Genomic DNA, 72,089 nt, shown 5'->3' with positions numbered 1-72,089 from the left:
TAAAGGTAATGAGTAAACAAATAAAATAATTAAGGTTTTGAATACTCATAAGAAACTTTGAGTCACAAATTTACCGGTTACTTTAGAGATCGCAATTCACACACGTGCTGCCACGACAAACGCAACTGACATTCTCCGCAAGCTTTATAGTTGACTGTTACTGTTGAGGCCAAAATTTGCGCAAAATATATGCTGCTTGCTTTCGACATCACTAAATAATACGAGCATCGGCGCAATTTTCACAGAAAATAATATCACGCTCTTGCCTGTTTTTGAAAGTCACGCTCTTGGCCTCTTGCCTGTTTTTGAAAGTGATTTCTGGGAGAGGGAGGCATGATTTCATTTACATGAGAGTATAGAATCCAGTGTCATTTTCTTTGCGGCCGCTCAGTCTAGAAGAAAATTTAAATTTTCATCATAAACCTACCTATTTTACGTATTATGCATGAAAATACAGAATATATATATTAATTTAAAATAAATTTTGCAAACTATAGCAATTATCAGTTTCAGGAACAAAGTGTCTGACACGGTCAATGGTTCACGTAAAATACACGACAAAAATTTAACTAAACACTTTTCTATTAATAAATAATTGCATTATGAGTAATTATCCCTCAAAATACGTGTGCAACAGAGATTTATTTGAGTGGATAAATAATGTATTATTCCTTAAAGTTTGAACATAATTTAATCATAGAAGGTAATTGTCGGTCTGTTTGAAGCTTACCATGTTAATTTGATCATATCAAGAAATAGTATACAATAGATGCTGCCAATTCTTATTCTCGGTATTTACCAGGTATTTAAATATATGCCGGTAAGCTAATGTCTCTCAACTTGCGCAAAACATTAGCCGCTTGCTTTAGAGATCACAAAATCATACGAGCATCGGCGCAATTTTCACCGAAAATAATGTTAAATCAAGTAATTTACGCTTGCAAAACTTTTACTGTCCCAGCGACGCATTCAGCGAGCAGTCGCAAATGGATATATTATAATGATGCGTTTACAGAATAATGACGATTTTCACTTCCAATACAACTCACCTGGGTGTGTGTTTATATAATAATAAGATGTTACTTAAATGCCACGCTCTTGCCTGTTTTTGAAAGTGATTCTCCGAGAGGGAGGCATTATTTCAATTATATGACAGTAAAGCATCCAATGTCATTTTCTTTGCGGCCGCTCTGTCTAGAAGAAAATTCAATTTTCTATCGTAAACCCACCTATTTTACGTGACACGTATGAAAATTAAGAATATATAAATTTATTACAAACATATTTCGCAAACTATAACAATTACCAGCTTTAGAAACAAAATGTCTGAGACTGTCAATGGTTCACGTAAATTACACGATAAAAATTTAACTGAACACTATTTCACTAATAAATTCTTGCATTATGAGTGATTATCCCTCAAAATTCGTGTGCAACAAAAATTTATTTGAAAGGATAACTGTTGTATTATTCCTTAAAGTTTGAATATAATTTAATCGAAGAAGACGATCGTCAAACTGTTTGAAGCCTACCATGTTAATTTGATCGTATCAAGAAATAGTATACAATAGATGCTGCCTAGATTCTTTATCTCGATATTTAACAGGTATTTAAACATATGCTGGTAAGCTAAAGTCTCTCAATTTGCGCAATACATTTGCTGCTTGCTATCGACATCACTAAATTATACGAGCATCGGCGCAATTTTCACAGAAAATAATGTTAAATCAAGTAACTTTCGCTTGCAAAACTTTTACTGTCCCAGCGCCGACTTCAGCGAGCAGTCGCAAATGGATATATTATAATGTTGCGCTTATAGAATAATTACGATTTTCACTTCCAATACAACTCACCTGGGTGGGCATTTATATAATAATAAGATATTACTTAAATGCCAAGCTCTTGCCTGATTTTGAAATTGATTTCTCGGAGGGGGGGGAATGCTTTTAATTAAATAAGAGTATAGCATCCAATATCATTTTCTTTGCGGCCACTGCGTCTAGAAGAAAATTTACATTTACATAGTTAACCTAAATATTTTACATAAGATGCATGAAAATACAGGATATATGAGTTCAATCGAAATAAATTTTGAAAACTATAATAATTATCAGTTTTAGGAACAAAATATCCGAGACTGTCGATGGCTTACATAAATTACATGAGAAAAATGTGAATAAACACGATTTTATCAATAAATTATTGTATTATGAGTGATTATTCCCCAAATGCATGTGCAACAAAAACTCATTTGAGTAGAAAACTGTTGTAATATTCGTTGGAATTTGATTATAATTCAATCATAGAAGACAATCGTCAGTCTGTTTGAAGCTTACCATGTTAATTTGATCATATCAAGAAATAGTATACAATAGAAGCTGCCAAGACTTTTTATCTCGATATTTAACAGGTATTTAAATATATGCTGGTGAGCTAATGTCTCTCAATTTGCACAAAACATATGCTGCTTGCTATCGACATCACTAAATTATACGAGCATCGGCGCAATTTTCACAGAAAATAATGTTAAATAAAGTAATTTTCGCTTGCAAAACTTTTACTGTCCCTGCGCCGCATTCAACGAGCAGTCGCAAATGGATATATTATATTGTTGCGTTTATAGAAGAATTAAGATTTTCACTTCCAATACAACTCTTGGGTGGTGTTTATATAATAATAAGATATTACTTACATGACACGCTCTTGCCTGTTTTTGAAAGTGATTTCTCGGAGAGGGGGGGATGATTTCAATTATATAAGAGTATAGCAACCAATGTCATTTTCTTTGCGGCGGCTCAGTCTAGAAGAAAATTTAAATTTTCATCGTGAACCTATCTATTTCACGTAACATGCATGAAAATTCAGAATACATAAATTCAATCAAAATAAATTTTGCAAACTGTAACAATTATCAGCTTTAGGAACAAAATGACTGAGACTGTCGATGGTTAACGTAAATTACACGACAAAAATCTAACTGAATAATATTTTATCAATAAATTATTTTGTTATGAGTGATTATCCCTCAAAATTCGTGTGCAACAAAAATTCATTTGAGTGGATAATTATTGTAGTATTCCTTAAAGTTTGAACATAATTCATTCGTAGAAGGCAATCGTCAGTCTGTTTGAAGCTTACCATGTTAATTCGATCATATCAAGAAATAGTATACAATAGATGCTGCCAAGATTCTTTATCTCGATATTTAACAGGTATTTAAATACAGGGTGCGGCGCGGGAACTTACTTATTTGAATTGCGCGCCACGTGGCGGCCATTAGTCCTAGGAAGGTGGCGCCATGCGCAATATGGTGCGCGGGCTATGAAGTTTTTCGTCCACTCAGTTCAGTTGCGATCAAAAGTCAAAATAAACAAAAATATCAGAAAACCAAACAAAAGTTAAACAAGAAAAAATAATAATAACTCAAAATAAAATTAAAGGGGCAGAAAAAAGAATGGGAAAAGGAAAAAAAAGAAAAAAGAAATAAAAAGAAAAAAAACACAATGCGGACCGGCAAACCTCTGAGGGAGAAAGCCAGTCGGGTTAATGAGGAAACAAATATGATGGTAATTACTTTTTAGAAATTAAGAGTCTTCAAATCACAAATTTACAGGTTATTTTAGAGATCGCAATCCACACACGTGCTTTCGCCGTGAACGCAACTGACTTTCTCTACCATTTCTTTAAACGTTAGCAGAGTGGCAGCCATATTTACTGGCATAGCATATACAAATAGAATTTTGTCCGTCGACCCATCTTTTTTTTGTCATTTAAATATGTTTCCGCTCAAGAAAATTGGTATATAACACCGGCACCGTAAACAATAGCATTATTTGCATTTATAAAAGTTTTTCGGGCCATTTTGAGGAGGTCAATTTTATTTTATCTGATCTCAAATATGGCACCAAAACAACGTAAAGCACGACCCGACAAGGGTTTGTTTACGTTTGCGATCCAAATGACGTCACTGGAAAGACGCACTACAAGGCGGAACTTTTCGTGGGTCAACCTTTTATAGTTCAACCATGCTCTCCATCATCCATGTGGAACGAACAAAACAGAAGTTAGAAAACAAACAAACAAAAAGAAAAAAAATGAGTTAGCAAGACAAAAATTAAATAAAGTAGAAGAGCAAGAAAAGAATATTAAATGAATAAAGAAAAAATAAAAACAACAAGGCGGACCGGCAAACTTCTGAGGGAGAAAGCCAGTCGGGTTAAAGGTAATGAGTAAACAAATAAAATAATTAAGGTTTTGAATACTTATAAGAAACTAAGAAACTTTGAGTCACAAATTTACCGGTTACTTTAATCGCAATTCACACACGTGGCTTCCACGGCAAACGCAACTGACTTTCTCCGCAAGCTTTATAGTGGACTGTTACTGTTGAGGAAAAAATTTGCGCAAAATATATGCTGCTTGCTTTCGACATCACTAAATAATACGAGCATCGGCACAATTTTCACAGAAAATAATGCCACGCTCTTGCCTGTACTGAAATGCCTGTACTTTCAATAACATGAGAGTATAGCATCCAATGTCATTTTCTTTGCGGCCGCTCAGTCTAAAAGAAAATTTAAATATTCATCATAAACCTACCTATTTTACGTATTATGCATGAAAATACAGAATATATAAGTTCATTTAAAATAAATTTTGCAAACTATAACAATTATCAGTTTCAGGAACAAAGTGTCTAAGACGGTCAATGGTTCACGTAAATTACACGACAAAAATTTAACTAAACACTTTTTTATTAATAAATAATTGCATTATGAGTAATTATCCCTCAAAATACGTGTGCAACAGAAATTTATTTGAGTGGATAAATAATGTATTATTCCTCAAAGTTTGAATATAATTCAATCGTAGAAGGCAATCGTCAGTCTGTTTGAAGCTTATCATGTTAATTTGATCATATCAAGAAATAGTATACAATAGATGCTGCCAATTCTTTTTCTCGGTATTTAAATATATGCTGGTAAGCTAATGTCTCTCAATTTGCGCAAAACATATGCTGCTTGCTTTCGACATTACTAAATTATACGAACATCGGCNTATGCTGCTTGCTTTCGACATCACTAAATTATACGAACATCGGCGCAACTTTCACAGAAAATAATGTTAAATAAAGTAATTTTCGCTTGCAAAACTTTTACTGTCCCTGCGCTGCATTCAACGAGCAGTCGCAAATGGATATATTATATGGTTGCGTTTGTAGAATAATTACGATTTTCACTTCCAATACAACTCACCTGGGTGGGCGTTTATATAATAATAAGATATTACTTAAATGCCAAGCTCATGCCTGATTTTGAAATTGATTTCTCGGAGGTGCGGGGGGAATGCTTTCAATTAAATAAGAGTATAGCATCCAATATCATTTTCTTTGCGGCCACTGCGTCTAGAAGAAAATTTACATTTACATAGTTAACCTAAATATTTTACATAATATGCATGAAAATACAGGATATATGAATTCAATCCAAATAAATTTTGCAAACTATAATAACTGTCTCTTATACACATCTAGATGTGTATAAGAGACAGCAATACCTGTTATATATCGAGATAAAGAATCTTGGCAGCTTCCATTGTATAGCTGTCTCTTATACACATCTAGATGTGTATAAGAGACAGCGACATCACTAAATTATACGAACATCGGCGCAACTTTCACAGAAAATAATGTTAAATAAAGTAATTTTCGCTTGCAAAACTTTTACTGTCCCAGCGCCGCATTCAAGTTGATTCAACGAGTAGTCGCAAATGGATTTATTATATTGTTGCGTTTATAGAATAATTACGATTTTCACTTCCAATACAACTCACCTGGGTGGGCGTTTATACAATAATAAGATATTACTTAAATGCCAAGCTCTTGCCTGATTTTGAAAAATTGATTTCTCGGAGGGGGGGGGGAATGCTTTCAATTATATAAGAGTATAGCATCCAATATCATTTTCTTTGCGGCCACAGCGTCTAGAAGAAAATTTACATTTACATAGTTAACCTAAATATTTTACATAATATGCATGAAAATACAGGATATATGCTGTCTCTTATACACATCTAGATGTGTATAAGAGACAGCTTCTAGACGCAGTGGCCGCAAAGAAAATGATATTGGATGCTATACCTGTCTCTTATACACATCTAGATGTGTATAAGAGACAGGAGTATAGCATCCAATGTCATTTTCTTTGCGGCCGCTCAGTCTAGAAGAAAATTAGAATTTTCATCGTGAACCTATCTATTTCACGTAACATGCATGAAAATTCAGAATACATAAATTTAATCCAAATAAATTTTGCAAACTGTAACAATTATCAGCTTTAGGAACAAAATGACTGAGACTGTCGATGGTTCACGTAAATTACACGACAAAAATCTAACTGAATAATATTTTATCAATAAATTATTTTGGTATGAGTGATTATCCCTCAAAATTCGTGTGCAACAAAAATTCATTTGAGTGGATAATTATTGTAGTATTCCTTAAAGTTTGAATATAATTCAATCGTAGAAGACAATCGTCAGTCTGTTTGAAGCTTACCATGTTAATTCGATCATATCAAGAAATAGTATACAATAGATGCTGCCAAGATTCTTTATCTCGATATTTAACAGGTATTTAAATATATGCTGGTAAGCTAATGTCTCTCAATTTGCGCAAAACTTATGCTGCTTGCTTTCGACATCACTAAATTATACGAACATCGGCGCAACTTTCACAGAAAATAATGTTAAATAAAGCAATTTTCGCTTGCAAAACTTTTACTGTCCCAGCGCCGCATTCAACGATCAGTCGCAAATGGATATATTATATTGTTGCGTTTATAGAATAATTACGATTTTCACTTCCAATACAACTCTTGGGTGGGTGTTTATATAATAATAAGATATTACTTACATGACACGCTCTTGCCTGTTTTTGAAAGTGATTTCTCGGAGAGGGGGGCATGATTTCAATTATATAAGAGTATAGCATCCAATGTCATTTTCTTGGCGGCCGCTCTGTCTAGAAGAAAATTGAATTTTCATCGTAAACCAATCTATTTTACGTAAAATGCATGAAAACTCAGAATATATAATTTCATTCCAAATGAATTTTGCAAACTGTAACAATTATTAGTTTTGGGAACAAAATGTCTGAGACTGTCAATGATTCTCGTAAATTATACGATGAAAATTCAACTAAACACTATTTTATCATTAAGTTATTGCATTTCGAGTGATTATTCCTCAAAATTCGTGTGCAACAAAAATTTATTTGAGTGGATAACTGTTGTATTATTCCTTAAAGTTTGAATATAATTCAATCATAGAAGACAACCGTCAGTCTGTTTGAAGCTTACCATATTAATTTGATCATATCAAGAAATAGTATACAAGAGATGCTGCCACGATTCTTTATCTCGGTATTTACCAGGTATTTAAATATATGCTGATAAGCTAATGTCTCTCAATTTGCGCAAAACATATGCTGCTTGCTTTCGACATCACTAAATAATACGAGCATCGGCACAACTTTCACAGATAATAATGTTAAATCAAGTCATTTTCGCTTGCAAAACCATTACTATCCCAGCGCCTCATTCAGCGAGCAGCCGCAAATGGATATGCTACATGTATAATGTTGCGTTTACAGAATAATGGCGATTTTCACTTCCAATTCAACTCAACTGGGTGGGTGTTTATTTAATAATATGATATTACTTAAATGCCACGCTCTTGCCTGTTTTTGAAAGTGATTTCTCGGAGATGGAGGGCATGATTTCAATTATATAAGCGTATAGCATCCAATATCATTTTCTTTGCTGCCGCTCTGCCCAGAAGAAAATTTACATTTTAATTGTAAATATTTCTATTTTACATAATATGCATGGAAATACAGGATATGTAAATTCATTCCAAATAAATTTTGCAAACTATTAAAATTATCAGTTTTAGGAACAAAATGTCTGAGACTGTCGATGGTTCACGTAAATTACACGAGAAAATTTTGATTAAAAACTATTTTATCAATAAATTATTGCATTATGAGTTATTATTCCTCAAAATTCATGTGCAGCAAAAATTCATTTGAGTGGAAAACTGTTGTAAGATTCCTCGAAGTTTGAATATAATTCAATCATAAAAGACAATCGTCAGTCTGTTTGAAGCTTACCATGTTAATTTGATCATATCAATAAACAGTATACAATAGATGCTGCCAAGATTCGTCATCTCGGTATTTAACAGGTATTTAAATATATGCTGGTAAGCTAATATCTCTCAATTTGCGCAAAACATATGCTGCTTGCTTTCGACATCAATAAATGATACGAGCATCGGCGCAATTTTCACAGAAAATAATGTTTATTCAAGTAATTTTCGCTTGCAAACTTTTACTGTCCCAGCGCCGCATTCAGTGAGCAGTCGTACAACTTGTTAGTATTTGCTAACAAGTTGTACCGACAGATTGACGGTTTGGGCATGGGTCTTCCGCTCGGCCCAACCTTTGCGAATATTTTCACGAGGTTTCCTGGCTGTCCAATTGCCCTCTTGATTTTAAGCCAATATTCTACAACAGATACGTTGACGACACTTTTTTACTTTTTAAGCATCCTTCTCACGTTAAACTCTTTTTAGATTACCTAAATTCGCAACATGAATCCATCAAATTTACTATGGAACTGGAATCTAACAATAGTCTGTCCTTCCTCGATTGCAATATTACTAAATCTAATGGCCGTTTTCAAACTTCTGTATTCCGAAAATCGACTTTCACAGGCCTCAATACAAGCTTTTCTAGCTTTTTCTCGTTTCGATTTAAGATTAATGGGATTCAAACACTTTTACACCGAGGTTTTCGTATTTGTTCTACTTACAATATTCTGCACACTGAATTCGAATTTTTACGCAATATATTTTCGCTTAATGGATTTCCGATTAATCAGGTGTTTACCCAAATAAAGAAATTCATGTCCACGCGGTACCATGAGGTTGCTCCCGAGCGCGACAATAGGGATGTTTTTTATTGCTCTCTTCCATATTTCGGCCCAGCATCCGAAACTATGTCAAGAGAGCTAAAACTTTTGTTTTCTAAGTATTTCGCAAATGTTAATCTGCGTGTCATATTGGTTAACCAGTTTAAAATCGGTTCTTTTTTAGGTACAAAGATACTCTCCCTGTGCATATGCGAGCGTCCCTAGTTTATAAATATAGTTGTGCACGATGTGCATCTGCGTACGTCGGGATGACGTCTCGCAATCTTTATTCTAGGGTCGCAGAACATAGGGGCAGGAGTTGTAGAACTGGTAACTTACTGTCGCGCCCACCTCATTCAGCTGTGCGGGTTCACGCCGAGCAGTGCGATGTTCCAGTTTCTGACAGTGACTTCAAAGTTTTAGCTTCCAGTTCCGGTGTTTCTGATTTGCGCATTTTAGAATCATTGCATATTTTTAAACAGAGGTCTAGTTTGGATTTAGCTTTTAGCTCTTACCCGCTTGAAATTGTAAATAGGTAGGTTTTGCAGCTTAGGATTTTCGTTGTATTCTTGACTGTACTAATCACTGATTTATCTGTGTTCTAGAATTTTCGAACTGACGACAGAGCTGGACTCCGAAACGTTTTCTTTAAAGATACTATGAATTTTTGTGGAGTTTTCTTTGTTATTAGGTTTTTAGTGAATTAGAACTTGTGTGGACTTAACTTAATCCAGAGATGTGTTGATGAAATTCATTAGGAATTTTACTTGATTGTAATTCTGCGGATGGTATTCTGATATCGATGAAATATCTTACCCATGTCATGTACTAATGCTTGTCCCTTGTTCGCAGGCCTTTTATGGTCGTATCTTATTGATACGAAGCAAATAAACACTCAAAAACTTTGGACTCGCCCACTTCCATTATCCTACGAGCCTCTAGGAAAGTAACCACCAAATTCCATCAAGCTAGAACCTCTAGTCTTTGTGGTTGGTCGTTGGCATCTCGGTGCGGTTAGTTTCCGTACCATTTGCTGTCCGTTTTTGTGATTTGGCAGTGTATTACGGCTAGAACCCCTAGTCTCTGCGGTTGGTGGTTGGCATTTCGGGGCGGTTAGTTCCCGTACCATTTGCTGTCCGTTTTTGTGATTTGGCAGTGTATTAGGGCCAGAACCCTTCTACGGTTGGGTTGGTCTCTGCGGTTGGTTGTTGGCATCTCGGTGCGGCTAGTTCCCGTACCATTTGCTGTCCGTTTTCGTGATTTGGCAGTGTATTAGGGCTAGAACCCCTAGTCTCTGCGATTCGTTGTCGGCATCTCGGTGCGGTTAGTTCCCGTACCATTTGTTCCGCTCCTGAAGTAAGTAAACTTAGTTCGGAAGCTTGGTGACGCTTAATTTAAAAGGAAGAATGAAGCGCGAGACTTGATCCCTGTTTCCTTATATTTCGGCGTCGAAACCTGCACGTACAGGATTCTATAAGAGTGTGAACATACAAGAAACCGAGATCATAGAATGATAATTACATTAATGAACGCAGTCCCAGAAGGGAGCTGCTTTAAATCGAACATACAAGACACCATGATCATCTAGGTTGATAATTAGTTTTATGAGCACAGTTCCAGAAAGGAGCTGCCTAATTTCCAGCGAGTGCAACATTCAAGACACGAGATCAATCGTACTCTACTTCATCAAATTAATCTCATTAGTCTGTCTCATGACCCTAACTGATTTCATAGCTTATAGCATCATTTTAAGGCACATAGAATGGAACGGGCAATAATGAATGGTCGAGAGGTTACATCTAGCCGACCAAAAATGATTCCGACAGATTTAATTATTCAATATTAGCAATAACAAGGTGACCTTTTGAGGATCTGACAGATGCAGGCTACAGCTAGAGTACTAGGTTACTGGCACCTTTTACATACAGGCCGACAGTTTATGGTAATTAACTGCTGCTAGGTTACTGGCCTGGTTTGCAAACTGGCTGACCACGGTAATTAACAAGAAATAGGGTAAATTCGCAGGTTCTTTAACTTACGGTCTTTGAGGCTCTGAAAAGACGAACGTGGACTTCAATTCTTCAATGCTGTTCTAACGAATAGCTTTTACTAATAGGAATACGATACCTGCAAATATGGAATACAGTATTTAGACCGGAACTATAGACCATTTCGCTTCACAGCACGGCAGCTTTTCTGACAATCCCATTCATTCTCAAATCGACGATATTCCCATACAACCAAAGCACACTTGACACGCATTAGCTTACAAAATTAACTAAATCAATTTATGATGATTAAATGATCATCTGTAGCAACTAGCAATTACAAAGCATTTTCCACATGAATTCTATTTTTTGGGCAGACATGGTTGAAACATTTTTGGCAGGTTGGTTGCCAGTGTTGTTACTTTGGCAGGTTATTGTTAGCGGTAAGTTATGGAGGTTACTAATTGATGGAAGGGTAATTGGTCGTGGACGAGTTCCGGTAGTTTATTGGTGATATTGATGTAAGATTACAGATGGAGTTTAGGTGCAGTTTAGTGGCATAGATAAGGCCTGCGAACAAGGGTTAGACATTAGGACATGGCATGGAGTTAATTCATCAACATCTCCACATAAAAGATCCACGCTATATAAATTCTAGCGCATGAATTATTACATATTTTAGTTAAAGGTCCAAAATACAATTTGACATCACCCCGAGATATAATTAAATTTACTATCCAAATGCAATTTCAATATCAATTCAGAATACATTATCAAAAGCTTTATTCACCATTTATGAACATTCAAATTATATCTCAATTGCAGTTCCATCTCAATGATCCTTTTAACCTATCACATCAAATTTAAGTAATTCAACTCCTTCAACATCAACACTATATTTGTTCCTAACTTGGCATCCGAACATTATTTTATATGATTTTATTAAGCTACATTTAAATTCCTCAATATTTAACATTTAAGGCTAATCAAAATTATGTTAACTTGCTATCAAAACAGTGACAATGTTAACTGAATCTAGTGCTGTCACTCAATGTCTAGACGCCTATGATTTATTTCATCTTGGCACGGATAAGTTATCATCAACATCAGAATATCTTTTGCAGTCTAACCAATAAGTTAAAATTTCTATTGAATTCCATCAACACCTCTCTGGATTAAGTTAAATCCACACAAGTTCTAATTCAGTGTGGGTTTTATATTACTCCATCATATTATCCATCCTAATCTTTCCTATGAAAACAATATTGATGAACATTAATGAATCCTCGATATTACTGAATCAAAAATGGACAGCAACCAAAAAATAATAATAATAAAATCATTAAATTAATAATCAAAATTATTTACTATTGAATAGGATCTGAAATGTAATGAATTTCTAATATGATCACTCTAGTCATTGGAATTAATTTCTACAGGTGTGATTTCCACAATCATTTCAAAAATTAACTTTAGGCCTGAGTAATTTTTCCACTCAACATTAACAATACTCACTCTAGTTAAGGTATGATTACATAAGGAATTATCGTCACAATGTTTATCCATTTGCTATCAACCACTATTGAATATGTGGGCACTAGAGCCACTACTGCCTTTTGACTGGGGGCTAAGACAGATCGTATCATCGGAGAATTCTACTAGACTAGCCCATGAGCTCAATTTAGAATATAACGCTAGGGTAACTGCACAGAACGTTTTTCTACAACAATGATACATTATTAATAATAATTTACACTCACCCAGTGGATATTAAAAGAAAATTCCTGGAGTAATTTCTAGTCGTCCGAACATTAGCACACCCAAATTCGAATAGAACCAGCAGCGGTTCTCGAGCTCGATGTTGCCAGAGTCACGTGAAGAAGGTTTTTAGCTTACTCTTATTCTATGTACAGAATAATATTATTTAATCTTAATGGGGCTTAAAACTATTGTAAAATCATCGGAACATTTTCATTGTTATGGACTGGCCATGATAACTGGCTTACGAAGAGCAATGATTATTGGCAATCATATAACTGGCAATGATTATTTTATCTTAGTTATTTGTGAAGTTATCGGTCGAAGTTCACAAGTATCGACATATTTACGACATTAACTATGCGATAAGGCACAGCTTAACAACTAGTAATCTCAAAGAAATTATAATATCTCCCAGCTTGGAGATTATACACTATAATATTATCTAGTCACTACACATTCGCTCGAATCGGTTTCCTATTCAGGCATACATTCACGGGCTTTCCAGAACATTCATGGCAGGCGCGTCATCCTCAACGAGCCAGACACCAACGACGACCAATCACACAAAGTTAGGCAGGCGTCGGTTTTGAAACTCAGGTGTGGGTCGCCTGTCTTTTGGCGGGGAAACGATCTCACTCAAATTTGTTTACCGACCGCTTCTCGAGCAAACTTCCATCACACATTATTTATTTAAACAAACAACATGAGCTCTCGTCATTTGCTGGCACTACGATATTTAGAACAATACAATGACATTTTACATGAATCGGTCTTCGTCTTCAGACAAATTCACCAAGAAGGCACTCCGGCACTGGCGGCAGAACGAGCCTGGGTTCAGATTGAGACGCGGTGGAGATCAGACGTGTTGTGTAGTCGCTCCAGGAGCCTGACCGACTTGTTTCCTGCTTGAATTGATTCCGGAACTTTATTACCGTCGTGCGGTTGTGCTGGACTTCCGGAACTTTATTACCGTCGGGCGATTGTGCTGTACTTCCGGTACCGTCGGGCGGTTGTGCTGTACTTCCGGAACTTTATTACTGTCGAGCGGCTGTGCTGTACTTCCGGAACTTTACTACCGTAGGGCGGTTGTGTTCATTTTAGGTAGTCACATTTCCCTCATTATGGGGTGGCGCCCCCCATTTGCAAACTATGACACTTTCCTCTAGTTTGTCATTTGCATATGTAACTAGAAGAGTTCTACTACAATGCACCAAAACCTGGAGTTATTTGAAGTTATTTTACCAAAGAAAAATAATTGATTTTACCACCCGGTCTTAAGTTACCCCAAGAGCTGGGGTAACAAGGACCATCACTTTTTTTGAAATTACAAAAGACTATGAGAGGCAGGAGCCAGCAATTTATGATGAGTGAAGCTAGAGTATAGACCTGTATTTTGCATGTTTCAATTCCAGTTTAATTTAGCTAGTAAGAAAATGGCATCATTTATAAGAAAAAAAGTGGTCTAAGTTACCCCATTTTACGGTATATTATTTATATAATATAATATAATGAAGGTTATTAGTAAGAAAACAACCAATTTGATAATAGAGTTCAATTTCGTAGAAAAATTAGTAGTATGACGCTTGCTGATTAAAAATGTAGAGGAGGGGGAGTGGAGGAGGGGAATGTGCAGCCAGACGTTAGAAGGCAGAGCCTGACCGAGAAATTTTAACGGCGTGAGGCCGTGTGGGCTCGATGCAGCGTTCAGCAACCGCTCCACCTGACTCTTAAGTATACCTACTTGTATATGCTGATTTCAAGTGGTAAATAAATTAATAGATGATTAAGTTAAGAGACGGTTTCAGACACATAAAAACTAATTCCGAAACAGCTTGGAATTAGACACACACAGCTCATTCCAAGCTGTGTGCAAAAATTAAAAATTTCCTAATTAAAAGCTTAATAGCTCTTAATTAAAAGCCTAATTAAGTAGTGTTCAATAGTCAATACCGTAAAATGGGGTAACTTAGACCGACGGGGTAACTTAGACCACTTTTCGTTTTTTAACAAAAACCCCCACAACTCAAAAACTATTTGACATAGAAAAATTTTGTCAATGGGCATTAAAGGCCTAATACTGAGGCTACATAACACAATAGAGAGATTTAAAAAGTTTGCAAATCTAATAGGTTAAAAAATTAAAATTGTGACCCATGAAAAAACTATTATTTAAAGCCTGTCAGAGTACCCCCTCCAATTTTTTTATTTTTTGGTTAAATAACTCCAGGTTTTGATGCATTGTAGTAAAACTCTTCTAGTTACATATGCAAATGACAAATTTTAGGAAAGTCCTAGTTTGCAAATGGGGGTGCTGCCCCCAAATGGGGTAACTTAGACCACCTAATGTCAGCCCTGACGGAGTAACATAGACCAGCTTGGAAGTTAATATAAAATTACCATATATAACATATTTTATGTTTGACAGCCTATTTATGTTTCTTCTTTATGTTTCAGACTCTACAGAGTCTTATATATGGTAATTTTAACTTAATTTCCAAGCCAGTCAATATTACCCCATCAGGGCTGCCATTAGTAAGAACCAACACCAGGGGCCACAGCTATAAACTAAAAAAACTGCGGTTCAACTTATCCACGCGACAACATTTCTTCTCGCTTCGAGTCACTGACATGTGGAACAGCCTCCCTGAAGATATTGTTGACGCTCCGAGTATGAACGCGTTCAAGAACAGACTAGACAAGGCCAGGCATGAGCATATGTTCAGTCTTGAAATGCCTCGTACCCTACGGAACATCTGATATCTAGAAGCGATTTTAAATCTACCGTCCGTAAGGCCAGTCTAGTCAAGAAAAATACAAAAATCGGCGACAGGCCTATCCAGGCCTATTTATTTAATGCCGAAGATACTATACTATACTATGCTATGCTACTCACTCTAGATGAAATTCAACACATCTTTAAATTGATTGCTAACAAGTTGTGCTACTGTACAGCATTGTCACATTCGTGCATTCACTCGACACTGATCACTCTCCTAATGACACAATTCATGACAATAATCAAGATAATCAAGAAGAAACACAGAAAAATTCTAAACAAGTGAAATACAGGATCACTTAATGGGAGAACCACTCGCTATGAGTGCGCGGCATGACTAAGTCGAATGAGCCAGCAGCGGCTGCCTCGCCTAATACTAACGGCCTGCCACGGCAGAATATATTCAGCGTTTACATTTTATTTTAACACGTTCAAGTGAACGTAACGCCATTTGCTATCCGTTTTGGTGTTTCTTGACAGTGTATTAGGGCTAGAGCTCATAGTCTCTGCGGTTCGTTGTCGGCATCTCGGTGCGGTTAGATCCCGTACCATTTGCTGTCCGTCTCTGTGATTCTTGCGGTGCATTAGGGCTAGAACCCCTAGTCTCTGTGGTCGGTCGGTGACATCTCGGTGCGGTTAGTTCCCGTACCATTTGCTGTCCGTTTTCGTGATTTGGCAATGTATTAGGGCTAGAACCCCTAGTCTCTGCGGTTCGTTGTCGGCATCTCGGTGCGGTTATTTTCCGTACCATTTGCTGTCTTTTTTTGTGATATGGCAGTGTATTAGGGCTAGAATCCCTAGTCTCTGCGGTTTGTTGTCGGCATCTTGGTACGGCTAGTTCCCGTACCATTTGCTATCCATTTGTTATTCAAAGCAGTTTATTAGTTCTCGTACTGTGTGGTTTCTCGGCGGTTTGTACTTCTGAAGTGTCAATCATATTTTCCGTGAAATTTTGGACTAAGACGAATAGTGAATTATGCGCATCATATGAAGAAACTAGTAATTTGCCTGAAGATTACCAGTATATTACGAAAAGTTCCTTGTGTACATTCCTCCTCTCTCCAACGCAAAGGAATTTAGAGCCGGACCAAAGAGCGACTCTTTAGCTCATGTGTTTAGTATCAGTACGGAAGTCTATACCAAGACGGCACGCTACCCGTAAATATATCACCTTCACCGCGGTGTTTCCGGTTACATATATTTACAAACGTATTGACTTATAATACTAGTTGGTATTAATTATATGAATGAAAATGTTGCAAAACCTTTATAAAAAATGTATTTGAAGTGTTGTGCTTTTCAACATTTAATTATAATTAAAATTGCGAGGGCAACCGTTGGAGGATGGTGTGTCAGGGTCATCCAACTACAAATCTTAGCATCCATTCACCATCCGACGGAGCTGACGTGAGCAGGGAGCAAGATTGCATGAGGAGTGTTAGTTTCGTGCCGAGTTAGGTTAGACTTGGTGTGTATTTACGAGTTACGTCAATGATCAACAAATAATTAAAATTCGCCACACCGAGTAAATAGTACGTTAATGATGAAATTATGTCTGTTTTCTGAAATCTCTGATAACTTGCGATGAAATAAGATTTTCACAGACCCAATTATGGGCAAAACTAGAAATCGTAAGTCTCGACAGAATCCGAAGGCCAAGAGTCAGCCTAGTTCTGATTTAACTTCTGAAGCTGGTGGACGGGCTGAGGTTTGATTGAAAGAAATTTTGTTTCAGTTTTGTGTCTTGGTATTTGAAATTTTTTGTATGTTGGCTGACAGTTAGCTACCCTTAGTACCCTACCCTTCTGTCTTATCTTTTGATAGCATTGATATGATACCTAATATTATATGTATGATAATACTTAGGGTTAGGTAGGTATCTAGTCTACCCTATCATCTAAATTGTCTAATGAGTTATGAGTGAATAGAGTAATGACTGTTCAGTATTATTTATATGCTTTGCATTTAATTATAAAACTTCATTATTTATTATTTTATTTCAAAAATTTCCATTGCAAATTTTATCTTGTATTGAATTTTAAATAGGGTAAACGCGGTATATTCCGACATTGTGGGTAATTACAACACTTCTCAACTTTTTCCTTTATATTAAGCTTTGTTTTAGTTCCAACTCACTTCCACGCATTCGTTGATGGTTGAAAACTTGAAATAGTGATGTCATACTATTGCGCGCCATACTAGCTAATCATAGTCTAGTATGGAACTAGTATGGAATATATCTACTTGGCGAGCCGCGACTGAATTTTTCGAGCCGTGTATTTTTTAATCAAACAAAAATTTATGACATTCGAGCCGCGAGATTTCATACCTACTGAAATTATATGATATTAGAGCCGCAATATTTCAGACAAAAATAGGACTTTTCCAGACTAGATCATAGTGATAACCAGAGATTTTTTAGAATCAGTTAATTTTTAATTTCCTCATTTACCCAAGATTTAAACCAATTTCTTATGTATGAAGATGCTGGTATCCAGGATACTTTACTGGCCTACTTATAGGACTCAAAAATAACTTGAGGGAGAGTCTAAAAAAACCTCTGCTCTGCCACTATCAGTATGCATACTATTGCCAAAACACTAGGTTTGGGCTGTCTGGCAAGAAAATGTTCAGATCCAAAGAGAGACGGTGTGCGTCACCCAGTGAGAACATCGAAAATTGTGTCGAAGTAGATAGTTGACCTTGCTCTACCAAATAGTGATAAACTGTTTGTATAGAAAGAATATTATAGTTTGAGACTTTTAAATAAGTCTGTGTCTCTGTGAATATATTAGGAATCCTTTAAGAGGCCGGTGGAGCGGCCGCCAGGCGCATTAATCCCTATGAGGGTTCTTAACAATGAAGGCAACCAATAACTCTCCTCCTAAATAAGATACAAGTTTGAAATTTGGATTGGTGATCTGGCTAATTATTTCCAATTAAAGGACAGTAAGATATATTATGTAAACTATGTATTATCACTTTTATCACAAACAAAAATTTTAAACCATATGAAGATCGTAAAATGAGCGACTTTTTCCAGCGCGACAACATTTTCTAACATTTTCGCGACACAAGTTAATTTAACTATTTATTCTTCATTGATCTCTACACAAAGCATTTCTGAATCATTCTTTTAGCATTAGATATTAGTCGACATTATTTAGGTATGTGCACAAAGTACGCTCAAACGTAAACAATGCTGGCAAAATGGCGGACAGCCACTTTCCGCATCGGCGCCCGTATGGTATTTAATTTTGAAAGTCCCACCAAAATGTTAGCTTAATTTGATTGACTTTTGTTTGGAAACAAACTAAAAAAACTTGAACTATGACGACATCATTTTTTTTTCGAGAAATGTCTATCATGTACCTGCTTAGCTGGGATGTGCAAGAGGTAACATTGGGGCGGGAAATAAACATGGATATCGTATTTTGAAATTAATGAAAGATAATTTGAAATCAAGATTATAGTTTTTAGAGCATGCTCTCGAAATTTCAGAGCTTTGCAGCCATTCGGACAGTTTTTCTACCATGTCCTGTCGCGCTGTTTACGTTCAGTTCAGTCATGAGCCAGTGAGGTAAGCTGGTCCTGAACTACTGCCAAGACTGAGACATGAGATGAGGCATGAGACAAGCTACGAGACGAGACATGAGATGAGATGAGACGCGAGACGAGACATGAGACAAGACATGAGATTGGACATGAGACGAGGAGATGAGACATGAGACGTCAGACGAGACGTGAGATTGGACATGATACGAGGCATGAGACAAGATGTGAGATGAGATGCGAGATGAGACATGAGACAAGGCATGAGACAAGGAGACAAGCATGAGACGAGACGTGAGACAAGAAATGAGATTGGACATGAGATGAGACACAAGACGAGGCACGAGACGAGACATGAGACAAGACACGAGACGAGATGAGACGAGGCACGAGATGAGATGAGGCATGAGACAAGATGAGACGAGGCATGAGACAAGATGAGACGAGGCACGAGACAAGATGAGACGAGGCACGAGACAAGATGAGATGAGGTATGAGACAAGATGAGACAAGGCATGAGACNATTACATAAAGACTATGAGAGGCAGGAGCCAGCAATTTATGGTGAGTGAAGCTAGAGTATAGACCTGTATTTTGCATGTTTCAATTCAAGTTTAATTTAGCTAGTAAAAAAATGGCATCATTTATAAAAAAAGTGGTCTAAGTTACCCCATTTTACGGTACTGAATCAATAGTGTTCTAATTCTGAGCTGTGTCATATTCCAATACAGCGATCAGAATTCGAACACAAGTATGTCGGCATTGCGAATTATTAGAGTTTGAAGCGAGGCCGGAATTAGTCTCACAAAATGCCAAATATAGTCACACACAGCGTCGGAATATATGGATTTGGTAGGTTTGCATTCTAAAGGCTTTTCAATAAATATGGCAACATTTTGTGACGTTTCATTGTTGCTGGCGCATAGTGCGGTGTTATGAGAGTGACGTAAAGCAAACAGAACTCGAGTTGTGCACACGGTGAATTTTTTTGTGCCATTCATTTTTTTGCTACCATACATCCTTAATGTGTTGGAATATACCATCAACCGGGGCTACTCAGGACGGGCGTGGTAGGTAACTCGGGACAGTCCTCAGACACGGCATAAAACTGTTTTAGTAGCAAAACTAATTGGAATATTGCAAAACTAAATATAGTGGCGTAAACTTCAACATTTTTCCTATCTATGTAGTACAAAGGAAGTTCAAAAATACCGTACTACATTCATTAGCTTTGAAAAATTCCTGAAAAAAATGGTGAAAAACAATAATTTGAAAAGTTACTTCTGCTAAGGTCTGTAGTAAAAAAAATATTCATCGTATTAAAAAAATTTACTTACATAAAAGTTGCACCCAGGTGTCGGCTTGAAAACGTAATTGACAGATTTTGCCTCATTCCAAAAAAAATGGTGGTCATTTCCACACGGCGGGGCTACTCGGGACACCCCCAAAAGCGCATTTACAGTAGAACCTCAATTAGCCAAGGCTCCAGTTGAGAAAAAAATTGATTAAAAACAAAGAATATTGATTACATTTACCTTGCTGAGCAAAAAAAAGTTTACTTTTCGAAAAATTAGTGCATCATCGGTCATCACTAAATTGTGCATAGAATGTCATATTTAGAATTGTGCACCAGGCATCATAGAATGAAAAGTAATTGACCTAAACTATGATTTATTTCTCCAAAACATATGATGGTTGTCACTAAAACATTCCTTTCTGTTTCAGGTATGTTTTTCATGATCTTTTCATTGCATTTTCTCATTTATGGAAAAAATGCACTATTGTGCTCGTCATGTCCGTCTGTCCATGACCTCAAGTTTTCATCCATGAGAAAATGCGCTCTCTGTCACTCACTGCAGTGAGTACTGAGTTATATTCTTTTTATACTTTTTAATAATAAACTAAGTTTTATTCTACTAAATAAATTTATCACATTTGCTCAGACATGCTTTTTCTGGCAATTTTCCTTCGCAACAGATGCTACTCCTGGGTATGAAGTATAAACGTATGCTAACGTATTTCATGGATTGGATCTCTGTGGCAGTGTGTGATTTTGCTGATGCATCTTTAATTTGATTGAGAAACCTTGATGTTTCTTCTAGACATTTGATCAAGCAATGCTGATAAGGTGTACTTGGAAGTAGTTGTACTACTTTAACTTGCAATTTTGTAGGAAATAAGGACAGTGATAGTCATAGGTGTGGCTCTCTGGTGGAATGAATGATACATTAATTTGCTGTCAGACATGGTGGGATTCCAGGAAATGAATAGGAACATTGCTCCAACCCCCTTCAGCCGCTACTGGCAGTACCGTCAATTGGAGGGGGGGGAGTAGGGATCAGCCTGAGCCATCCATGAGGACCGGGGGTGCTACCATGCTTCTGGCGGTGGCCAAGCGGCAATATTCCATTAAGTCTTTGTGGCAGAATGATGCACCCTTTAACGCTGAACGAAACTTAATTTATAACAATTCATTAAATTAACACGTTGATTGCGGGGGCCGAAATTGCCGACTGCCCGCTGGTGCAGCTATGTTTGGGTTGCTATATCGTCAGTGCCTCTCCAGACATCGAAGCGGGAGGTTGTGTGTGTATGTTTATCAATGTGCTCTACATGTTAGCGCAATAAGATTCATGACCCACATGTGGGTCGTTTCGCAGCTGAGTGTGAGATTTGTCATGTCACTGCGGCACGACCCACATATGGGTCGTGCAAAAATTTGCTTATAAATTTATTTTACCTAATTTTCCTGTTTCACAACTCACTCTCATGTATTTTCTGACCATTCATGATGGAAACGTCTAGTATTTATGGTGATTCTAAGGGAGCGAAACGTGATGAACTTTCTTCTGACAGTGATGATCCCATCAGATGACACGTTCTCACCAGAGAGAACCGATGGTTCAGAGTGTGATGAATTGAATGATTTAAGTGATTTAGATGGTGAAATTAGTGATGACAACAACAAAGGTAATGATATTCACTCAATTGAAGGTCAGACAGAGCAATGTGTGTGCCTAAGTGTTGGCTCAAATGAGAATGTTTTTATGTTTTCTGGTAAGGAAGAACTGTCAATCGCACCTAACCATTCTCATGAAGGGAAGATCTGGCCTATTGATGCTTACTCCCTTTTTTTGACAGATCCAATCATAGAATTGATAGTTCATGAAACAAATTATTATGCAGAACATTTGCAAGCACAACCAAATCTAACAAGGAACTCGAGACTGAATTGCTGGACGCCAACTTTATTTTACAAAAATAAAAAAATTTGTAGGAATCATCCAGTACATGGGACTGAATCCTCAATACCGTAAAATGGGGTAACTTAGACCACTTTTTTTTTTATAAATGATGCCATTTTTTTACTAGCTAAATTAAACTTGAATTGAAACATACAAAATACAGGTCTATACTCTAGCTTCACTCACCATAAATTGTTTCCCATTTAATTCAGACCAATAAACCAATACTAAACGTAAACTGAACGATAACCAAACAAACCTCACACGACTTGAAACGAGACTTAAGTTATGAGAAAATCTAATACTGTTTGAAATAAACATGTGCACAATTCAAATATTTTATATCCATTCACTGCATTTAATTATTTTATATACCTATAGTCTTATATTAATAATTGTTTTGTTTCTAGTTTTAAATTCACATATTTAAAGATTGAAATTGAATATTTTAATTAGAATACTCGTATTAGGGTGGAAAATCTTTCTAATTGCCTAAAAGGTCAATACAATCTCAACCTCTCAATATACAGGGAGGGGGAGAACCGATCGAACAGTTTTGAGGTAAAATAAAAGAGTAATGGAGGTACATAAAGAAGAAAGTTTATTTTCCTAGAAGTAGGCATAACATACCATTTAGAATACTTATGTTTTGAAAACAATATCTGGAAGATGGGGGCTATTAGTTGCAACACACTGTTGGAGCCGTTTTCGGAGGAGGGAGTAACCGTGATAGTGAATTCCGATGGCTATGCTGCAATGTTGCAAAATTTCTTGCAGCCCATGATGGAAAACATTGTTGAAAATGAAGCATTGCAAGACGTGTGGTTCCAGCAGGATGGGGCTACAGCTCACACAGCCCGAATGTCACCCAATGTTTTGAAACACATGTTTCCCAATGGTCTGGTGTCTCTGAGGGGTGATTTACACTGGCCTGTGAGGTCACCTGATTTGAGCATTTGCGATTTCTTTCTTTGGGGACATCTAAAAGAGAAATTCAGAAGTTGCCCTCACACCCTACCACAGCTAAGGGGATGGATTATTGCAGCAGAGGTTATGGCCATACCTCGCCATATGGGTGAACGTGCTGTAGAAAACTTCCGAGAACGACTCCAACAGTGTGATGCAGCTTACAAACCCCATCTTCCTGATATTGTTTGCAAAACATAAGTATTTTAAATGGTATGTTATGCCTACTTCTAGGAAAATAAACTTTCTTCTTTATGTACCTCCATTACTCTTTTATTTTGCCCCAAAACTGTTCAATCAGTTCTGCCCCACCCTGTATAAGCTAGCTAACACATTTAAATTGTATATTGTAATCAATATATAACAAATAGTCAAATAGTTAAAGAGTAAAGACTACTTATAGCCTTGTAAGAATTAGCTAAGCTGCTAGCTACGTACAATGTATTGCACACTTGATGCCTCTGTACCAAAAACATTCAATTTATTGGAACCTAATACACACTAAAGGCAACAAGTTTATATACCAATTTGTCATTTATAGTACATTTATACTAAACCATGAATAACAATACCTAAATATAAATTAAAGACTGCCACTCAATATATTTAAATATATGAAAAAATCAAAAAAATAAAAAAAAAAATCGAAAAAATCAAAAAAATCATGATTTTTTTTTATAAAAAAATTAAGTGATTTAATCACATGATTTAATCATTTTGATTTAATCATTGCCAACCCTGATTGTGTTATGTAGCCTCAGTATTAGGCCTTTAATGCCCATTGACAAAATTTTTCTATGTCAAATCATTTTTGAGCTGTGGGGGTTTTTGTTAAAAAAACAAAAAGTGGTCCAAGTTACCCCGCCGGTCTAAGTTACCCCATTTTACGGTATTCCATGAAATGTCACTGGTCAAAAAGTGTTCTATTTGAGAGAAGATGTGACTGTGAGATAATGGTAACAGACAGATTTTTTATTATACTGAGGACCCTTCATTTCAATTATTCAGGCCCTCCTCATAATCCTCCTAATCTTCAATAAATACTGCAGTGGGCGGCACAAATGGACAATCGTAAAATTTGGAGAATCTCTTATTTTTTCACTCTTTTATGGATATCCGATGAAAGAACCATCTAAAAAACATGCGGCAAGACAAGTGCCCATCGCTCGTATGAAGCTCCTGGCTCGAAAGGCAAGACAAGAAAGCGCTGTGTGGGATGCTATAAAATGATTTCCCAGTCAGAAGGATCAAAAGTTGCAGAAAGAAAGGCCAAAAAGTATCAACATTTTGTGAAGGATGCTCTGGAAAACCATTTTTATGTACTGGTCACATTTCAGTTCAAAACATCATCACTAATTTGCGGGTATTTTCCTCAAATTAAAAACTTGCAACTGGAAATAGGTAATATATAAGTTTTATTTGGCACTTATATAAATTAGTAAAACTCATTTTCTATCATTTCAAACTTTTATTTAATGATATTAACACAAATATGCTGTATATTTCAATGAAACTAATTTTATGGGCTCTTATCCATATTTGGTATTATTTTTATAAATGACCCACCAGTGGGTCGTTTCTCAGCAGAGGGTTATCAGCTACGACCCACTGGTGGGTCGTGCCGCGCTTAACGGGTTAAACCTGAAATCAGCTCGAGTGCATGAGCAGCACAACAGCTGACAATGCAATAGATGTCTGGAGACAACATGAAGTTAGAGATAACATGAGTTTGAGCATTACTATTTGGAAGCCTTTACAATATATTTTTGAAAAATATATTCTATATTATTATAATATATAATTATGTTATATACCGTAAAATGGGGTAACTTAGACCACTTTTTTTATTATAAATGATGCCATTTTTTTACTAGCTAAATTAAACTTGAATTGAAACATACAAAATACAGGTCTATACTCTAGCTTCACTCACCATAAATTGTAAACTTTTCAAATCTTTATATTGTGTTATGTAGCCTCAGTATTAGGCCTTTAATGCCCATTGACAAAATTTTTCTATGTCAAATAGTTTTTGAGTAGTGGGGGTTTTTGTTAAAAAAAACAAAAAGTGGTCTAAGTTACCCAGCCGGTCTAAGTTACCCCATTTTACGGTAATAATATTATTACCTACATGTAATATAATATTATATTATTATAAAAAGTTAATTTTTTGTCACTCTAGCATGATGAGTGTTTAACTTAATCAAGAAATGTTTCATTTTGGCTTGATGTTTTACTCTGTGGCACGATTGATAGGTTTGGAATGCCAGTCATGTTCAATTTATTTGAAACTCTTTTTTAGATTTGTTTTGTTGTTAGGTTCTGTCCCTCAGGGATGTAGCAGCTTTAACAGTTGACTTTTCAACTAGTAAAGCAAAAAATATCTAAAAACTTATTCAAGTTATGAACTGTTTTATTTGCATTCAGTCAAGTAATGGCTAGTATCAATAATTCATGTTTTGTATTATTTTAGCAGAACAACAATCTAGGGAAAATTTGTTTTCCCCTAGATAGCCATCTTTTCGGAATGAAGCATGCAAATTCTGTCAATTACGTTTTTAAGCCAACACCTGTGTGCAACTTTTATGCAAGTAAGATTTTTTGATATGGCAATTTTTTTTTTTGCTACAGACCTTAGCCAAGGTCTGTCCAAAATCTCACTCATCACACCTTTTTATGATATTTTTTAGAGATAGTAAATGTATGATTTCTTCAAATTTTTTAAAATTAAGTTTTATTTCATGTGTCCTGGATTAGCCTGTCCCCAGGGGTAATTTGGGATGCTTTTATTTTGTGTCTGGCAGATGGAATTTTTTTGGAGATGCCATTCTTGCAAAGAGCTTTAAAATGAGCCCAAACTTGTTTATGGAATGTTTCATGGTAAGAAGTTATTAACAAAAAACGCTCAAAACTGTCCCTTATTACCATGTTTAATGGTACCATGAATGCACACCTGGCATACAGCTGTGTTGGGCATGCATGCTGCTGCTACTCCAGGGTGCAGAATTAGGCAAATGTGTTGCCAATTTTTGCATTTGTAGACCAAAAATTTCTCCAACGGTACCCAAGATGCATTGCTGGCAGCCTTCAAGATGCGTCACCGCCTTGATGGCAGTCTTAAATACCTATGCGTTGCAAACAATTTTCATCAAAATTCTTACAAAACCAACTTTGATGTGAGTATCTTTAGCTCCCCAGATATTGCAGTAGACAATTGCATTGCAACCAACACTACTGAATTGTGGATTGTGCTTTGCAGCCTCATTGACCAACCAGAAGCTGGAAATTTAAGGGGAGCGTCTACCCCAAATTTTATCTTGGTTATTTACGAACGGATCACTTTGAAACTTGGTACATATATGTAAAACAGAATTCTAAGACTTTTTTGTTTGTTTAATTTTTTTGAAAAAAATGAAAGAAAACATGAAATTCTTAGAAAACGGCCAAAAAGGGGGTACCGTAGAAATCTATCTCCACCTAGGATTTTCAAGTTACAACATCGAGACACATATCGTTCGATGCGTAAAGACCATATCTACAAACGTCACTTAGCGGTTTTTTGGATTTCTCTTTTTGTGGGTGTGGGAGCATTTTTTCCGATATTTTTCGAAATTTTTTGATTTTACCCCTGCCCTCCCCCACTTTTTGCAAAATAAAATCCGAACTATAACGAAATTGGAAAACGACAAAGTGACGTTTGTAGATCTTTCTTTTTCCAATCGAATGGTATGTGTCTCATTGATGTAGCTTCAAAACTCTAGGAGGAGATAGGTTTTCCATGACAATAAGTATGAATGTTGAGGAGAGCGCGACAAAGTCCCGGGCGCACTGCAATAGGCGCTCAATGTAGCATAGATACCAAACTAAACGTTTCTGGAGCTTGATTCCACTCAAGGATGATGTTCAGCAGCTAATTAGTTCCTATCTAATTACTTAAAGAACTCCCCCACCCGCCCCCCTTTCATGAAATGTCGTGAAATCATAAATCAACGTAGAGAGATGGCAGTGGTACCATTGGATAGGGCAGAATGTCAGCATTAAAATGAGTATAAAAACCGAAAAAGTGGAAATTTTCAATTTTAGGGTAGACGCTCCCCTTAAAAAACAATGATGCTACTGGTGTACCTCCTGTTCCATGATTAGCATTGCCAAAGATTTGCGAGTTGCTAGAATGCAATAATTTCAATCCAAATGTGTTGGCAAGTTCTTTTGAAGGTGTAAATTTTGCTGCTGATGCATTGCCAAAGATCTTCAGATATTCACCCACTTTCTGCACTCTGGCTGCTACTGAACACCTTGTCATCTGCCACAACCATAGTAACAAAGCAGGGAGTTTTTTAGACTCTTGCTCAAATTTAATTGTAAGTCCTATAGGTAGACTAGCAAAGTATCATGGATACCAGCATTATAATGCACAAGATATCGGTTTGAGGCTCAGATTCAGAACCGCAAACCCTCAGGCAGGCTCGGCTGGTGCCCTATGGGATTCTATTACTATATTTAGTCATTCTTGCTCCACCCATGAATTTTTCATGCTTATTCAGCTATTTATTTTAAATTCTGATTGATTTAAGTCGCACATTGTAAATTACTCACCTTTTACTCATGTGGTTGAGATGAGCATAATGAGGGGTAGAGTTATAATAGGTGGCCAGTGGCCAGCCAAGGCGGAATAGTTCTAGCTAACTGCAGGCCATTCTTCGGCCACCTGAAAGCCACCCATTGCTGACTCTGATATCATATTGCAAAAGTCTAGAAGCTCACGACCTGCCAATCTGACAAGAGAACAAAGGTCCCACATCACAGTTGCAAATACCTTGCTCTCTGACTAGCAGCATTAAATCTTGTAAATGACGAGATGAAAAATGAACGGATTCTAAAAAATCTCTGGTTTGCCTCTATAGCTACAACCATCACATGTTTCAAAACTACCTAGTATAAGCACTTGACAGTGTCCTCCCTTCTAAAAAAAACATTTTATAAATACTTCCTTTCAAAATATCTTTTGAGCCATGGGGCATTCTTATTAATAACCCTTGTATATGCATAACATTACCATCTTATTAATAACCCTTGTATTTGTACTTGCACATAATAGGCACTTGATACATAGTATTTGTAACAGATAATGTGATCCCATGCTTTATTGCACTTCACATATTGTGGCTGCACTTCATTGCTGGTTCCCACAAAATTTTATCTAGTAGAATCATTTCAGTTCTTTGCTGGTCTGTGGATTTCTGAGGAAGTGGATTGACAGATTGAAACAGCCAGCTGAACTCTATCAGCGGTAGGAGTGTGAAACGGTTTCTGTACACTTAAAACAATAAAAACCCATAAAATAACTACAATATAAATTGGTACTTGACTATGTAATATTAGTCGATCTATTCCTGTTGCCAATTTGGCTTATCAAGGCCAAGGTTTCCAATGCGATATGTTATGTTGTATTATGATGTGTAGTAACCTTAAGTTATACACTATACAACAACTTATAACATAACATGATGCAATATAACACATTGTGACACCACATAAGATAACAGCACAACCCATTATAATACAATACAACATAGCATAACACAGTATAACAAAAAAACACAGCTAGTTATAAAAAATAATATCATAACATAATACAACACATTTTATGGTATCTAAACATAATGTGCTGTGTTATAATGGGTGCTGTAGACCTGTAGTGTTGTGTTATGTTGCACTATAATGAATTGTTTTTATTATGAAGGCTATAATGTGTTGCTGCTATGTTGTGTTACAATGTATTATGTTATATTATGTTGTGTTATAACGTACTATATTTTGTTTTGTTATGTAATTATATTTATAACCAATAACCAAAAATTTTATACTGCTGTTTTCGCGATTTTATTGTTTACTATTTTAATCCAACAAGCTAGGTAACTTGATTTGCAATTGTAAAGGATCCTCCAAAACATAAGAACCCAAGTCGATAGTCATTGTCATTTTATCATTTAGAGATAACCTTGGAGGCGGAGGGCATTTGTGTGATGTGTGGAGACGCTGGGTAACAAGTGTACCTAACAAAGCACAGAAGCAGGTGGGATCGTTTGGGTTCTTTCTAATAAGCTCATGAAATTGATGGTTGACATTTGTTTGACCTCAGTAGCCATACACTGAATTTGGATTTGCTGCTGCTTCATTTCTCACAGCTACATACCTTCCAAATTTTATTATTCAATTGTCCATATTATATTTTGGGAGCTGGTGTGGCTGCTGCAACTAACTACGAAGTAAACACAAATTTGGGTGCTTGCAAAAATGCAAATAAATTTTTTCGCTGCCTTTGCCAATGATATGGTGTACTTCGTAACGTGGTATAACTCCTCTTATATCGTTGTATTGAATATTTCGCCTCTGCTGGTCTGGTCAGGGCACTGTTTCATCTTCTTTTGTGTACCGTCATCGCATACGTTTTCATGATAAATTGTTTAATTTCCACCATTTATTTACTAATTTATTTACGACCTGCGGAGGTCCCGTCTCCAAGTCGAGCGGTTTAAAAGTTACCTTCCACGATCGTGCCGTTTCGTTTTTTTGCGACGTTAGCAGATTTCGTTGAAGTGTTAGCGATGCTTGCGTTGTAAGCTCGATTTGAAGAACTGAGGGACTCTTATCGGTCATACGCGTCGTGCTCGAGAGCGCCTCTTCGACTTGCTGATGGGTGGCTGTGTGTTAGTTAACCCTGACCGCCGGCCGCTTTAAGGGCTACTGCCAACCGTGAAACAGCAACTTGTTTTCGATCCTGTAAACGCTATGGCTATGGTAAACGGCTACCTGGAGATCGTTCACACAGTGGAAGGAGTTCGTGAAATGACCTTCCTTACATAAATGCGGTTCGTTGGAAACAATTTGTTGTCAACATATCTAGGTATGTCTCCTTAATGATCATTGGACTTGTGAGAAACGCGACCATATTGATGCTGAGAAATGAGTTAATTCGTGAATTTTGCCTCAAAAATTACTTTAATTTGAAAATTTTACTCATAATAATAGTCTCGACGAATTTTGCGTTATTGAATGACAGCTGGTTGGGCTGGATGCTGCGCTGACACCAATACTCCGATTAGTCTTTTTCATGATAATTCCGGTTCATTGACTTGAACATTCAATTTATTATGCATATTGCTGTTGTGTGGCCGTGGTTCCGTTGTAGCGACGTAAGCTCTATCTGAAGAACTGAGGTACTCGATGTTCGGTCTGTCAGCGTTTCAATTGCGAAACTGTGGGCAAGTATGAGCCTCGTTCTCGCTGCACATGCACATAAATGCTGCTAGATAATTTGGTACCTAGCGCATTAAATGTGCTCTCGATTGTAAATTAGTTAGAACAAAATTATAGTTGCCTACTTGTTTGCTAAAACTATGCATACCACTAAGCGCATTGGTTTATTGTGTATCTGAGAATATTCGATTTGTGCCGACGTAATGTCGCGAAATTTTCAGCTTTTGCTATCTATATAGATCAAGAATTCTTATGGCGAGCTAAGAATAAGCTATATCTTGTATTTTTCTCGATCAATCCGTGATCACTCTTGACGTTATCTCAATAACAACGTGGCCACCTGATAGGAAACTCAAGTGCTTGGCCCCTTTACACAGGATGCTGACGTATGCTAAGCGTTCTGTGGAGGGCAATCTCTTCGAACTCTTCAGTTTGACGTGGCCAGGCTGAGTGAACGTTGCTCTGCCTTCGAAAGTTCCCTGCCACCGAGTGTAGAGCTCTCAGTACCTTGAGAATTTATGAGATGGTGGGAGAGGAGGAATCTTGAAACGTGTGGGCTGTCCTCCGATTGTGGGCTATTAGAACTTTTCATTCATGAAAAATGAGCTGGGTCGTCAGGAATTCGAGCCGTAGCAATGCTTCATTTTTTATAAATCGTGATCGCATCTCATGAAGTGACAAACCTAATTTTTTGTCATTCTCCATTTACGCGGTGGAACGAGTTTCTTTGAGTTTTTTGACGTATATAGATAGGCGATGCTTGCGGTGATTGAATTTAACCAACCTGCTACTTGAAAACCTCAGTTTTGATTCCCGTCAAAATTATCACGGATGCAGTTCGAGCGTTGTTTGTTCTTTGTGACTACTTTTTTCACTAACCACTAATATAATTCTAATTATGCGCTGAACTCTAAACTGAAAGAAAAATATTTTCAATGCTCTGTTGCTAAGACTGTGCAATTAAAGAAATTTTTGCTGAAATTCTATTAAGCTTGGAGTGACTTTTTTTACCAGCTCTTTTTAAAGATTAAGTCGATAATTTCACCGTCAACGCGCACGCTAAAAGTCCGACACCAGTGGCTCAACGACCCTGTCTAAACTGTCCCTGCCGTGCAAGTTTGCGTCGTGCCAACGAGAGTTTTACTCTGAGCTGCATGACGAATAATTTGGCCGTATTTTTAGTTTTAGACTCTTATACTCTTTTGAAAATTACGACAAAGAATAGCAGATTGTCACATAGATCAGTCATTTCGTAACTTGTGAATTGTTTGGATTATGTTGAGTTTTTGATAGCGTGGAGGAAATTTATATTCATGCATCTTTTATTAGTCCTATTGACCATCCCTTGTATCTTCGTTATGTGGCGCTGAGACCGCCACACAACAATCGCCGCCACCGTCTGTGCCTTATAGACTGGTGCGCCTTCCTTTTAGCGACTACGAATGAAAACATTTTTCGGTTCTGAATAATTTCTAGGGGTCAGTAACAAGGTTATAATTTAAGTATATTCCGGCATGGGGAGTTTTGCGATCAACATGGACCACGTCCAAGCATATATTATGCCGCAAGTTTACAAGGGCTTTATTTTTGTAAGTCAAAACATGTTTAGTTAACCATACGTTGGTGGTTATTATCTCATAGCCGTCCGTGGTCTTGAAGGGAAAATTAGACGACTAAAATCTATTTAGCTCTCATCTGTGTTGGCAGTGTTAGTGACCCTTGCTATAAACTTGTAAAAATTAACCCTCTTATAATTGCTCGTGTATCTGTAACTCGAAATTCGAGGAAATAGTACGAGTAAAGTATCGTGTTAATGTCAACTGGGTCACCGTGTAAATCTAGATTCTAGACCGAACCATTGTGCTGTGAATGGCAGTTGGTGCGTCGTATTTTGGCCTCCACAGATTTGTTTCTTTCGTGATGTTCGGGTACACGTCTGATATGACATCATATAATGCATGTGTGGGGTTTGCTTCCATTTAATTTATTCAAACTGAGAGCGGTTAACAGGTGATGTTTTAGAAGAAATTCGTACGTACGTGTTACCTGCCACATCCGGTCCTTGGAGATGCTCTTCTTCGTCTCTTAGGTATCACTCGCGCACGTACTGCTAGTTCAAGTGTATACCGTACGTTTTTAAGACGAGCTGTTATAAAAATTTTGCCTCGAAAGAATAGGTTGTCGTATTGGAGGATGATGTTTTTGTATAATTTTAACATAAATCTTCTGCTGGCCACTTTATGCATCGTGCAATAGTTAATTATTATATATCACTGTATCATGATAAAATCGCGATGCACAAGAAGGCCACGTTGAATTGTCGATGTTATCTGCTGACAAAGATTTCAATTAATTTTTGAAAAGTGAATATGTGTGGATAATTCTGAAATGTGGTTGGTGTTGCGTTTGAGCGAGTAGTCGCTATCTACTGTTGCTCCCATAGTCTGGGTTTAATTTTTTTACGTCGTGTGAAGCTGGCGCAGTGCGCAGCACAAGCAATAATCAGATGCCTCTGTGTTTGTGGTCAGCTCATACAAGGCTGTCCTCACTTCTAGGATAATGCTTTCGCGAGAGCCCTTTGTATTGAGGGGACATCACGAAATATTAAAACAAGAGAATTTTTTATGTGAATAAATTTAACTTGCGTAAGAATATCTAAAAATAATTTAAATGTAATTCCCCGTGAGCGTTGAACTAAATATGGTTCGATGGCCTGTAATGTGCATAGCTCGCGCAGTCTTATAGGGCGGTCAGTGCGCGTCTGTGCCAAAATTGTCACGTGTGTGTGGCCAACCTGCACTTCTAGCTGCCGTGATGCTGCTTTTTCGCGGTATCATTTATTCTCGAGCATGTCTCCTGCAACTGTCACATTTTTAAGCTTCATGATTTCTCATAATCATATTTACACACTGCGTAGTTCAGATTTTTTGCTGTTCGATTTTCTAGTATGTTTATTCAGAATTCGTTCATAATATCAGCAGATAAAAACATCAACGTCTAAATGGTTAATTTTCAAACAAGGTTTTAATTTATTTATACGCAGGCTTAAGTTCAAAAATTTTACTTTTTTCTAATGTTATTATCCTAATTCAATCCAGAAATTAGGATAATAACAGAATACGCTTGTAACTGAGCGTGTCGCTATTGCGCTTGAATTGAAGTTACCGAATTTAGGTTGTTAATTCTTTGACTTTGTCATTATTATTCTTCAGGAAAAGCAAGTAACTGTTGCTTGTCCATTATTATTGTTCAGTAATTAGAAGTGTTGCCATTTAATTTAATTGTATTATGTCATTACTTTCGGCTGGAACCAGCGGTTCGTTGCTCTCAATACTAATTATTTCATGATGACAATTAACAGTTTTTATTTAAGTCTCTCAATTGGCTGACTAGCGCATCATTTACGGGCAATGAATTACCATTCTATAGGCAATAGATTGATCGTCATACTTCTTCTGCAAATTTAACTTATTCTTATTGCATATGGAGCACTTGAGCATTAGGCGTGAGCTCTGTAGTTGACCGAGGATAATGTGCAGGCGCATTGCTCCTAACGACGCAAGTGTTGTTCTTCTCCGAGATTATTACGTCACAAGTGTAGACTTATTCCTTTATTCCTGGATTACAGGCCCCGTATCGATACCGTAATTTAATCTTTACGACGGCTTTTATGATAGTTTGCCTGTTAGGCATGTAGCCCATCATAATTTGCAATGGAAGTTTTTTACATAATCAATTCCTGGCTGTCGCTTTTGATTGTTGTTTTCAAGCTTCTACGTTCCCGAGTATAATAGAAAAGTGTAAAACTGTTGTTGTTGGTTTGATGAGAGTTGAGCTTGAGAATTGATTTCTAATTGTTTAACTTCGATTTTTTTACTTATCGTTATTTTTTTTAAGAATGAATGAATAGTTGCCTGCGTCCTCTTTACAACTTGTCTTTCTGTACGCCTTTATTTATCATAAAATCTATTCTAAGGCACTGATCTATCGTGGGAAATAGTTCTCCTATAGTGCTTAACTATTTTGCCATTTATTTTAGCTATGCCGTAGACTTGCCGAGTTTTTGGTTCCAAGCTTGTATGCCTCGCAGCTTGTCGTTGTCCTCGCATGTCATTTCCTTGCCCTCCCGAGTAGTGCGCTCTTCCGTAGCTTGCTTCTGACTGTACTTCGTGTTTTTAAGCTTTAAATGATTAGCATCAAATGTCTTGCTTCAAAATGTGGTGTAGTTGTATTGTTTTAGCTTATATGTTATAAAAACTTGTATAAATGACTTTATATTTTTCCTGAAGTAGTCCCATTTTGAAGATTGTGATTTTAAACGAGCTTTTGATTAGCGTACATTTGGAAATTTGTTCGTCGAGCGAACAATATTTGTACATAAATTCCCAAAAGTCACTGAATATATATTCGCTTATCAATTCCTGATTCATCAATTCTCGAGAGGTGTTAGCATATAGCGAAGAAGAAAAATAGCATAAACGAGAAATGTCCAAGTGTTGTTTATTGTGAATGTTTTAATGTTTTTGAATTATTGCGTTAACTTGCAGAAAGGCAGCAGTGGTAACAGTTTACTGAGCTGCGACTCTCGTACACCCGCTACTAGAGCGTCACCGGACAACCACATCATCAGCATGACAGCTGATCCCTCCTCTGCCCTCAAGAGAAACCTCTACCGACACACACCTAATGGAACAGGTCCGGTACTGCATTTCTCCATATGCTTACATCTACATATTATTCATTTCAATTTAGACGGTTCTTATTACAAAATTGTGAACGAAGGATGAAATGGGGAAATCAATCTTTGCTCAGCCCATTCAGACCCCAGTATATATTTTATATCCCATTACAATTCCCGCGAAAGTTAAATGATAATTTCGCGCGTGTCGAATTCCAAATAACATCGTATATATATCTTGACATAAGTTCGCCGTTACCGTTTTGTCACAATATAACTAACTTACAAACTTCAGCTTTTCACTTACATTTCGATCTATCCAACTACTCGTAACAATGCGTTTCTGTAACAACCTGCCTGTGTTGCTTAACGTCTACAGACACGCTCAGACAAGCGCATTGTCTTGGTCAGCCTCAAGACGAACGTCTTGTTTTTCTTGAGATCATTTCCAAAGAATGATGGCGATCTTTTTTTTCTGTTGTGTTCGGCGCATTATTGCGTGTCAGAGACAAGTGTTTATCGAACAAAAGCTGATCGCAGCTGCGGTGCCGTGCCACCTGTGTCAGCCTGGTGCACCTGTACTTACGAGCGCTAAACATTTCTACGTCTATCTTGTGTACCAGTCTAGCATGTGTCTCTCAAAGTGTCTGACTGTTTTGTAAGCATCCGTCCGTCAAGAAGTTAGTGTCAATCTGCCCATGATTAGTTGGATGTATTTTTGAGTAATTTTAATTCATCAGTGATGCTGTTGGTGCCAATTTGTCAGTGCAGTTCAGTGTGTTAGTCAGTTCATAAGTGTAGTTGTCAGTGTTGATCTAAGAGTCGATTGAGGGTTGAAATGGCGCACAAACTCCAATAAAGCGGCCACACTACCACATCGATGTCGCCTCCAGCTCATCAACGTACGCTCTGTTTGCCTCTTGTGTCTGATCGATTCAGCCCCTAATGAATAATTGCATCTCGTCTATTACTGCCATGGCCTCATTGATGTCAATTTTTTCCCCTGTCCGATATATTATACCGGTAGTATTATTTTGCGCGCTCGTGAACTCGATTGTTTCAAAAAATTTTTATTAAGAAACCGTTAGATTCTTACAATTTCTAAGAAATATGAAGCAATATTTTAGAGTAGTGTCTGGTCTTAAATTTTCCATGGTACTAGACGGGTTAAATTTTATAACAGGTTAATCCTTTAACATATTGTTCATAGGTTTGGAGTTTTTGTGATCTAGTAGAGCACGCAGTATTAAGTATATTGTGTGTACAGGAAACGGGAAGAGCGTCGCGGAGAGCGTGAATGGGGGCAGTACAGGCGGCATGTCGATGTCTCTGCAGGACAGAATAAAGGAGAAGCAGGAGCGCCAGAAGCTGGTCCTGTGGAGACGACCGCTCACTACACTGCACTATTTCTTGCTCGAGACGTGGCATCTGTGCAGACACTACCTCACTAGGTCTGTTGCTGCTGCTGCTAGTATGGTCTTTAATGGTTGATAGTTAACTTGCTTCTGATAACAAACCATGAGTGGAGGTGGTTCTTGATCGGAATGATCTCTTATTTTAAATACTTTGATGCAACCGCTCTTCCTCGCCAATGTAAACCGAGTGTGTATGTGTGTATTGTGATGCCTGGTTTCGTTGATATTGTGAACAGTGACTACTTAACCTAAAGATATAAAAGAAAGAAGTGTTTTATATGCATACCTACAGCGTGCTGCTGTGCGCTGAAGTACGGAACCATGAAATGTATCGTGCGTTCAAATTATATTACATTATACTTCCCATAAAATATCTAATTCGGTTGTTCCTCGGAAAATCCCCTGAAAGCATGCCATGTTTTTGAGATTTTCACAATTATTTTTTGCTTAATCGATTTTTGAAACGAAGTATTAAAACTTTTCGAAGTGTTGTTGTCTGCCATGCCATAATACCTCAGACGAGTGTTGTGTTGCAGAGTATGGCACCACAAGAAGGCTGTGGTGGCAGTGCTGGCGGTTGTCTTGCTATATTATGCCATCAAAGCCACGCCAGGACCGCATCAACAGGTAAAACACCAACGCATTTGACAAGCTGATTGTTTAGCTTTGGATTTATTACTTATCATTTTTTTAAAAGTTACCTGCGTCTTCTATACAACTTGTCTTTCTGTGCCGCTTTCTTTATCACAAAATTTAATCTAACGCACTGATGTATCGTGGGTAATAGTTCTCCAAGAGTGTAGAGCTATTCCTACTGCAAAACTCATCTCCTATTTATCTCCATGATCCTAATATGCTGTTACTAACACACAAATAAATATGTTGAAAGCCTGATGCCTGAGTACCGTACTAGGCCCACACGATCCTTGTTTTTCTGGGGTTTCCTTTATCGTACAGTCCAGAATAGAATAGTACCTACATTTGAAAAGTACTCATTAAATCATGGGAATCTTATTTTCGTATCGTGAAATATTTTCTGAAGGGGCTGACGCTAAGCATCACTCTAGATGCATCCAAATTGTTCTGAAAACACTTCTTAACATAGGTACCGAGACATAATTGTCAAAATTACACGCACGAAAGCCTTGTGAGGAATCTCCGCTTTCTGCCGCCGTCTCCTAAAACGCTAGTTATGCCGCTCCTGAGCGTCGTGTTCTGGTCTGGTTTAACGACGCCACGTTCGCAACCCGGCGTCTGGGCTCGGCTGGACGACGTCTTCTCCGCAACATCTCGCGCACAAGCTCTTGAAGTGTAGAATTGAGAGAACGAGTGATGACTGTGAAACCCGATGAGTGATCTGTATGAAAAGTGATGCGCGAGCTACCGGTATGGCTGAGCTCGTCCTTGGTTTTATCCGAAGAAAACGTGCATTTTCTTTTTCTTGCCGTTCGATGCTCTTGAGCCGTTCAAGTCAGTGCCTCATCCTTCAGCACCCTGAACTGAATGGCTGACAGTGTCGCAAACCTTCTAAAGGACGCTGACAACAATTGTTAGAAAGGTTGCATATTCACGTTGCTATTTCTGTTATATTATTTGTTAAGTCACAATTTTTGTTGAAGGTTATGGGCCGCGTATCGATGTACTGGGTGTGGTGCGGCTGGTGGCTGTGGCTAGGCGTGCTCTCCTCAGTGGGTCTGGGCACGGGACTGCACACCTTCCTGCTCTATCTCGGCCCCCACATCGCCTCAGTCACCATGGCCGCCTACACCTGCAACTCTCTCAACTTCCCCGAGCCTCCTTATCCTGATGAGTGAGTCACAGCTTCCATCAGACGCCAGGTCTACTCACCTGAGTGGCTGGTGATACCTTGTCAGTTGCATGGTTGTTCCTACGTGTGCTGGCAAACTCATCCTCAGCAGTCGAGGTGTGGGCCCTTCCCTTTGTAAGTAGGTAGCCTGACCAATGACTGGAGTAATGGAGACCTATTCGGGCGCTCATCACTAATAAGTAGACCTATTTGTTAGTTGATCTCTTTCAGCAGTGCAAGCATCGCTTTTGAAATATAAAAGTGTAAAATTTTAGCCCGCGTTTATTATAATTGACGCTTTAGCTCTCTTAGAGCTCGGCACGTCATAAATTATTTAAATCAAACTATATTCACTGTATTTCTGATATCCATTCTAATTTCCTTCATGAATATGAGTTCTCTAGCATTAGGCGAATTCCGTAACTCTTATTATCTAGGCAGCTGGGAAGACTTCTGCCTAATTAGTGTTAGTCGCAGCATCACTGCAACATCCTGCACGCACAGCCACCGCTGCATGTTTCTCTCTCAGTGCCTGCGATGCATGCCCTGACCATCTTGACACTCGTGCTTCTGGCTCCTGAAGAATGTTCTTGTGATCCATGCTGAATTTTATTTTTTATTTGCCGACTTTTTAAAATTTTGTTTAATTTATTTGTTGGGCTTAGTTTTAAACGAGTATTGCTAGGGTTTTTGCATGCTGAAGTAAAACGTTAGACTTTAAAAGCCTAGACAACATTAATAAACTTAATCTTCTGCTACACCTTCCACGCTGCTGATACTGAGTAGTGCTAAGTGATGAGGTGGCGTGTTGACATATAATTTCTGTGCAGGATCGTGAGACCAGTTACAGTTAGAGACAAAATTATTCATACACCCTTTCTTTTTAATGTTCCTTGAATAACTCGAAAATTAATGAATGTATTACCTTGAGATTTGATTGAACTAAGCAGTATGTAATAGGGAAACTAACACTTCATTTTCAAAACAAAATCTAATTTTAGCGCGTAATCAAAGCGTATTAACATGCAAAATTCTCCAACACCTTCAGACACAATTATTCGTGCAGTTGTAAAATACTAAAATCATATTAATCATATGTCATATTATTGTAGTCATAATAATAATTAATTATTATGTCATATAATTATAGTCATATATACATACCGGATACATATTATTATGGTCATATTAATAATCAATGGCCTGTCCTTCTTGATAATCTTCAGCAGTCTATCCCTACAGTTCTTGATGAGATTCGCAATAGTATCCGGTTTGATATTATCCCATTCCTCAATTACGACTTGCTTCAATTACTGGCGATTCTTGGGAGCCCTATTATTGTTTCTAAATTTCAAGTCTTGCCATAAATTCTCATTTGGGTTCAAGTCGCGGTTATTTTCTGGTCATGGAACAACAGCCACCTTTGTTTTATTAAGAAAAGTGGTTGTAGCTTCTAAATCATTATATTGATGAAAGATCCATCGTCGTCCAAGAAACAAATTCAGAACGGATGTTTGCGAGTCTTCATTCAAAATCGACTTATATACAGCTGGGTTTATTATTCCAGTAATTGGAATTAACTTCCCGGTGCCACTTGAGGAGAAACAACCCCAATACATCATTGATCTACCACATTCTTGACTGTTGGAATTATGTTCTTCGGAAGGAAAGCCTCCCTTTTTTGCGCCAAACCTTCTATGTACTATCATGTCCGAATAGATCAATTCATCACTCGAAAGTACTTGGTTCCAAAAGACTTCCCCTTGTCCACGTAAAATCTTCTCATAACTGAAAACGAGGTTTGGCAGCGTGCCATCATGAATGCGGGAAAGAAGAATCTTGGATCTTTGGAGGCGTTTGTCAACAACTTGAGCAGACAGTTGGTATTATTTGACATGCTTGAATGGGGACAACTTTAGGTCCTTCCGGAGAACAGTCGACATGGTTCCATACGACACATTTGACTGTTTTGCCAGTTTATTGATTTTTAAAAAACCAATGTAACGCTAAATATTGATGACCCTGTATAGTGATAGGTGGCGTGATGATACCTACTTATATAATTTCTGTGCAGGATTGTGTGTCCAGACTCAGTAGAAGCTGCTCCCGTACTCAACATCTGGACCATCATGAGTAAAGTGCGGCTGGAGGCCTTCATGTGGGGCGCTGGCACGGCTCTGGGTGAGTCCCTCCCGAGACTCATGAAGCCTTCTCAACTTGAGATTAAGATTAAAACTTTCGATTTGCAATTAAAAGTGTAATGAGATCGTTAGTTTGAATGTAAAGCAATACCCCAAAATCATTTTATCTTTTCTCTTCAGGTATAAATATTGTATTTGATGAGTCTTTTTTTGTCAATTGTTTTAAATATGCATGCTTTCCTATATCAGTGCTTAGACCTGGAGCAGAGGTACCATTAAATTCCGGCAGCTAACTAGCCAGTGAGCTTCAGAAATTTTTTCTGTGGATCTTTCAATTAACATTGCAGCAATAAGTGGCTGTTTCTCGGTTCTGCCAGCTAATATGAGCATCTGCAAAGGGTTGGACAATTTATAGGTGCGTGAGTTACTAGTTGTCAAACCCAGTATCAGTTATTATAGGCAACTATATTCAGTTAACAGTGATGGATTTCTTTCTTGATTCTGTCTCCGGATTGGAATCTCTGATCGATAATTTTTTTTATCAAATAGGGTTAGTTTCCCCACCCTGGTAGTCAGATTATTCGAGTCCCACGTTGCGTTGTGAGCTACTGGATTATTTGAGTCCCTCGTTGCGTTGTGAGCTACTGGATTATTCGAGTCCCTCGTTGCGTTGTGAGCTGCGTTGTGAGCTACTGGATTATTTGAGTCCCACGTTGCGTTGTGAGCTACTGGATTATTTGAGTCACACGTTGCGTTGTGAGCTACTGGATTATTCGAGTTCCACGTTCCGTAGTTATCTACTGGATGCTTTACTTATTCATCTCACCTACAGGGGAGCTGCCGCCGTACTTCATGGCGCGTGGGGCGCGCCTGTCTGGCTACGACCCCGACGACGAAGAAATGGCCGAGTTTGAGGAGCTTCAGCGCCTCAAGGAGCGGCCCGAGGACATGAGTTGGCTCGACAGGGCCAAGCTCAGCGTCGAGAAACTCGTTGAGAGGGTCGGCTTCTTTGGCATCCTCGCCTGCGCCTCCGTGAGTCTTTCCTGCAATACAACTGTCAATTCTAAAATTTTATTTTTAAAGCCAAACGACTTTGATTTCAGGAATTAAAAGCGTTTGTTGTATGTGATGTTTGATGGTTACGAGGTACGTGATAGTAGGAACACGATTCGCTCACTAAATCAAATCAGACCTTACGATCAGAAGGTCGAAAGAAACTAGAAGAAACTTCCTTGGCCAATCCTTCTCATGATTAGGTGACTCCATGATCAAAAAGGATTTTGGTTGGAGATGTCTGAAACTTGAATTGATTGACCCACGTTTTGCTTTTAGACTCGTAGCAAATGAAACATGTTAATAAAATTATTTCGTACGTATAAAAATTCTAATTTGTGTCATTTTGTTCATTCCTGTTACATTAATTAACTAGCATCCACACGTCGCATTGGCACATTCTCAATGTTCCTCCTCCGTATACTGTACCTGGAATGCTTACAGATCCCGAATCCGTTGTTCGACTTGGCGGGCATCACGTGCGGTCACTTCTTGGTTCCCTTCTGGACGTTCTTCGGGGCGACGTTAATCGGCAAGGCGGTGATCAAGATGCATATACAGAAGCTCTTCGTCATCATCGCGTTCAATGAAGCTCTTCTGACGAGCGCCCTGGACCTGCTGGCCAGCGTGCCTTTGCTCGGCCCATCGCTTCACAAGCCATTCAAGAAATTCCTCGCCGGTCAACACTCGAAACTCAAACGAACTCCTGGGGCTGCGGGCACTGAAGCTAAGGTGATACTAGTGGCTCCACTCTTAATGATTTGTTCAAGATTTATTAGAATGAATCTCTTGCATCTTAATTTTCTTCCATACAGACATGCAAGACAAGGTTAGACGGAAAATAATAAGCGATATAATTGCAATCTAGTCAATAACTCATTCATGTTCATTAATCAGGAACTCGTTATAAAGGCATGGAAATATATTGATGAATTCCATTCAATCGCGGTCCAACATTCAATGAGTTCTAACCGAGTCTGCTTTTGTATGCTATGCTATGTTTTGTCTCGATAGCTCACTTAATAAAGTTTGTCAGGGCCACCTATCTTGTCTACCCGTCGAATTCCTCGTAGGATTATATTTACATCAGCTCCTCCTTGTACACGCGTTCAATAGGTGAATAAATGTCTCAACCGAGATACTGCCGTGTGAACAATCGCTAAATCCTCGTCATTTATTTTGATTTGCAGCATATATGCATACGCATATTTTGAAGTTTTCATTTATGTTTTGAAGATTCAAGTTTCACCAAAATGCTAATTTTCGCCATGAAATTTCTTTGCTTATAATGTGTTGAAATATTCTAATCTTTTAATTTACCTTAATCGACAATATTCCAACCCCCTTAACTTATTGACCCTTTGAGTTCTGCCTTCGACCTCTAGGGGACGATCACGAGAACTTTTTTTACTCCTGATCTATGCAGTTCCTCGAAATTTGCATTTGAAAACAAAAAAGCCTTTTATCGTGTGCAGGATGGTGTGAACTTCGTGTCTTGGGCTTTTGATAAGTTCATCCTGGTGATGGTGACTTACTTTGTGGTGAGCATCGTCAACTCTTTGGCCCAGAGCTACCACAAGCGCCTCAGTAAAGCAAGCGGTGGCAGCGCCAGCAAAAGGAAAAACGTTCCCGAGACGTCGGCCGTGCCTGCGGCTAGTAGACCCAGCAAAGCCAAGCACGCTAAGGATTGATAGCTAATGATTATGATAGATAATTTTGATTTAGGCGCCTTGTCAATATCCAGTGCACTCGTCATCATCGGCTCACAAAATGTGTCACCTTCTGTACCTAAGCTTTTTTCGCCCGTGTTTAATTTAATTCATTGGTTTTATTTCGTTTAGATTATTTAATAAAGAAATTATAGATGCACATACAACTGACAGCGCTCCACATTTTTTTGCGCCTCGACCTCGTCTTGTAGAGTACAGTAGCGAGTTGCGTATTTTTTTGTCATTATCGCTCGTGAAAGAATTTTTCAGGTAGGCGACGATAAATATTTTTTTAATCCATTTGTATTTCATTAAATCTCATTTGTATTGTACAAACTGTTCTCTGACAAGAATTTTTTTGGTTGATCGTGGTGTGTGAACAGTTTGGTGCTGCTTCTCCACTCCGTAACATTTTTCACGTGTATGCCGCTAGTTGTAAGTCGTTGATACCTTAAGATTTGTACTACTGACACATTGAATTGAGGGCTCTGTTGTTCTTGTGAAACTTGAGATTAGTATAATCAAGCATCATTTATGAACGGCACTGTGGGTGGGAATAAGTGTTTACGTACGTATTCATTCAACTTGTAATATTAATTCTCACAGTTAAATACGATATGTCACGTATGAAGTAGTGGTATGGATATTGCACTGATGATTATAAATGGTTCTTCTAACATGCTTCAAATTTGTGAAATTTACCTTCTCGAATTTCTAACTAAAATGACACTCGAAATTAATTTATTCTTCGTTTTGCGTACTGAGAGATTTGGAGGCTGAATTAAAATGGTCTGGTTTTAAAGTTTTGTGGTCATGAAAAGGGACTGTCGTAGTTTTGCCGTGATTCAAACTCTCTTTCAAATTGTGAAATTAAGGCAGGTGTTTGTGAGTCATGAGTTTCCTGTGTCTTCATTCAGTTTGTATCGCACATTTATCTGACGAATACACAAAGGAAACGGCAATGACATGAGCGCCTTCTTATCTTCTGGAAATGTCTTGCTTAACGCGATGCGTTGATCATCAAGTAACATTCAGATCGCTCTGCATTGCTCAAGCTTCATCAGTGCAAAGGACAAGTCATACCTGAACCTGAATATTTCGGACTAGTGTGCTGGAAAGGAGGTTCTCTTCCTTGCAAGTTTTATGTTATTTCATGGCAAGCCTTAATATTTTCAGGCGGAATTTATGGTGTTCGGTTTCAGGCTAACTTTTTATTTATTGTAACCCTTCCATTTATTTCTTATCTTAGTTTAAAGAAATAAGTACGAATTCGCTCGGAACTGTTCAGTAGGTTATGAGCTTTGATCTAGAGATCAGGTTTTGTCGTAACACAAGCACCAATGTTTCTGTATTACTTGACAAGAATCAATTTTCGTTCGCTGAATTCCTGGCGAGATTGATACAGATGACACCAGTGTAATGTCAAAATTACAGAATCTTCCGTCTGCGGATGCGTTGAACTTGTTGTCATGTTGTTGTGCTGTCAATTCCCAACATTGGCGTTTGGATGATGTCTATGATTTGTTATTCCCCTGGGCCCATACTTTCAAAAAAAGTTAAGAGATCGTAAGTTCATCAGCCAATCATTGACGGCCTTTCAAGCAACATCCACCAGTCATAGAAAAGAAAATAGAGCGTAAGTACATACGTTCACTTGGCGAGTTTTGAAAGTATGGCCCCTGGTGTGTTCTCGACCTAAATTTGGTGTAACTGCAATTGGTCCAGGCTCAATTTGTAGTGAGGATGGGGCTTAGCCAATGTCATATTTTAAATTTTCTGACATGGCCGTGGGTCGACCTTGTACGTTTTTTGGCCGCGGATTGACCTTGCACGAAACGGTGTTCAGCTTTGCTTTGGGTCAAGAAAGGACTGTCTGTTTCTTTACATTAGCGGATCTATAAATTTGGTGATCAGGCTTCAAATGGTACATCATTTCTTTCTTCATTTTGTTAGCGACGAATGACAGTAGTTAAGGATAGCCTTGGGTAGTTTGGTGATCATAATATCTATAATTAGCTACACATCAGAGCTTCCTGGGAGTCACACGTAGACCTGATCACGGTCTATTGGTAATTAATGTAGTGCAAGTTAGAGCTCTTAAATACGAGCGCCATCAGTTTTTTCTTACAGCCTCTTAGTCTCACTGCTTCTGTTAGCTATCTCTGTACCTTGCAGATATTTTAGATCAATTTATTTTTTCCTAATGTTTCTACGGTTTATGTCATGGTAACTCCATTCATTTGGACAAAATTGAACGTTCTCTGCCTCATACCTGTGATGTATTCTAGCTAGCTGGTATTAGACAAATTCTCGTGGATTATTTTACGACTCGTGTCAACCTAAACCTGCAAACTAAGAAGTTAGTTGTGTAGTTGTAGGATTGTGATTCATTTTCAATGTCAATGAGAGAGTGTCCTTTAACTTCTACATCTGACGATATTTAACATTTTGTATAGCTTCACCTTGAACTCCCGTCTCGCTGGGCTGCTCGAGACACTGACTCATACTTGTTCCAGGTTAATTAGATCAATTAGATTTGAAGTTATGGTATTGACAATTTAGTAGGTAATAGCACATGTTTTTCTATTCTAGCAAAACATGCATCTTTATATGATAAAAATACAGTGACACGCTTATACATATTTCTATTGGCCTATAGTAGCTCTTCTTTTGTCTCAAGTGGCCTCGTTAGACAGTTTTGCTTCATAGTTTCACGTTTCCTCTTGTTACTGATTTGATCTGACATTTGCTCATCGTTGACCATAAGTCAACCGCACACGGAAATCAAATTTGCATTTCGTGTGACGTATAAGTTGGCGAAATGGCTGCGATGCTCTCATGAACTCAGCCGATGAACTGTGATAACATTTCAAGTCTCTTTTTGCTATTATTTTAACCAGTAACTACAATACCACTGCGGTACTAATAACCGGCTTTTATGTTCAGTCCATGTTCCAGTATTCGTTACCTCGCTCGTGTCATTTGTTCGAGGATTAAGATATTTATGATGTAAGTGTACACTGTACAGGAATGCCTAATTAGGATGTGTATGACGTACACTGTACAGGTATGCCTAATTAGGATGTGTATGACGTATGACGTACACTGTACAGGTTTGCCTAGACCCTTCACAAGCAGCGGTGTGTACGTCGCTGGTCGCTAGTCCCTCGTGTACAATTGTGTGATTGTAAATGCCCCGTCGGTATCACTCTTTGGGATTCATTTCTTGACAAATTGTTCACCTTCTTTTGTACATGCCGCGTCGCCCATTGTATTTATTTTAAAATATTTAAGCGATGCTTTCTAGTTTCATTAACTTCATTTCTTGTCAAATGTATTGTCTCGGTTTACTTTTACGATACGACCACGCTTTTTTACGTTTTCTTTCGAAAGCCCTGTAAGAAACTAAGATGTGTCGGAAGAATTAGCCAGATTTGCAGGGTGATTTGCAAGCGCATGCTAGCCTAGATCAATCAAATCATGAATCAAATCGTCTGACAAAATTCAGCCTCGCGTCTCGTCTGCTGAAAGCATTCGCTCTATGTGTGGTTGTAACTGGTTAGAGTTGATTCGTTTAGATTCCTTTACTCAGTATATTATTGTATTCATACATTTATGAAAAAGTTCATACACATGAAAAAGTTTACAAGAAAAGTTTACGTACTCGAAGTAGCGTTACAGAAATATAGTACGTAGGTACGGAGTTAACCAGTCTATACATCGAAAGCCAGGGCTTTGCCTGATACAAATCTGCTGGTGGTTGGTCCCACTTGAGTTTGATATGTACAAAAACTAGTCCTAAATTGGCGTATCTCAAGAATACTTGGTCCTCAATGGTAGACATGCATTGCAGGAAGGCTACTGCTAGTTTTGTAGGCGAGAAGTTGGTCCTGTATTTACGATTATAAATATCAAAATATGATTATGAATAACGCTTATAAAAATTAAATAAGAACCTTGCAAAGGCCATTTCAGTTATCTTCACACATTTAGTTCTGTTCATGTATCGTCGCTGTAAAACCAAGAGTTCAATATACGCCGAGGGGCTGCTTTGACTATGGAAGTCGTTATTGGGTTTAGATTTCAAGCTGGCAGTTTCCGATACTCCAACATCATTTCGAGGCTAGAGAGTGGCGTTTAATTACCTTTGAACCCAAATAGCGGGCAATAAAGCCTTGCGGTGAGGTAGACTTGTTTTGGATTAATTTTCCTTTCTGTTAATGTATCGTTATTAAAAATAGGTCGCCAGTTTATTTGAGTAATGCTAGGGGTTGGACTTGTCTGGGTTTGCGTTGAGAGACATCATCTCCAAGCCGACGGCACCTCGCATGGTCTTCGCGTGCTCGTCGGTGTGTATGAGGTATTTTTCTGGAGAGGAAAAAACGCAACGTTAACACCATAGTGCGACAAACAATCCTTAGGTTAATCACTTTTACTAATGATTATAATTATTGCAGGAAGGCTACTGTACCTCAGAAAACAATACTTCAAAAATGAATCATTAAAATGAGAGAGTTGTGTTATGATAAATTAAGTCATAGAACCGAATGATGCTGGCAAGTAAATCAAATACGCGATGGTGCACAGGCTAGCAACTATGGTAAGCAGAAAAACAAACTACTACCTCTCTAAAATAAATTAGGTTAGCGAATATTTCTTAATGAAATAATGGTCGAGAAGCTTATGGGGCAACTACGCTGAATGCCGTAGTTTTTTTTCGACTTGATGAATAGAATGACGACAGTGAGCGACGAAAAATATTTTCCTAATTCGCATTATATTTTGTGAAGATTGAATAGGCATGATCTCACGTGATATAGACACGAGTAGAAGGCCCCAGGCGATGGCCCAGGTTATATAGGCATGATCTCACGTGATATAGACACGAGTAGGAGGCCCCAGGCGATGGCCCAGGTTATATAGGCATGATCTCACGTGATATAGACACGAGTAGAAGGCCCCAGGCGATGGCCCAGAACCAGCCGACGAGGAAGAAGCAGACTGTGGCGAGCTGGGCCAGCCCCGTGGCGCTGGTGATGAGCACCGACATGGCTTGGTTGCGCGGCGTCTCAATGGCCGCCAGGCGGTTGCGCCCTACGCACAGTCCAAGCCACCCGCTCAAAATTGTGCCTGTCGAGCACAGCTTATTTGAATGTTTAAAGCGTAGCTCATAACATTATAGTAAATATCACGGTATAATTGATGTGATTGTGAAGGTGAAGGTTAAAATGAAGGTATATGATCCCTAAATAACTATTTAACCATATGATGGCGTCTGCCATGTAAAGTAGATGTGAATGTTCACGGTGGAACGTCATGATTAATGTGCCTAAGAGTAATGATAACTAAATAACTTTTCCACCATGCTTGTCGAGTACAGTTGAGGTAAATGTTTAAATCGAGGGTCATGATTAATGGTACCTTACATATCTGATACATAAATACAGAATTACAGTTCTACCATGATGGTGCCTGCAGAATATAGTTGATATCGATTATGATCATTACACACTTAAGATTACTATGACATCTAGACCTCATTGTTGCATTAGCAACACTTCCGTTTTTGGGCCGATGTGCGATCGAAACTTGTTGTAAATTAAAATATATTTACGTTGTTTCCATTCGAGGAACACCGATGTATTTAAACTTGTAATTTTGCCCGAATTACCACTAACATCGAGAACTTTCAAATATAATTCCTGAAAAAAAGTTTTGCGTACCAAGTCCCGGAAGGCAGACGTTGAGGCAGAGGCAGAGGGAGGCGAAGGAGGGCGGCAGCACAGGCAGGGCTCCCCGTAGCTTGGACGTGGGCTCCACCAGCGTCGCCGGCAGCGGCAGGCGTTCCACCTCCTGGTCCGGTGCATCTCATGTTTAGTTCAGCAATGCTCAAATTTTGTGCGTGATACTAGTAAGTAATTTCAAAATTATCATATCTCTTTTTTGGGTGCTCGTGTTTCGCAAATTATTCATATATTTATTTAATTTCATTATTACGAAAATAAAAAAAAATGTTATAAACAATTATTTTATAACTGAATATGTTATAAACAATTATTAATTCCAAGCTTTGAGAACAATTAACGTTTTTATTGTCAATTATCTTTAATGAACTAAATAAAAATTGAGAAATTATCAAATATGAGATGCGGTTTGCATTGCGGCTATAAACTTTGAACTGGCTTGACTGCAGAGATGAAAATAATTTTTTTCGATATTGCCCCAAAACGCTCTGCATCATCAAACTTCACGAGTAATTAAACGCACATAGAGCGACAGAATATAAAGTAAAATTAGTTATTTTTTTCCATAATATTATTTAATGTCTATAAGTATTTGCGTTATTGCAGTATGCATCTGCTTGCTCCAAAATTAGCATCAAGCCGTCGTTTCGCGCAGCTAAAAGGGAAGTGAAACCTCATTAAAAAAACATTCGACGATCTCAACAATATATGACGATATGAACAATATAAGACGATCTGAACAATATAAGACGATCTGAACAATATATGACGATCTGAACAATATATGACGATCTGAACAATATATGACGATCTGAACAATATATGACGATATGAACAATATATGACGATCTGAACAATATAAGACGATCTGCACAATATAAGTGCCCACTAACCAGTGCAGCTCGTCTCCCTAAAGACGTGTTGGCGGCCGCCCTGTTGAAGACTCCTTGCATCAAGACGATGGGGACTCTGGGGTCCTTTTTGTTGGTCCCCGCAATTGGGGGTCCCGGGCCCCCCGAGTCCGCACTGCTGTCCGTCAGAAGACCGGCGTTGGCAGGAGGACCGCTTGTGTGTCTGGTGTGTGTGCCAGCGACATTGGTATCGCAATAATTTATATTTTATTTCTGCAAGTTTTATTATCAGCATTTGTGTTCATTTGTGTTAATACCGAAACTAATATGCAATCGAAATATATATAATATGAAAGTAAGGACAATTTTTCCATTGATATATTGGGTTTTTTAAATGTTGTCATAATTTGAATACGGACTCCATTTGGCAAGCCGCTAGAATAAAAAAATATCTACTTCATGCAAATGATTTTGCAGCGCTCTCCTTAGCAGTGCCTCTAGGCGTTGTAAATAAACCAATTTAAACTGTCTCAATACCCCCTTCTTCTACTACTTTTTATATTCAAATAAAGCGTGTCGCGTTGCAAGCTTAAAACTTCTTTTCTCTCCGCAAACTACTAAGCAGATAGAGTATTTTTTTGCGCAAGCACAGCAATTAAGTTTCATTCTCAAAGAATTCTATGCATAATTTGTATCATGAAATATAAGGTGACTAAACGAATGTAATTTAATGTAATTCCATTTTTGATTTAGAATTTTGGGGAGAGAATAAAATTGTTCAAGTAAAGCATAGCAGTTTTTTCAGCATGGAGACAATTACTGCGCATACTACACGGTGATCAAATTCAAGAAGCTTCGGAAAAACAAAGCGATGTTGCTTTGACACAAATAAGACGATTCAGTATGTGCACGGGACGTAACACGATGATTTGAAGACGATGCACTATCTGCACGGGACATAACACGATGATTTGAAGACGATGCACTATCTGCACGGGACATAACACGATGATTTGAAGACGATGCACTATCTGCAGAAGACGTAACACAAGCACGGAGCGTAACATTTGTATTTTGGCAACAACTCTAAAGAAATATTAATTGATTTGAGGATCACTAGATCGCACGTGAAGTGCACCCTAGACACCATTCTTACTGCCGTGTTCCACACAAGTGAGACTAAGGAACGAAGATGACGCTTGCTAATGCAGGAACATGAGATATGAAGCATGTATTTTGGTTACTTATTAACATCAGACAGCACGTTGACGGTAATGCTCGTCATGTCGTCCTGCTCTCTCGGCTGCTCTTCCTCCAGCTCAGGAACGTCAGGCAACGTAAGAAACGTCGCTGCTTCGTCCGTGGAATGAGTGACGACGCCGTGCAGCGCGTCTGGGGGTGTCACTGTGACGTTACTATTTTCCAATTGACGCATTTTCACGTTATTCCTGTGCACGTGCTCAGACACGCGACGCACTTTGCGGCGTTTCGACGTCACAGCTCGACGCGTCGCCGATTGACGTCGTGAACTTGAAGGCCAAACAACGAGAGAGGTAACAGTGAAATTTTACTATTGTGGTGAAATGTATGAAAAAAATTGCATTATAATTTAGTAAAATAATATAAATACAAAAGTAATAATAATTTTTTGCTGTTTATGTACCTTTTTTTCCATAACGGCTCCAAAACTTTGCACCAATTGCCACTCACAGGTCTTCAAAATTTATCTTCTACATTAAATGGTCTCCGCGCTAGCGGAAAATTTCCCCTCCCTATCTCCGCAAGTTCAAATTTTTAACTTTGCAGAGACAGTATATTTTGAGACATGAATATTTTGTTTCAATCAGGTTTTTCACAAGGAGTTTATGTTATTGAGATATTTATGAATATTTTGAATATTTAATTGCTATAACAAACTTGTAAAAGTTGCAGTATTTTTTACAATGAATATTGAGCCATTCCTATTTTCATTTAAGTCGAGTTACGAATATAGTGCATTTCCAAATAGGGCTCAAAATAACTTTACAACATTCTGATGGAAAAACTTGAGTGATGAGGTTAAGAAACGTTGAATTTTTTTACCCATTTAAAGTTCAATGGAGAATGTAGCCTTAGCCATGATTGAAGTTAACCAAATTGGGACATATGAATAAATTTTAAATAAATTTGGCGATTTGATGATATAACTAAAAATTTCAATGAACCATTGTATTTATGGAAATAGTTGATGCTTTGCATTGTTTAGTAACTGAATGTCCTTTTTGAATTTTTCCGTGTTGTCGCACATGTGAAATCAATTAATGAGTTTCAATAGTTTAGTACATAACGAGTGCAATTTTAACATATACTTGAAATCATAATCACTCCGTCTCAAGTGGCAATGTGGTATTCACACTTCTCATTATTGCGAAAAACGGGTATTATGTAACATTTATATAACCAGAACTCTACAATAGTCTAACATTTATCTATTATCAACAGGTTCTTTGCGCCGAAAAAAAGCTTTCCGGCAAAACGCGAAGGACAACATAAAGAGCTGATCCCACGATAGAAGGCGCAATGAAACTCCACGGATCATCGGACCAGACTTTCACGGCACGACTTTAACTAACTCGGAACTGAGCACAAGCTTAATAAGAATACCTAATTTCTGCAGAGTAAACAGCAGCACAAAAATTGAATGACCTTCAGTGCCACCAAAGTGTCTCGTATATGGTCCTTCGTTGCTCAAACTTTGTTGACTGATGAGCCTGCTGACCTTGGTAACAATGTTGGCTGCACTGAGCAATGCCATCGCAACCTATAGATGTCAACGGCACATGGTTCAAGGTCGGGATGTCAACTTCTGCATGGGCAAATATACTCAAATGGCATTCTCAGGACCATTGTAGCAGATTTAAAATTGTTTTCAATTCATTTCCTGCTTCAAGGGCTTCCAGGCACACCCTTCATGGGCCTCGTGGCTGTGCTCAGGCGAGAAGGTGATGCCGCTCAAAAGCTTTCCTGAAAAACTCGCCAACTGTTTGATCAAAAATATCATGCGCATCGGCTGCATGATAATACAATCATATCAACTATATAATGTGGTTATATAGATTCCTAACAAAATGTATTATTGATACGAAGTCACGTCAACACCCTCGGTCAATTTGAAGAATCACTTGTATTCCGGAAAGGATCCTCAATGATAACAAAATATTAACTAAACCTAAATCCGAGAAAAGCATTACGTATTTAATTCGTAAATCGTGGCGGGTTCAACGCGGTAGACGTTCTGGCGATCACGGCACTTCTTCACCAGAGTTGCTCGTTTTATTTTTATTAACTATTTTTCAATAGTTAATAAAAAAATAAAAAGTAAAATAAAATAGTTAATAATAGTTAACTACTCAACATCAGATTGTCTTGTAACTATTCGAAACTGTAGCCACAACGCCTCCTCCTTGTACTCGCAGCGCGCCTTCAAATTAAAACAATTCATTTATATAGTGAGCTAATAACCTATGTGGTAAATTAATTAAAATGCAAAAAATACACTAAATTAGCGTCTAATACTGCAGTTGTACTTGGTGGTACGCGATGACTGTACGAGACCTCCAAGTTGTACTCGAACTCAAAAAGGTCGGGTACGACAACTGCGTTAGAGCAAATCTCAGCACGTGCAATTAACAGGACCTGCTGCACCGCCGAGCGATCAATGCTAACGGGGTCGCTGTCGGGTCACGCCTGGCCTCCTTCGAAGTATAACCGTTCTACGAGGTGTGCGATATGTCGGTCACCCAGGCTGATAGAGGCTGTCCAGAAATAGACCTAATCGTAATACCCGTTTCGCTGCAGGATCATCTTTGCCGATGAATCAAGTGAACTAAAGTTTTTACAGTTCAGGGCGAAATAACTGTACACTAATTTTCATCATGCTAAAATTAATTTTTGTCTGTTAAGGTCATAGATGAATAAATCTCAGAATCCCGGTACAGTCTCTTCTTAAAAAAACGAATACGCATAAATTATTTTATTTCTACGGAAGTCACGAGCTTGTTGCAGAAAATGAAATTAAACTTGAGCATTTTATAATTTGTTTTGCGTGATTTGCAATAATCTGTGCGAAACTTAATAGTCTTCTCTCAATCGTCGGAATTCCATCTCCAGGAGCGGCCGTTATTAATTAAAGACAGAGCGCGGTGCATACACTCATCGCCATGCAGTGTTCAAGGTCTTGCCTTTTAGCAAATTAAGGCGACTGCTTTTTGCAGAGCTTCCTGCTTTTTAGCGGAAATTCGCGAAAATAAGCGAATGATGAACGACTTTGGTGAGTGCAGTAGTGTGAGGCCAAGCTGCCATGAAAGTGTCCACAAGGATTCTTTATGCGTCGATAACCTTTTATGAATCACAATAGTAAATAAATAAGATCAGATACAACTAAATTCAAGTTGAATTCCACTAGCAGACAAGTTTACATTCTCGATAACATTTTGCGAGTCAAAAAACCTCCAAAAATTTTATTCGTACACTTTTAGTTTTAGGTCTGCATCTACCATTATTAAAATTTCTTCTGAAATAACGATAGATTTGTACTTGGAGTAAAGTCGTTCAGAACATAAAAGCTCATTAATTTCTTGTGCCATCGCATACCTGGCACTTATTATTGCTGAACTTAATATAAAAAATTTGTCTTCCCATAACATTCACTTCACCATTCGAATCACGAATTGGTTCAATCTCATGCAAACATCCCTCTGTAATCCGACTATAATTAAACACAACAACCATCAATACTGACATGGGGGGCATGGTGATGGCCGTGTCCTCAGCGGTAGACCGTTGCGGGAAGGCAGGACGGGGGAATCTGGGGAGACTCGGTAAGGCCATGGGGAACTTGCGACCCCACACTCCCTGAGGCGCTGGGTCTGGAACACGGTCGGTGCGCTCTGGGACTGTGATGTGGGAGCTATGGGAAGGAAGCAAGGGGGAGGCCATGTCCTCAGAGGTAGACAGTTTAGGGACAGCGGGAGGGTGAGGAAATCGAGAGGAGCTTGGTAAGGCCAGAGGGAAGTTACGACCTCCCATTCCTTGAGGTGATGGCTCTGGCACGCGGCTGGGGGGGTCTGGGGCTGTGATGTGGGATCTCCCGTTCTGGGATCCAGGCAAATAAGGACAATAGGTTAATGCTTGGAAGACACGTCATATCGATGTCGTTAAACATTAATGATTAAATTAGCGTTTACTTCACATTTTTACCAATAATGAAGTTAAACCTTTACTCATACAAAAACTATTAGCTCAATAAGAACGGAATATAAGCTGTACAAGATCTTCAATGATCAGGAGCATTCACTCACCTCTTCGGCTTGGCGTCTTGTCAGTCCACTGTGGAGGCGTCCGAAGAATTGTCCTCTGTTCTCGTTGGCCATGGTGTTCAGAGCCATCGCATCCAGTCGAACTTGGTTGGGTTGTGGAGGTAATGAGGGCTGCAATATTTGTTGTGCGGAGCCTCTGGCATACCGGGGTATTTCGTTGACTGAGGGAATGGTGCCTGGTCGAAAATGGACCGGCCGAACGGCTGTCGGGTCCGTGGGGTACTGCTGATTTGGTGGACCACGCAATATGGACTTGGGAGTCCCATCAGGACCCAGGTTTGTCAGTTTTCGGCCGAAGATGTTCTTGTTTCTGAAAGCAGTTGCGGCTACGTTTTGGAAGCCACTCAATTTACCTTCAGTTGCGAATTTCGCCCTTTTTGTCACGGATTTGTTATTAGTTAAGGTTTTAGAGTTTTCTTTTACTCGTTTCGCTAAATCTGTCAATGTCAGGCGAACTTTCTTTTTCGTTTTTGGTTTAGCTGATCTTGCGCCAATATTTTTCCGAGGCTGAATTGATTTGTTTTTAGGCGTTTTTCTTCCAGCTAGCTCGTCACTTCTGCGACTGAATCCAAACCTCGACTTTCTTTCTTGAGCCTTTGTTGCAGATTTTTTTTTATTCTTTTCTTTTTCAGCTGCTGCTTTAGCTTCTTTCTTTTCCAAAGAGGATTTTCGCAAAGTGGCTAAAAAACCTTTAGCATTCTCTGTTTTCTTTTTCTCTCTTGCGTATATCTCTCTGGGATCGCCGTAAACAAGCCCAACTTCTTCGGCGATGAGTATCCGGTCTCGATTTTTAGGGTCTTGTATGAAGATTTGGTTCGATGAATTCGTTCTTGACAGCTGATGAGGATATTTCCTTGGAACTAAGTTCTCAAATTCTGGCCGAGATCTACCTTGATCTCGATTTCTTATCGGTCCCATGCGCGTCGGGTATTGCCTCTGACCTCCGAAAAGATAACGGAAAGGATTCCATTTTTGAAACCAGGCACCCAGGCTCATTCGGTATGGCTGGTAGCGATACCCACCCCGATAATCGTTATTGTATGTTACCTGATTCACATTTTGATACCCCCTAGAATGTTTAAGGGTGTTGTAATGTTGCGGCAGATCAAATGCTTGAGTACTGCCATTGACTCCTCTAATAGGCATCGTGCCTGCTCGAGAGGGATACGGTTCACCTAGAAGAATGTTTTCCTCAAAATGTGAATCTAACGGCCTGTACGCCAGCTGGGATATTCTTGAATTTACTGCATTATCACTGAGGTCACGGTATTGTTCTGAGGTCTTCAGTGCTGCTGCTTCATTTCTCTTGAATTTATCAGCCACATTTTTTACAAGATCCAAATTAAAACTTGTCTTTCTCTGCAAAGGTTCTGCCGGTTCACATTCTACCTTAAGTTCGTACTTCTTCGGATTAGACTTGCGCCTCGTGCTGAGGCTACGAGTGCGCTTAGTCATGGTTTCTTTTTGCGGTGTTTTCATACTAACTTCACTCAGGCTTCGACTCAAAGGCTCTTTCAATCTGGGCTTCGAAGAACGAACACTTCGGCTTCTGCTCTCCCGTGCAGTAGTGCTGCGGCGAGTCAGCGGGCTTCTCCTGCTCACAGATCGAGCAGTGCTGCTTCGTTTTGACCGCTCTGGACTTGGACTTGATTTTCGGAATGGTTTTGGTCTCCGACTAGTATTACTAGAACTCCTATGAGAGATTAGAGGTCGTGTTCTTGGGTTTTTAAGAACTGGAGCAGTGGCGAGACCAGCTCGTTTTGCCTTTGCAGATGGAACAGATTTTGGTGTTCTTAGTTTCCGAGCTATTTTCGGGGTTTCAGCTCTGGCTGGATTTTGATCTCGTTCTATGGATCGACTTAGACTCCTTTCTCGAGAAATGTTCTCTCGGCGTTTGGAAATATTTTCGAGACTTATTTTACGGGCTTTCTTCCTGCGAAGACTAGCGATGCTTGGCTGAGGACTTGTTGAAAGTGCCCGTATCTTCGGAACATATTTTTTTTCAAGTGACCTTCTCCGACTCAACCGACTGTCAGTTATGCCTGTGCGACTTCTATCAGCTAAACTAATTAGACTTCCACTCAAATTATTTCTGCTATTGTTTAAGCTCACTCTACTTCCTGCTAAGCTATTATGTTTGCTAACTGAGCCAACGCGACTGTTATATAAACTTCTGCCAGGCAGGTACACTAACTCCTTTTCCCCTTTGGTTATTCGCGCAGAAGCAGGAACATGTGGGGTGTTTTTTCTTCCAGGAAAGAGACTATTTGGACGCGCTGAATTGGATTTCTTTTGTAATAGTTTGACTTCTCTATTTATTTGAGTTAATTCAGATTTTTTAGCTTGAACGGTCTTCTCAAGTGTATTAGCGTCAGATTTAGAATATTCTAAAATTTGAGGTCCTGCCGAATGTTCAGGACTAGATTTATCCAAGCGAACACAGCTACTTTCATTTTTTTCTAACTCATGTGAAGGAACGTCTCTCCCACCAACTTCATGATTTGTAGTGTCGTGGTGAGATATTTGACCTTCATATATGGAAAATTTTGCTTGAATCTCTGACTTCAAACTTGCATTTACTCTTTGATCATTTGATGACTTTGAGGCGATTTGGGAAAGCAATAGGTTCTCAGTGCTTTCTTTTATTTCTGCGTCACTTCGTCCTAATTTCACAGTCCACTCACTATTTTTAACGTCTAAGCTGGGCATGCGGTCTCCATCTAGAGTTTTGGACTCGGGGTTTCCTTCTAATGATTTGGGCTTGCGGTCTCCTTCTTCTTGAGATTTGGGCTTGCGCTCTTCTTCTAGAGATTTGGGCCTGCGGTCTCCTTCTTCTTGAGATTTGGGCTTGCGATCTTCTTCTAGAGATTTGGGCTTGCGGTCTTCTTGAGATTTGGGCTTGAAGTCTTCTTCTACAGATTTGGGCTTGCGGTCTTCTTCTAGAGACTTGGGCCTGCGGTCTCCTTCTTGAGATTTGGGCTTGAAGTCTTCTACAACAGATTTGGGCTTGATGTCTTCTTCTAGAAATTCTTGCTTGCGGTCTTCTTTTAGAGATTTGGGCTTGCACCCTTCTAGAGATTTGGGTAGTATCTGTGAGCTGAATGATGTTGGAAGAACTCGCAGCTGCTCCGCATTCTTAGGGCTCTTTAGAGGAACAACAATCACAGTTTTACTCTCTAAGTCGCTATCTTCTTCATCCGATATCGAACAGGCCTGTTTTTTCACATTAGTCTTGAGATTAAATGAAACACTTTTCACAGGAACTGTATCTAACTTTTCATTGCGATTTTTATTTGGAACTCTTATCGAGGATTTAAGGTCCGGCTTATAGTAATGAGTAACACTTTTTACAGAGCGGGTAGAGCGAGCTGAAAGCGTTTTTTCTCGATTCCGTGGTTGGATAGGCAATTCAGCCACAGACGGACTTCGAAAATAAATTTGGCTTTTGGAATAACTTGGCTCCTCAATATTATTCAGCGAAGGCTCTGATACATCTAGTGGTAAATGAGTATCGGATATTGTTCTTGCAAAAAGCCGCTTTGGCGACTTAATAGCTATTAAAGGAGTTTCATTGATTGGAATTATTGGCGAATTTTCAGGCACAGGCGTGTAAATATGAGTTGCATTTGCAGTTTCTCTTATTGATTGAGCTGACGATTTTCTGCTAGTAGGATTCGAGATAGATTTCGAGTTTTTAGCGATGATCCTTCTTGGTAAAGCCTCGTTTGGATTTTTATCAGCTTTTTCGGAAATTTGATTTAATTTTACAGGTGATGAAAGAGAACGTCTGCTTGGAGGTCTAATAAATTTATCAATCACCTCTTTATGGTCATTTTCAATAACTCTCACAGCAGACGGCAAATCTTCCAGCGTGGGTGTCTCCTTTTGGTCTTTGTTAAACGTTTGCACGTGTTGGTTAGCTGAGCCGGTAGAAGTCAAATTAAAAATGGGAGGAGATTCTTTGTTATGAGAGTGCAATGTTGGACTGTTTGGTTCAAATACTGGTACTTGCAGTCTATTCGGGCTCTTGATCTTGCGAACATTATTTGGCGGGTTTACGATGACTTGAGTTCGAGTTTGGTCTTGTTTTTCTTCGAGTTCATTCAGATGCTTTTCAACTTCTCTACCATCATTTATTGCTACTTCACTCGAGGTATCAGAAGCCGTAGCTGCACTAAGGATTGCAGCGCTGCTTTGCCCTTCGGTTAAGTGGTGGCTCATTGATTGCTCTGGCGTTTCGTGAGTCGCCGTCCCTGATTGGCTGGTCTTTACACCAACTGTTTGACCTCTCACGCTATTGGTTGTTAGCTGACCCAAGGATATGCCCGGAGTCGATTGATTAATGGTGGACTCATCGCAGGTATCATCTTTGTGTGAGTTCATACCAGCTAGCAAGCTCTGTAGGTCATCAATACTTTCACGACTACTATTTTCAACTGGTGTGACTGACGGACAGATTTCCTCTGGCTGGAATTGAAATTCATTTGCGTAATTGATTGTTCCATCCGGGATGTTAAGACCTAGTTTTTCATGCTTTAACTCAGCCAGTAATTTCCGCAGTTCATAAATTTCCTTCAAAGTCCTATTGATGCCTTCATGGGCATCTTCGAATGACATTTCTTCCGAAGAGAACTCATTATTTTCTCCGGATTCATTATTTTCTCTATGAACGATGACATCAGAAATTACCAAACTTCCATCCGATGATTGGAGTTTCTCCAAATCTTCTTCCGCCATATCCACAAACCTCACTTTCGGCTTCACTGGAGACAACTGAACTTCAGTTTTTTCGGTTTCCATCTCAACTTCGAGGATGGATTCCTTCAGAATGAACTTGGGAGATGATAGGACTGGTCGATCACCGTCAAATTTTAACGAAAATTGAACTGTGACGTTTTCCTCATCTGGTTCAACTTCATCAAACTCAAGTGTTGAATTGGAGTCGTTCGAGCAAGAACCAGCCGACCAAGAGTCGTCATGAGAGTCGAGTGACGCTTGATTGTTGTTCTCAGTCCCTCCCTCGACAGAGGCTGGTCGGGAATCATTTCGGCTCTTCGAGTAGCACCTTGTGGGAGTATGATTATACTTGAGTTGGCGATTCCCGAAACGATGTTCAATATTACTGTCTGTCTTCCAACTGCTTTCAGGAAGCTCTTGGTTTTTATCAGAATTCGAAGGATTTTCACTTGCGTTGTTGTGGTTACTGGAGCAATCATCAAATTTGTAGTGCGCCACCGAATGATCGTAACTGCAGGAGTAATCATTGTTCACGGAACACACTTGATGAAAACTGCAGTGATGTTTGTGAGCCGGAGAAAATGCAAGCTGCTCATGCAGTTCACCGTCGCAATCAGTGTTCAATGGACAGTTAACTTTTGTCGCAGAGGTACAAGGAGAATCTGTTGGGCTCTGGTCAAGTGAAGAGCGATCCTCTGGAAGACAAATTGTGATGCGGTCTCCAGAGGGACTAAGCGACCACCACAGGCATTTCTTCGGATCCTCACTTGGTCTGCTGGGCACGGATAATATTTCAAATTATTAAGATTATTATTATCATTTTTAATCGACATATTTAGTATTTATATACATTAAATTTTTGAGGCCGTATGAGTTTCTGGCTTATTTACATTATGAAAAACAGAAAGACACCATAATTCTGTTGACACTTCACGGACTCATTTATTTAGTAATAGAATAACGCTCAGTTTATGTAGAGTTTATCGCACAAGCTACATCCTCATTACAAATGCGATACAGTTACAATCGGACTTGTCATGCTTAACCCTAGAGCGCAGAGCAGACGAGATGCGCCTAGATATTGTTCGCGCTACACACACCTACCGAACGCGCGGCGCTGCACCAACTAACGCCTGAGCAACAGTGCCACCCAACGGACAGAGTTGGAACTCACTTGCACAGCGAGGCATTGCAGGCCGACTCATAGACACTGTTCTACGAGAATGATATACTCTCTCAATAATAACCCCAATATAATCATAACAAAATAACAAAACTAAAAAAATAATGACAATAATAACAAAACTCCATTATATTATAACTGCAGGATGAAATTACCAAGAGATGGCACATTAAATTGGTTTTGACTCTTAATTTCATTTTACGTATCGCTTTAAAATTAGCTTGCGAAAATTTATTTGAATTCCCAATAAGCCTAACGAATTTGTTTAGCAATAAAATCGAAGTGGTTTTGATAATATCGATAATTGTTTCAAGTGGAGATGTGAAGAATCTGTAAGGGATTCAAATGTGTAAGGGGTTCAAATATGTAAGGTTTCAAATATGTAAGGGGTTCAAATATGTAAGGCATTCAAACATGTAAGCGATTCAAACATGTAAGCGATTCAAACATGTAAGCGATTCAAACATGTAAGCGATTCAAACATGTGAGCGATTCAAACATGTAAGGGATTCAAATACGTAAGGGTTCAAATATGTGAGGCATTCAAACATGTAAGGGATTCAAACATTTAAGGCATTCAAACATGTATGGGATTAAAATATGTAAGGCTTCAAACATGTAAGGGATTCATAAATCTCTGGCACCCAGGTATAAAAATTATTAAAAATGAATTATTCTCTTCTAAATGAAATCCAGTTTCCAAAAAGTCATGCAATATTAATTATTAAAAATGATATTTCGAAGAATGTTAATATTTAACGGAACGTGAAATAAATATTGGCGTAAAGGTTTTATTTGTGCTCGTATGTACTCGCCGTTCAGTAGACATGCATGTCAATTATGTTGCTTTCAACTGTTAATCCAATACGGTTCCAGTTTCCTTACTTCAAGCTAAGAAGTTTACGAATATAAGAAGTTTACGAATATTAAAATTTCCCTGCACCCTTAGTTTGCCATAAATGAATCACGTCCGAAATTTATTACCCCTGTTGGAACTCGACTATAATGCGAATTAAAATACAGATTGCCTATCTTCCGTGCATATTGGAATGAGGATATTCGATATAGGAAATATATTAATTAACACTAGCATTTAATAGGTAATCGTTAATTTTTGTGATTATTTCTTAGCTTTGCGCTAGATTCTAAGTCGAAAATAAATAAATACACATTTTAATACTAAGCTCAAAAATTTGATGAGTGAACTAAATTTTTAAAATTGTATTCTCATGTCATTTCACCACAAGGCCATGTGGACAATCGAACGCTTTTGTTAAAAACTATCTCACGAATTTCATAGGCCATTAATTACCTTACTTTTACATCAACAGGTGAAGAAATATGTCGTGATGCCATTGTAAAAAAGTATAACGAAGAGTATCCAGTGTTTCTATGACGATCGTAGCTCTTGCCGAAATGAACCAACTTCTTCAATCTAGATTACAGTAGTAAGAAGTCGAGCGATGTACGGTGTAATAACAATGATCAACTGAGGAAAAGTTACTTAAAACATCATAAATACGTAATGTAAAAACAGAAATTTAAAACAATAATCTTTATTCACTGAAATAGTTCTAAGAATTCGAAAAATTATTCGTATGGAACCTTTACGTAAGAAGTAAACTTGTCTGTTGAATCGTGAGGAGAGTTAAACTTAATTATTTCAATCGAATTCTCTGAAAATTATACGGAGCAAATTCTTTGGCACACTTTCTCAAGTTTTCAAAACACCAAAACACTTGAAAAAAACTAATTTCACTGAAAAATGATTAAGTGTACCTCTTGAAAGACACTTCTCTGGCGATCTAAAGGAGCGTATTTCGTGGAGCATGTCGGGAGAGCAACTGGCCTCGAGGATCAGCAGAAGAGTAAGCCTACAGAAAACCAAGACATTTCCATGATCTGCCCTGAACATAGTATATTAGTGACTGTATGATGCCGTCTCGCAGAAATAACATTAGGCACCGAGGTTTGGTCCACTGAACCAGGTAAGTATGAATTAAAAATACTGCTCTAATATACATACATCACGTACGAGCCGAGCAATCATCATTGCAGAAAATATTCGTTTGGACATTTGTAGATATTCTGGAGTTTCCTGGAGACGTGCTGATCACCGTGTCCTTGTGACCCAAATCAAACACAACGATTTCCAAGAAAAATAATAATATTCTCGAAAAGTAACACGTAAAGAACGAATAACAAAGTCTAAATTAAAACACTCAAAGAAAAATTAAATTTCTTCAATGTCTAAAAATGTCAATATCACCATTTTTTCAAGCTATTGTGTGTAAACCTTATGAGATGTGATGTTTGTTCATGTTACCCTTGTTCTTAGATGTTACACGTAATTAAAATAATATCAATATTTGGAAACTTTATAGTTTGTACAAACATAAAGCGAAAACGAAGGGTTACTTTATAGTTCGCGACAAACTATACACACCTCTGTATGCCAGAACAAACGCTCAGTTTCATTATATGCATTTTCGTGCCAAGCAGAGACATTTATTTAGAACGAAATTTGAAACTAAAAGTTTGAAATGCAGTTCTGATAATCGTTGTCTGCATCTATAGCGGCATTATTCTCTAATATTTAGGAGTCAAATCTGTCAAGGAGAAAATTTACCTTGCGTATCTCATTCAGAGAATTACGGTAAATGTGCCACAGCTGTTCTAAAGCGTGGCAACGGCAAATTTCTAAATATTAGATGGATTATGGTGAAGTCTTTGTATTTAATTGTAGAGAAAAATGGCAGTGAATTTCGATAGTAGTATTTTTTTAGTCGCGGCATGTTAAAACTACGATGTGACAGAACAGAGTAGGGGATGTAACAGTGTTGCTCATTCATTTTTGTAAAATTATTATTGGCCCCTGAACATTTTCCATCGCCTCTTCAAAATCTGCCTCCATAAACCGCCTCCATATTTCTGACAATATTCATTGGGGTCAACAGCCACATTTATAACTTATACATTATGAATGAAATTTTATTAACGTGATTAGCTTCCAGTAATTGTTGGGTGACTCAATTGGTAACGTGCTTAAATGATGACTTTTTACCATACCAAATCCGGACATGTCTTGGACTCCATCTTGCTTCAGCAACGGTAAATTTTGCGAGCAGCTCTACTATTGTTATTTTCTTGTATAAATCAATCTTATAATGAGTAATTACTCGTCGGGAATTTACTGTCATTATTAATTTTGGCTGACAAAACATACTATCATTCATCAGTCAACCCATACGTATAAGGGCTTAACATATTCATGCATTCCTATACGAGTTTATCAATAAACTTTCGTTCTCATACCATTGATATTAAAAACTTTGCCTACATCTAACAACAGTCACATGGACTCATCACTATCACGACCACGTCATCATCACGTCACTAGTTACTATCACGACCACGTCACCATCACGTCACTAGTCACTATCACGACCACGTCACCATCACGTCACTAGTCACTATCACGANCAGGACTGGCATCATAGGCCCATGGTTTTTTGAAGAGAACGATAGGGCAGTTACAGTCACTTCTGAACGGTACATTCAGATGATTCAAGAGTTTTTCCTTCCAAAACTTGATGAACTTGGTGTAAGAAATGTGTGGTTTCAACAAGATGGGGCCACGGCTCACACAGCACGCGCTTCAATGGCTCTCTTGCGCGAACACTTTCCACAACGCGTGATCTCCTTAAGGGGCGATCTCCAGTGGCCAGCGCGCTCGCCGGACTTAGCCCCCTGCGATTATTTTTTGTGGGGATACTTGAAATCCTTAGTGTACACCAATCGTCCGAGGACCCTAGCTGAACTGAAGAACAACATTCGCGTTGCTATTGCTGACATTGGTCCAGACATGCTTGAGAAGGTGGAGCGAAACTTCCGATCTCGTCTGACAAAATGTATTGAACAGCATGGAGGTCACCTACAAGATGTAATATTCCTGTCTCTTATACACATCTAGATGTGTATAAGAGACAGATGTAGCTCTTTGTAAAAAAGAAAGAATTAAAACGCTATCTTTAATACTTTTTACTTTGTGATTTTTTTAAAAGAGTAAGTTCCCACGCCGCACCCTGTATAGGTACACCGTTGTCTGCAACTACAAGTGTTCAGTGCAGACAGTAAAATTGTGTTTGAGCAATGATGTCACTTAATTATTACAGGATTGTTAATGCAATTACTTGGTCAACATTAATATTGTAGCTTACTGTGTACTTCATATGATATTTACTTCTAAGCTCCGATGTATTTTCGTTGACGCCCTTGATAAGCGTTCTTTCCGCCCTATTCTGGCTCTGCCAGATATGCGCTGTGAAGCATGCTGCACCTATTAGCTCTGGCTCTGTGAAGCATGCTGCACCTGTCAGCTCTGACTTTGTGAAGCATGCTGCATCTGTTAGCTCTGGCTCTGTGAAGCATGCTGCACCTGTTAGCTCTGACTTTGTGAAGCATGCTGCACCTGTCAGCTCTGGTTCTGTGAAGCATGCTGCACCTGTTAGCTCTGGCTCTGTGAAGCATGCTGCACCTGTTAGCTTTGGCTCTGTGAAGCATGCTGCACCTGTTAGCTCTGGCTCTGTGAAGCATGCTGCACCTGTCTGCTCTGACTCTGTAATCATGCTGCACCTGTCAGCTCTGACTCTGTAAAGCACGCTGCACCTGTCAGCGGTGCAACTCTGCACACGGGTTCTGTTGCAGTTGTGCAGAGCGGCCGCCGCGTTGAAGAGGGCCGCGTGAGGCCGACAATTGATGGCCGAGGGCGGAGTTTGAGGAGCCGCGGTGTAGCGGGCGAGGGCTGGCGCTCTTGAACAGGTGGTATCATTCATAGACCAGCAGTGAGGGAAGACACACGCACGACCAGTGCTACTCTTTTGACACTGGCATTTGGTTACAAATTGCAATTTTTACGAGAGATTTCTAAATTTTTAGTGCTCAAGATCTCTAAATTCGAGTTAGTAATTTGATTGCCCAGCTTCGAGTCGACTGATTTTGTGGTTCCAAACCGATTTTGTGGTTCTACTTCAATTTCAAGTAGAGGCTTCGACAAACAGCGTCACAGGTGAGTTATACTAACTTCTGGTGCACAGACAATAGATAAATAAATGCCTCATTACGTCTTCACGTAACACATGTCTCTTAGACTTAATTATTTTATCCTTCTATCACGAAGAATCACTGAAACCTCATGGCGCAGCACAGTCGAGCCTCTTACTATCACCCTGGCCTAAAGCAATTAATAATCGAGGCCTAGAGCTGACAGCCATCAGGTTATTAATCTGCTTATTGCTTCACAAATGGAAGTGAAAGGAAGAAACTCTTGCCTGATGGCACCAGTGGAGGATGAAGCCTGGGAAATGACAAGGCATGGGCTGATATATCGCGGGTCACGGGTTGGTGGTGCATGGGCTGATATATCACGGGTCACGGGTTGGTGGTGCATGGGCTGATATATCGCGGGTCACGGGTTGGTGGTGCATGGGCTGATATATCGCGTGTCACGGGTTGGTGGTGCACGGGGTGATATATCGCGGGTCACGGGATGGTGGTGTATATGCTGACATCGCGGGTCACGGGATGGTGGTGTATATGCTGACATCGCGGGTCACAGGTCGATACAGGAAGCTTATCGACTTTCTTCAAGAGGGTGGAATTACCCACGCAAACTCGCCATAATCCCTCAAGCGTGTCGAGGGTAGTAGGCGAGGGGAGTGTACGTCGGACGGAAGTTGGTATTTGCTTTAGTAATCTCTTCCAGAGCCTGAAGTTGCTTCTGATGCACTGACACCAGTGAAAAAAGTAGCTTCGAAAAAATATTTCCTTTCATAAGCACTCGACTGTAATCTTGATCGTAAAATACCATATTTGGAGAATAAATCATTACATATTCTACAGACGAAACGACCAAATGATCTGACGATATTATTTTTGTGCGATCATTAGGATAGGATGGCGTTTGCTATGATGAAATAGATAATAGCCATCTTAACTATAGAGTTGAAAGATATTTCTTGGTGTGAATATGTTGCGTTTAAGATTTTAAATGCTCTGCATTTGTGAGATTTTATATGGTCTACATTTGATTCTTATATGTTGCGATACTCACAAAGTATGCCAGACGCTAAAATCTAGCAAAATTTTCCAACAAGAAAAAGTAGTAAAATTTATTGATTAATTATTAAAAAAAATTTATGTATCATGTTTTTGATATTACTTTATTATATAATACAATATACTTTTATTTGTTATGCTCTGCACGTTACACATATTTTTTCTATAGTTTTTTAGATATACTGTAACTTGCACTGTCTTAGGTGATCAGGTGATTGCTATGGCACTGCGATCAATGCCGGGCAGCTGATGAGGCGATTAACCAGTGCGTGGGACTGTAGAACATTGAGAGACCGGCGATCTCTACGAACAACCAGTGCGTGGGACTGTAGAACATTGAAAGACCGGCGATCTCTACGAACAACCAGTGCGTGGGACTGTAGAACATTGAAAGGCGGCGATCTCTACGAACAACCACTGCGTGGGACTGTAGAACATTGAGAGGGCGGCGATCTCTACGAACAACCACTGCGTGGGACTGTAGAACATTGAGAGGCGGCGATCTCTACGAACAACCACTGCGTGGGACTGTAGAACATTGAGAGGCGGCGATCTCTACGAACAACCAGTGCGTGGGACTGTATAACATCGAGAGGGCGGCGATCTCTACGAACAACCACTGCGTACGTGGGACTGTAGAACATTGAGGGGGCGGCGATCTCTACGAACGGAGAACTCACCAGGCGGTGTAGAGATCGCCGCCCTTCACGTACAGGATCAGAGGCATGAGGGAGCTGAAACTGAACTACTGAGAAAGACTGAAACACCTGGGACTGTACTCACTGGAGGGGAGAAGAGAGAGGTATATCATACTGTACACTTGGAAGATGATAACCGGACTGGCTCCCAACTTAGAAAGTGAGACCTCCAGAATAGTGACACATTACCACGAAAAGAAGGGGAGACTGTGGAACGTTCCCCATTTCATAACCGAGCCGCGGCCAGAGTACAGAATCTCCGTGAGGGATCACTGTCCGTTGTAGGACCGAGGCTCCTAAATGCCCTGCCAAAAGAGCTGAGAGGTGGGGAGTTCACCCTTGCAACTTTCAAGAGATGATTAGACTATTGGTTGAGAAAGATCCCGGATTGTCCAGCAATGTGAAACTACCCTCATCAAGTGACATCTTGCATCAGCTGGCCCAAAGGAGGCCAAATATACGGAAAACGTCCAACTTTACATCCGGGACCCGAGGGCGAGTTGACCTGCCTAGCGACGACTCGGAGACGGAGGACGACGAAGGCGGCGCATCAACGTAACCGGGGACTAGGAAGTCCCGAACTCATCATAAGAATAAGAATCATAATAATCACCACGCGCGTCTATCAAAGCATCTAATTCGTGTTCATCAATATGTTCTGAAGGTATTACTTTTTTTTTGTGCTGTCAGTTTATGACGAATCAGACCATTTCTGACGTGAAGCTTATAGTCTTAATGGACTTAGATTTTAATAAATATCGTAATACCTATATGGGCGATCGATTTGTAATTAATTATAGGCATTAACTTTAGATTGATATCAAGGAGTTAATGGAGAAAATTGCCTCAAATAATGCAATTATTTTCTTGTATCATTTTAGATTAATATATAAATTGTCCCTATATGAATGAATCGCTGAAAGCAACATCAAACAACTTGGCCGATATACCTGCACATATCAAATTTGAGAGTCAAACTTTAAAATGTTAAAACTAATTGAGGATACTTTCTAGTATGTTTTAGTTAATGAATATGCAGCAAGACTTCATTTGAAGTTGAATTAGGTCACGATCTAAGTGTAAAATTCCCACCGGTTTGAAATGCAAACAAATTTCGCAAATATGAGGATGCTATTAAATATTCCTTGACGTTTAGTCAAAGGTAGAAGCTAACAAAGAGCAAAATTCCCGCCGGTTTGCAATGCAAATTAAATTTCGCAATGACAAAAATGCTATTAAATATTCCTTGAATCTTGGTGTTCGATAGCTGTTGATGGCAAAGGTGGCAAAGGTGGCAAAGGTGGCAAAGGTGGCAAAGGTGGCAAAGGTGGCAAAGGTGGCAAAGGTGGCAAAGGTGGCAAAAGTGGCAAAGGTGGCAAAGGTGGTAAAGGTGGCAAAGGTTCTTTGATGAGTTGGCAGTTGCTGCAGGTGCCCTGATAGTAGTAGGTTCTGAGTGCAACTTCTTGGTCAGCAGTGGTGGTGCAAGCTCATCAAGAAGTTGATTATGTGTACGTTAGCTATGTAGTTTTCTAGCGGCGAGTGCATTTACATGAGATCCACAAGTAGTCGTTGATGTGCATATACGGAGGCTTGGAAGGTTATTGTTTGTGAGTGTAAAATTTCGGCTAGAAGCTGGTGCTGTGAACTGCAGCTGGACTAGTACTTTTTACTGCGTAGATGATGTAGTTGATGTTTTGGTGATGGAAGTAGTTGATGGTTTTGAACTTACGCTCGGTAGGCAGTTGGTGGTGAGTGCAGGAGCTCAGTGAGCAGTTAGTGGTGTGGACAGAAGCCCTATGAGCGGTTGATGACGTGTATTAGAGCTCGGTAGGCAGTTGGTGGCGAGTGCAGGAGTTCGGTCGTCCTTGACCTGCGATGACAGTAAAGCTGGTAGTCCTTATCGGCCGAAGTGCTGCCTGGCTATCATTATGCGCCTCTTCCAGCGCCTGCTGTAAAGGTGCAACCTTTGCATGATATATGGAGAGCTTTATACTAATGCGCCTATTTCTTTGTAAATAAAGTTAATTTCATCCTGCATGATCGCTGTGAAAAATTCCAAAGACAATTGCATTTAATTCAATAACTTTTTTATAGTACCAGTACTTATATAACAATATACAAATGATATTCCGCTACAGCTAGAGGCACGATTAAAACCAGGTGTGGCAATGCATTCATTTTATTTTTTCAACTACAGACATCTCAAGGATTTGGTCAACATAGGTATGTTGCACCGATTCGTTTTATACGCAATTTCTAAATCATATTTTGGTATATTATAATTTAACAACTCGAGGATTTTGTACTTCGGGCTCAAATTGATCATCATTGGTGAGGTAAAAGGTCTGGTGCCCTTTGGCAATTTGGTATGCATTTTAGATGTTAGACGATCAATAGGTAGGGAACTATGTATTTTCTAATTAGCATGGAAGTAGTAGCCTGAAAAGAGGAGGTCAATGTCAGAACTTAGTGGTGCGCAGCGCTGCCCTATGCAGTATTCAGGTCACCACCTGATCCTCGTGACGGGTAAGTACGGAACTTATGATTGGTGCGCACACCGAAATATTTTATTTCGGTCAAGGTTTCGGTTATTCTCCATTGAAATGAGTTCTCAAATTTCTGATGGATAATTTTTATTTCTTGATGTTTGAGTTTAATCCTCTCGCATACTTGTCGGAAAGTCTATCTAATAAGTGAAATCATATATTGAAAAAAGTCGAGAAATAAAATTGCAATAGCATTACTATTCTTGATTTCCCATTCGCCAAAATCGACCGAGAAATTTTTCGGCACTGAAATTTGTATGCGCAGGCTAGATTTCATCTCACTTTTACGTTATTATTATTAATACTAACTTGAGAGAGAGTTGGAATCGCCGTTGGTCCAAACTGATTGGTTTTTATTCGAGTTTTTCAAATAATAATCACCTTAGGATTTACAGTTCAAATGATAGCATGTCATCGGATGGGAATAAGTCCAATAACTCATGAACTGCGTTCCCAGCAATGCGCAGCTGAGAAGGCAACACGAGTCATAGCTTCGCGTTCTTTGGGAAAAATCTTGCCCGAGAATGAAATTCACCTAAAGAAAAAATTTTATATTCGAACTCAACGGAATCTTTGTGAAGAGATGCAAACAGCTATGAACGCTTATGTATTCAACACGCTCACAGTAATAAGTTTTCATTCACTTCGTCGATAAAATACTGAGAAATTTCTTCCAAGAACAAAAACTTACAAATGCATTCTAGAGAACGAGGCTAAATATCTCAAGTATCCAAGGTTCAATCCTAGCAAGAATCCCAGTCGTGAAAGCCTGACCTATTCCAGGAGACGATTAGATTTTAGGAGCCGTTAGAGGACGATCGACCTCAATGGCTGCCAGGCCTGCTGATAGGCTAAGGGCACGTGAAACTTACCAGAAGTTGCTTATATTAGTTCTCCTTAAAAAGTCCGCAGCAAAACAAAACGAGCTGGTGGGGAAAGCTAAAATTGTAAGCAAATAAATATCTCAATTCCTCAAATGAAAGTCAAAGAATGTAGTAGCCAAGGAATTTTTTTTAATGTGCTCAAAATTCTTTATGAGACGTTTTTAATGAGATACTGCCATCCGAAATGTTTGACACACCTTCGGTGTTTCATGGTTTATATTCTGTTAGATCCAAATAGCGCAAGAGAAATCGGTGAATAACTTTAAATATTTGATTCTCATTTATTTCGATTTATGAACGCTCGCTAGTAGTGGGAAGAAATTTTTTTCAGACCCACTTCAAGAATTCGAGGTTTACCGGGACCAAATGACGAAGGCATAAGGCAGCAGAGCGCAAGGTAAAGAAGGAATCGTGTGATTTTTAGCACATGCATGTGGTTAAGATGCATTTCGCTGAGCCGCCCATTTTCGATGACCTTCAATATTATAATAATAGTTCGACTTCTGAGGCCTTGATACCAATTACCCTTAATCTCTCTGTGTCGGTCCTGGATGGCATATCATGCAGTAGAGCTGCAGATTAGCAATGGAATTTCAAATACCATTTGATTTTCAGTCAAACTTGTAATATTAAAGGGTCAAATCTCTGC

General features: G+C 38.8%; 3 protein-coding genes across 7 annotated transcripts; 2 read left to right on the top strand and 1 right to left on the bottom strand.

Annotated features, from left to right (window-relative positions):
- Window positions 1-16,897: 16,897 nt before the first annotated feature.
- On the top strand, window positions 16,898-44,212 carry LOC108673693 (vacuole membrane protein 1). Of its 5 annotated transcripts, none has more exons than XM_018161556.2 (9): window positions 16,898-17,029; window positions 35,068-35,215; window positions 36,466-36,649; window positions 37,150-37,240; window positions 38,233-38,423; window positions 40,495-40,601; window positions 41,394-41,593; window positions 42,059-42,346; window positions 43,090-44,212. In XM_018161556.2, exons 2-9 carry the CDS (start codon window positions 35,152-35,154, stop codon window positions 43,303-43,305), a joined length of 1,341 nt encoding a protein of 446 aa, XP_018017045.1. In that variant the 5' UTR covers window positions 16,898-17,029; window positions 35,068-35,151; the 3' UTR covers window positions 43,306-44,212. The 5 variants fall into 5 exon arrangements, with proteins under 5 accessions (XP_018017045.1, XP_018017044.1, XP_018017042.1 ...); XM_018161555.2 differs by having other exon boundaries at window positions 16,898-17,128; XM_018161553.2 differs by having other exon boundaries at window positions 16,898-17,205.
- A 2,696-nt stretch (window positions 44,213-46,908) lies between these two features.
- On the bottom strand, window positions 46,909-61,202 carry LOC108673692. The gene is made up of 8 exons (XM_018161552.2): window positions 61,117-61,202; window positions 60,028-60,523; window positions 55,258-58,488; window positions 54,699-55,051; window positions 49,961-50,141; window positions 49,047-49,176; window positions 48,259-48,453; window positions 46,909-47,691 (listed from the first exon to the last, which is right to left on the bottom strand). The coding sequence occupies exons 1-8, from the start codon at window positions 61,200-61,202 to the stop codon at window positions 47,588-47,590; spliced, it is 4,776 nt and encodes a 1,591-aa protein (XP_018017041.2). The 3' UTR covers window positions 46,909-47,587.
- Window positions 61,203-63,024: 1,822 nt separating this feature from the next.
- LOC108673686 (uncharacterized PE-PGRS family protein PE_PGRS46-like) lies at window positions 63,025-69,447 on the top strand. Its single transcript, XM_018161546.1, has 4 exons — window positions 63,025-63,063; window positions 65,510-65,832; window positions 66,256-66,263; window positions 69,278-69,447. Exons 1-4 carry the CDS (start codon window positions 63,025-63,027, stop codon window positions 69,445-69,447), a joined length of 540 nt encoding a protein of 179 aa, XP_018017035.1.
- The last annotated feature ends 2,642 nt before the right edge of the window (window positions 69,448-72,089 follow it).

The sequence above is a fragment of the Hyalella azteca genome, unplaced genomic scaffold (genome assembly GCF_000764305.2).
Source record: "Hyalella azteca isolate HAZT.00-mixed unplaced genomic scaffold, Hazt_2.0.2 contig385, whole genome shotgun sequence".
Taxonomy (NCBI): domain Eukaryota; kingdom Metazoa; phylum Arthropoda; class Malacostraca; order Amphipoda; family Hyalellidae; genus Hyalella; species Hyalella azteca.
This window is presented reverse-complemented; position numbering and strand designations above follow the sequence as displayed.

Coding starts and splice junctions, on each gene's coding strand:
- LOC108673693 (XM_018161553.2), top strand. CDS start 17,110: ATGGGCAAAACTAGAAATCGTAAGTCTCGACAGAATCCGAAGGCCAAG. Junction 37,241..38,232: donor CGCCAGGACCGCATCAACAG/GTAAAACACCAA, acceptor TTTTTGTTGAAG/GTTATGGGCCGCGTATCGAT. Junction 40,602..41,393: donor GGGCGCTGGCACGGCTCTGG/GTGAGTCCCTCC, acceptor TCTCACCTACAG/GGGAGCTGCCGCCGTACTTC.
- LOC108673692 (XM_018161552.2), bottom strand. CDS start 61,202: ATGCCTCGCTGTGCAAGTGAGTTCCAACTCTGTCCGTTGGGTGGCACT. Junction 55,052..55,257: donor CAAGACGCCAAGCCGAAGAG/GTGAGTGAATGC, acceptor CCTGGATCCCAG/AACGGGAGATCCCACATCAC. Junction 47,692..48,258: donor TCTACTCGTGTCTATATCAC/GTGAGATCATGC, acceptor TTTCCTCTCCAG/AAAAATACCTCATACACACC.
- LOC108673686 (XM_018161546.1), top strand. CDS start 63,025: ATGTCGGGAGAGCAACTGGCCTCGAGGATCAGCAGAAGA. Junction 63,064..65,509: donor CCTCGAGGATCAGCAGAAGA/GTAAGCCTACAG, acceptor TGGCTCTGCCAG/ATATGCGCTGTGAAGCATGC.